Source organism: Bos grunniens, chromosome 5 (assembly GCF_055505025.1).
Source record: "Bos grunniens cultivar Pamir isolate PY7600 chromosome 5, Bosgru_T2T1.0, whole genome shotgun sequence".
In the NCBI taxonomy this organism is placed as follows: Eukaryota; Metazoa; Chordata; class Mammalia; order Artiodactyla; family Bovidae; genus Bos; species Bos grunniens.
This window is the reverse complement of record NC_141169.1, coordinates 70,654,295-70,719,701: the sequence shown is the minus strand read 5'-3', so window position 1 is coordinate 70,719,701 and position 65,407 is coordinate 70,654,295. Positions and strand designations below refer to the sequence as shown.

Genomic DNA, 65,407 nt, shown 5'->3' with positions numbered 1-65,407 from the left:
GGAGAATCCCATGGACAGAGGAGCCTGGTGGGCTGTGGTTCATAGGGTTGCAAAGAGTCGAAGACGACTACAGCAACTTGGCATGCACGCACGCAACACTAGCACTGGGTTAGTCTGATTGTTTGTTGTTGTTGTTTTGTTTTTTGTTAAAATAAGCATAGTTTTCCGATTTGGTAGGTTCGGGCTGGGGCCTGCAAATTTGCATTTCTAATAAGCTCCCAGGGATGATGCTGATGCTGCTGGCCCAGTGATCACAGTTGAGAATCACTCTGTAATGTAACATGAGATTTATCACTCGATCCCATGGCCTGTTGATGTGTTTACCTCTCCTTCTGACAGGGAACACCTGGAACAGGGACTGTCTTGTTTGTCTTCCTCTTTTCAGGTTCTAACTCATTGTTTGTTCCTAAGTAAAGTTGTGTTGAATAAAAGATTTGGGGGGAAAAAACATGCATTGAGTGATAAGTTCAATTTTTCATGTCATGCTTTTTAAAATTCTGATTTTTTTAAAGTGTCTCTGGAGGAGGATCTGGTAGCAGTGGTCCCAGAGTCCTACGGGAGCCACTGGCTGACACTAAGTGGTGTCCACCCTGTTTACACCTACCTGGTCCCTGAGATAGAGGCATTTGCATCCTGGGGTCAAATCCATTGTCTTTCTGATCGCCTAAGGCAAGGGTTCCCAACCTCCAGGATCTAATGCCTGATGATCTGAGGTATAGCTGATGTAATAACAATAGAAATAAAATGCACAATAAATGTAATGCACTTGAAACATCATGAAACCACCCCCTGCCCCAGTCCATGGAAAAATTGTTTTCCACAAAACTGGTCCCTGGTGCCAAAAAGTCTGGGGACTGCTGCCCTAAGGGGCTGGAGTTTTTAATTCCAAAGGCCAGAAACAGTCTCCTGGTTTCTGCTTTCTGCTGTCCTTTTCCTGAAATATTGGTACAAAAAAGACTTGGTGGTTTGAATAGAGGGCTGGGCAATTAGGGAAAGGAAATCACAGAAAAACGGTTGACATCTTGGAATACTATCCCATCACCTAGGTATGAAGTGTTGTGGTCCCCAGATGGGAAAGTGACCAATGGGAGGAGAACCATGAGCATCAGTTAAAGAAGAGCAAGGGAAAGGGGAAAGCAGAGGTGTCAGAGCTGAGCCCTGGAATGTTAGGGAGTGTTTCTGTTGACTGTTTACTCTTTGCCAGGCATTGGAATAACCACTTTTTGTACATTCTCTGATTTAATAATCAAGGGGGAGAAGTATGATAAGCCCCATTTTGCCAAGTGAGGAGACTTAGGCTCATAAGTTTTGAGAAATTTGCCAAGCATGGTTGGAATTTAAATCCACACTTACCTGACCCCAGAGCCCATGTTTTAAACCACTCTATTGTGACACCGGCTGAATGGATTGGGTAGAAGACATCAAGCAGAGAAAGACAGCTTGAGCAAAATGACATGGGGGCTCTAGAGTACATAATCCTATCAATACGTGTGGCGGCTGAGTGTAGTTCTCCCACAGGGCTTGTTGAGGGACGTGGCTATAGATAACACTAGAAATTGTCATTTATGCCATGTTAAAGAAATTAGAACTTATTTTGAGAGGCTTCAACTTGAAGACACTAGAAAACTAAAGAAAAAGATGACCCTCTCTCCTTGAAAACCTTGGTGCATTCAGACTGGGGGAAAAAAAAGTGATCCTGATTTCTATATTTGAATAAATTTACAGCAGAACTAGAGAAAGCCCAGAACAATGTTGGAGAAGGAATAGGGGTTCTTCAATCTGAAAAGGCAAGGGCAAAGGGGATCCTGGAAGTCTACTGTTTCACAACCAGCAAGGTAAAGAGAAGCTGGGACAGAAGTCTCTACTGTAATCAGAGAACATTTTGCATTTTGAGCAAGACTGGATGGTCCAAAACCTATAGTTACCTGCCAGGCCCATAGGTCTTTATCTGAAAAGCCTTGCTCTGTGTCATGTTACGTCGTCATCCTGTCAAAACCAACAGGGCCAGCAACCAGCTAAAGGCAGCCACCTAAGGCAGGGGGCAGGGAGGGGGCACGGAGCTCCTAATGAGACCCCCCTACCGAAGGCAAGAGAGTCGGGGAAGGGTATCCATAGTGACTAGTGGCAAATAGACCCACTCATTTTCTCTCTTCTGGGAGGTTTTCAATGAAGACCAAAAGGGAAGGACAACAGGAAACAGAGGCAGAGAAGTAAACAGCATTTGGTAGCATTACAACAGTGAACCATGACTGGATGACCTAAGGCAACCAATAGAGCGAGTAGTTAACACGTTCCAGGGTTAGACTCTTTGGCTTCAAGTTGATTATCAGCTCTGTGACCTTAACCTCTCTGTGTCTCTTCTTGCACAAATGGAAATAATGATAGAACCTGCCTTGTAGTGGGTTGTGCAGTTATATGAGACCATTTATATAAAATGCTTAGTCCATGTGGTAAGTAATTATTTTGCTAAATTCTGAAAGAAAAAAATTATATTCAGCTTCTCTATCATGCCTGCAGGTGTAACTGCTGGCAGATTCCCAGCTTTCCTTTCTTCTTCAAGCCTTGCGATCAATCCCTAGGTCCCTTTCCCTCGAAAGCTGAACAAGGCTAACATACCAAGCTTAGACATAAAAAAAGAAAGTTTCACTGGAAAAGTAGAGAACAAGAGGGCACAAGTTGCTGGTACAAATGTACTTTCTAAAAGGTTAGATTAAATCATGGAGGATAAAGTCATACCTGATTTACTAAACGAAACTGGAACATGTTGGGTTGTGTCACTATCCTTTGAAGTCGACATCAAGGACAATAACTGCAGTTTCTACTACCCTTGAGTTTCTCTGCCAATGACAATATTGGGCTTAATGAACCATGGTTGTGATGACAGTTGACAATTTTTGGTCTTATGTACTTAAGTACTCCATCACCACATCTCACAATACTAAAACCTCTTGAAGCTTGAAAGAGATTTAGGACTAATAAATTAGCTTTTGTAATGTATTCTGGCCACATTATGCTTAAGTTTGTAGACAATTTCAAATACATCTCATTTGACTCTCACTGGCACCCCACTCCAGTACTCTTGCCTGGAGAGTCCCATGGACGGAGGAGCCTGGTAGGCTGCAGTCCCTGGGGTCGCTAAGAGTCGAACACGACTGAGCGACTTCACTTTCCCTTTTCACTTTCCTGCATTGGAGAAGGAAATGGCAACCCACTCCAGTGTTCTTGCCTGGAGAATCCCAGGGATGGGGGAGCCTGGTGGGCTGCCGTCTATGGGGTCACACAGAGTCGGACACGACTGAAGTGACTTAGCAGCAGCAGCAGGGCTCTGTGAGGGCTTCCCTGGTGGCTCAGAGATTAAAGCATCTGCCTGGAATGTGGGAGACCCAGGTTCGATCCCTGGGTCAGGAAGATCCCCTGGAGAAGGAAATGGCAGCCCACTCCAGTACTCTTGCCTGGAGAATCCCATGGAGGGAGGAGCCTGGTAGGCTACAGTCCATGGGGTGGCAAAGAGTAGGACATGACTGAGAGACTTCACTTTCACTTTCAGGGCTCTGTGAGGCAGGCAGGTACGGTAGGAAATCGATGTTCAGGGCGAGACTAGAAGGCTGACTTGAGGTCATAATAGCTGTGAAAAATAAGTGAATTCAAACTCAAGTCTCTTGACTCTCAGTCCTGTGCTACTTTTGTAACAAGTGGGAGCTGTTGGTACTTAACATCCCCAGAGGTAGAACAGATTGAATTTTAGTTTTAAGGAGGATTCAAGTGAAAAAATATATGTTGCACAAAATGTGGCAGGCCCCACACTTTGCCAATCAGCCACAGAATTCTTTACTGCTTATCCTGGATTTGGCTTCAAAATCCTCTCAACTCAGTGCTCTGGGGAGCTAATACTAAAAGATCAGAGCAGACACATGACTTTAAACTTATTTTCATAGACAAGAGGATTCATAGAGCTTATTCGAAACTGGCATAGAAACTGAGGTAGAAACTGTAATGATTATCAATACCCAATACCCATGTCCACCTCTTTTCTCCTGGGCACATTTTCCTGACTTGCTTGCACTTGGAGCCAGATGATTTTGAGTTCTGGCCAACGCACTATGAATAGAAATGGGCAATCCATTTATTTCTCCTGTCTTCTGAGTGATTCAGGAGATGCTGAAAGTTTTGAGGACTGCTAAGTTATAAGATGGATGGAAGTTGGGTTTCTGAGTAGCTGGATTAAGGCCCTTGATACATACACCAACCTTCCCTAAACTTGGAACTACAATTTGAGCAATAAGGCTATGCTGAGGCCATGGTGACTTGAGAGCTTTTTGTTCAGCAGTTCATCAATGCACACCAGTAAAGGCTGATTTCACTGACTATGCCCTTCCTGGAATCATCTTACAGTGTCATTCTTAGAGGCAATACTGGATGGGGGGAGGGGGTCTCACACATTTCTCCCATTCGAGTTCAAAAGACCTCATAAACGTAAAGGATAGTGGGTTTGTTTTTCTCTTTCTGCTCCTCAGGACACCTTTCCTATTTGAAAGAAATCACTAGTTGGGTGACCTTGGTGGGAATATGGGAGTCTAAGTGTCAGCCACTATCTCATTCCATCCCATGAAATTAGAGCATTGCCCTTGACAGAGATTCGTCCCACTGAATGTTGATATCTGGGACTTTAAATCTTGAGCAAATGAGGCAAAGCAGCAAGGACAGTTGAGAAATCAGTCTCTGAATCCTGCGTGGCTAAGGCCCTGCCCTTGCATTGCCTTGGTTCCTATCTATTTGCCAAGCTTAATTCCCCAAACAAAATAGATTCTGTGAAGTATGTAAATCTCTCCAATAAACTCTCTTTCTGCCTGTTCGCTAGAGTCCATTTCTACTGCTTGTGCCATGTGTTCAGGTGTGAGGGCGTGTACACATACACACACAACACATAATATTCTAGCACCAATGGCAAGTGTGCTTTGCCACGACAGTCTTTCCAAAACATAATTGTTTGCAACTTTCAAAGGATTCCCTGATTCTTTACCTCTTTCAGAACAAACCCCACACATATGAACATGACATCCCAAGCCTTTTCCCTTGCTTGTTTCTCCTCTCGTCACTTCCCCTCTTCTGGAGGCTGTTCCCTGGGCTCACCATTTCTCCACATGACTGTGCCTCCTGTGCCTTTTGCTTTCTTGGTCTCTTGACAAGTTCCTGCCTATCATTCATGTTTTAGCTCAAGGGTGATCCATGAAAGAGTCCAGTGATTTTTCCTCTAGTACTATGTGTCAGTTCAGTTCAGTTGCTCAGTCATATCCGACTCTTTGCAACCCCATGGACTGCAGCACGCCAGGCTTCCCTGTCCATCACCAACTCCCGGAGCTTGCTCAAACTCATGTCCATTGAGTTGGTGATGCCATCCAACCATCTCATCCTCTATTGTCCACTTCTCCTCCTGCCTTCAATCTTGCCCAGCATCAGAGTCTTTTCTTTTTTTTTTTTTTCAGGGTCTTTTCTAAGGAGTTAGTTCTTCTTCACATCAGGTGCTCAAAGTATTGGAGTTTCAGCTTCAGCATCAGTCCTTCCAATGAATATTCAGGACTGATTTCCTTTAGGATGGACTGGTTTGATCTCCTTGCATTCCAAGGGACTCTCGGGAGTCTTCTCCAACACCACAGTTCAACAGCATCAATTCTTTAGCACTCAGCTTTTTTTATAGTCCAATTCTCACATCCATACATGACTACTGGAAAAACCACAGCTTTGACTAGACAGACTTTTGTTGGCAAAATAATGTCTCTGCTTTGTAATATGCTGTTTAGGTTGGTCATAGCTTTTCTTCCAAAGAGCAGGCGTCTTTTAATTTCATGGCTGCAGTCACCATCTGCAGTGATTTTGGAGCCCCCCAAAAGTAAAGTCTGTCACTGTTTCCATTGTTTCCCCATCTATTTGCTATGAAGTGATGGGACCGGATGCCATGATCCTAGTTTTTTGAATATTGCGTTTTAAGCCAACTTTTTCACTCTCCTCTTTCATTTTCATCAAGAAGCTCTTTAGTTCTACTTTGCTTTCTGTACTATGTGTACTTGTTTTAAAAGCATAGCCCGAATTACACTTTATTGCTATTGTTCACAAGTTTGTCCTTCTTACTAAGTTACAAACTTCTCAGGACAATGTCTGTCTAGTTATCTGTGTATTAAATACCTAGGATACTTCTTGACACATAGTAGATGCTCAATAGCTATTTGTTGACTAAATGAATGAATGAACACGATTGATGTCTGTGAGGCTTTGACATTAAGTAGAAGATTCCTTCTAGAACCACTGCAATAAAGACTGTGCAATATTCCAGCCCTGAGCTACCCAAAGGTGGTTTAGAAAACAGAGACACCATCTATTTTGAAATAACTTTTAATGTTTTAAAATGTAACTAGTGCGCACAATACATGTTTTAGCAGTAGAAGAATGAAAATGTGTGTATGGTGTTTAGGAAAATTGACATTACAAAACATGACCATCTCAAACGTAGAAGTAAACATTTAAGTAAAAACCAAATAAACAACATGCTAAGGGACAGGATTTAAAAATCCTAATAAATGTACTTGCTTACATCCAGACTTGGGACATTGAGATTTACTTTGCCACTTAAAAAAAAAATGCAGAATGCCCTTCATTTTAAAATGCATTAAAGTTTGCAGATTGTTTTCCTGCTGGCAACTATAGTATAATCAAGTATATAAGAATACCAGGCAGATTCCAATCTGTTAGTAAAAAAGTATACCACCTGGTCTTCTAGTTAAATGTACAGCTCACTGGGAAAGTGACCAAAAGTCACGCTACACACTACCTTTCAGACCCTCTGGCTATCCAGGCCCCAAAGTGAGCAGTTGAAAACAACTTCAACTTAAGAGAAAATGCAAACAAAAATCTACAGCACCTTATGATCTCTAAGCACAGGAAACAGGCAGAATGGACATACAGGAGGAGGGAAAAAATGGGTAAGACCAATGATATGCTCTTCAGTAAATTCCACTTCTACATAGCTGCTCAATGGACAGAATGGTGATTTATGTATTGGTCACTGGGAGAAAAAAGCTGATGTTCAACATTTCCTCAATTTGGCAGATCCCTCCAAAAGATCAGAGATAAGTTATCCACACAATAATTTCCCAGGCCTTCATCAAATCACTAGGTAGCACCATAATGGTAGAGGTCATGGTGAGGAAGAGGAGGCAAGGAAAAACGAAGCATTAATCTTTTTCTTCCTACTTGCTCTTCTCTACCAGACAGCTAAGGTTCAAGGAGTCCTCAGAAAATCAAACCATCCAAAATGCATTTTATGCAAATAAAGCATTTGCTGGTAGTGCTTCCCTCAACACTTCAGAAGCATGTAATCTGAAGACAAGCAGATTTCTCTAGGATCCCGACAAGCAGTGCCAGCGTGGCAAAGTTTAATGCACTAGAGTGGCAAATGATGATGGTACTGAGAAGAGCTTCTTGGTCACAGTGGGGTAAGAATCAAATCCACAGAGAAGGCATTTGCTAGCATGTTATATGCTTAAAGAAGAAAAAGAATCCAAAGTTCATCTGTTTCTTTTTCAGAAGTGAATTTCACTGAGAATGCGGTCTCATTTTATCAACTTTTTCTTACAAGTAAATTCAAGTTACCAATTCAAACCACTCCTGCCTTATGTAAAAATATTAAAATCTTATATAAACCTTACCAATGGCCTGAGAAATGCAAGGACATTCACAAAGAGATGTGTGCAAAAAGTGTTTCTCTCAGAGAGCAGCATAAGTTGCAAGAAGAATCCACCCTCTAGAATGAGATTTTAGAAGGGGTTTGTTTCTATTTCCATTAAATCATCAAGGGAGGTTTTATCTAAAATTTGTATGTAGCATAAAAATGTATTTAATACATTTAAATTCTAAACAAATACTGACCATCGGTATCACCAGATGTGATTAGGTATATTTGTAGAATTTGAGGACTTACTATGTAAGTTTCTATTACATATGAATAAAATTTAATTTGTACATTTTAAATACAATTATCCTTACTTCACATCATTTATTTAGAACATCAGTCCCCTTGGTTATGATCACAACTTTCAACCCTTTAAGAAGCTGTACCAAAGTTAAAAAAAAAAAAATCATTAGATTTGATAGTAACAGGTGAGGAAATACAACTCCTTAAGGGTTGAATGAATAAGCCATATATAAATGCTTAAGAAAACATTTACAAGTATTATATAGGTAATAGAATTAAATACAAATTGCTTTCTGTTTGTTAAAAAGTCTCTTTAGGACTCAAAAATGGTGCACATGTAGGGACATTGTGATGTGCGTGTCTCTGCAACGCTGACATTACTGGGTTACACAACTTCGGGCTAACACTGTGCCTCGCACAGGATCGAGAATGTGCCCCTCTGTAATGCCGCTGGTGGAAACAGACTGGGTACCTAAGTGCTGGGCTTCCAATCTCTTTTCCAATGTCATTTCCTCTTTAGTTAGTAGATGAAGAAGCTTCTGCCTTCCCTGTGGCTTCCTCACCGAACAGCAGCTTTCGGAGTATATTTGCATAAAATGGTCCGTACACTTGTTTGTTGAGATTCACGATGTTTGCGTATTGCAAGCCCAGCGACTCCAGCTCTTGCTGAACGACAGCAAGGCCTCCTGGCACGGGGGGCATGCATCTTGGAGGGCTTGGCAGACAAAGCAGGCTTTTCATGTATAGCTGGATTCGTTTATCTGGGGGAAAAGAAGATATGTTTATCTGTCCTATTATTAAAGCATGTAATTTTTAAACATGAGAATAGTAATTGTGGTAGATGGATTGCAACAACATCCTCAATTCTTTACCCCTTCCCTATACTCATGCCCTTTCCAAGGTAGCCTGGCAGTTCTTCCCATCAGGGCTGGAGTCTGGGTGCCCAGGCCTTGGATCAGGGATGGCCTTCTGACCTGCTTTGGCCCATACAGAATGTGGCTGGAGTGATGGTGTGTATGTTTCATGCTCAAGAGGCATGGTTTGAATCTGCCCTTTCAGCCTACCACCACCATGTAAACAAGCCTGGGCCAGATGAGAGCCCATATCAAGGGAAGCCCAGCTATTCCATCTTAGGCCATCCTAGACCAACCAGTAGCCAACCAAATCCCAAACACTTGAGATAGCCCAGGCGAGACCAGCAGAGCTAACTACCCATGCGGCTGCTTACCATAAATGCATGCATTGAGTCCAGCAAGACCAAATGAACTGCCTAGTTGCCCCACAGACTGGTGAGCAATGACAGATGGAGTCTTAGGGAAATCTGTTACGCAGTAATAGCTAACTAATAAAACATGCACAGCACTTTCAGGGTGGAGTGGGGAATCTTTTATAAAAATTCAAATGTCCATAATTTTAGTTATATATCCTAAAGCTGAGTATGTAAACTGGGACTGCTAGTTTAGCCCAGATAGTGTTTTTCTAAAAAAACAGTAGCTATTTAAAATGAGGGGCTTTCACATAGAAAATCAAATTTTTTGTTCTTCTTGAAAAATCTACAGATCTGGCAAACTTGGGAGCCCAAACTGCCACATGGCAAAGGTGAGCATACATCTGGGTTTTCTCAGGACAGCTGAAGTTGACACTCGCTGTCTTGGTCTTAATAAAAAGAACACTTTCAACAGTGTCCCGGGTTAGAAAATAAATTATATGATCACCCCTCATGTGGGCAAGAATCTGGAGGCATTGAAGAAGGACCACCCCAACTGGCACTGCCACCTTCTCCACTCTTCCTGCTTCGGGGCATCTGCATTTGAGAAGACTTCACAAATACATGCAAATGCTTAAAAAAGGGAAGCTGAGGTGTCCTGGACAAATGGCACTGGACAAGCCAGACCTGGTCCAGCGCAGGCTGCTCTGAGGACATTCTCTGGCTCTGGAAACAGAAATCTCACAAGAACATTTACTAAGGAAAATGAGTGAGTGAGTGAAGTTGCTCAGTCCTGCCTGACTCTTTGCGACACCACAGACTGTAATCCACCAGGCTCCTCTGTCCATGGGGTTTTCCAGGCAAGAATACTGGAGTGGATTGCCATTTAAATACACTCATCTAATACAGACAGCTGTAATATTACTGAAATTCTTATATCCAAACACGTCTACCCCAAATCATACATTTCAGCCAGATCTGACCTAGAACTCAAAGTGCCCAGTGTTCCATGTCCATATCTTAGCCCAGACTATTTCCTGTTACTAGAATGCCCTTCCATCTCACTTCATCTCTGCCAAAGTCGAGAGCACCCATGCTGATATTAAAGTCACCTCCTTTCTGTGGCTTTCCTTACCATCTGTTATACTCTCACCCCTTATTATTGTTACTTGAGAACTTCTCTCTCTCACTTCTCAGATAGTAGGCATTCTGAGGGTGAGGGCTACTTTTTTGGCCTTTATTTTCCTGGTTTGGTAGGCAGCAGGTATGTCATAAATGTTGACTGTAGTGAAGTGAGAATGGAATGAAAAAGGTCTATGAAGATAAACCTCAAACTGAAAACACAAGGAGCCAGAGAGGAATGGGGGCTGAATAAGACCTGAGCCTTATCCATAATTTTTCAACAAGAGGAAATTATTCATGAAGGGATCACTTGTACAGTTGAAAATTACTTTTTAAAAATGTAGGTGGCTATTAGCATGCAAACAATTTCCACAGCAGGTAATCCATAGATCATTTTTATCGTATACATTTGAAAAAATTGGTTTGAAAGAAAACTTGCTTTCTAATTATCTTTTTTAAAGGCGAAGAACATAGTGGGAGTCGTGATTTTATTGTAAATAAATAGCACATCAACTGAGAACAGAAGAAGGCAGACTGTGGGTACCATGAACAACAGAGGAGGAAAGCTAGGGCTAAGCTGGAGCCCTACTTCTGTCCCAGGGATCCCTCTAAGGTCTAATGTATTCTAGCTCCTCTGTGGGCAGAGAATTCAGAGCAAATGGTCCACTAAACTCCCTGTTAGGCTGGCTGCTCAACTCTCATGAGCCCAGGTCTATTTTTGTCACAGTTATGGTCCGGATACTTTTCTGTGAGACTGTTTAAAGAATGCAGGTCTTTCAAAACTGTTATTATGCTGACAAGTAGTTCTGTCTCTTCTGTGGACGAGTCAGTTTTTAGGCCAAGACTAAAGTGATGGAAGTGTCTGTCCATTTAGGAGCAGCCAAACCCAACCCCTGCCAAAGACATGTCCTTGGCTTCCAGAGCCTAGGGAGAGACGCTCAAGTGAGTCATGCAAGTTGCTAGGCAACAATACTTTGAACAAGGTTACAAAATACTTTCAATTTGCAAAAGAACAGGAAACTTGGAATAGGGAGGGCTGGGTGGAAAAAAGTGGCTTGACTGGATTTTAAGAGGCCTCCTCAGGCTGGGGCATCTCCTGGCCCCCAGCTTCCCCCTCTCTCTCTGGCGCTGCCAGTAGTTCCCTGATCTAAAGCAAGGGCACAGAGAACACCTGAGGCTCTGGCCAGCCTGTCAATGGGCAGCAGGGCTCCAGCTCTGACTGGAGTCACAACAGAGCAGGTGAGAATGTGAGTCAGACAGGAAGACTCCCTACCCTGAGACCCGCTGGTTATATGGCCTCAGGTGAGAGATACTTGACTGCTCCAGTTCTCCATGCATTCATTCATCCACTCCACTGCCGACTTAAAAAAAAATGCACAATGTGAGAGTTGCAAATTGAGTTCTATTTGGGGCAAAATGAGGACTGCAGCCTGGGAGACAGCACCTCAGATAGCTCTGAGAGACAGCACCTGAGATAGCTCTGAGAGACTGTTCCAGAGTCATAGGGGAAAGGGACAGTATATATGTGATTTTGGTGAAGGGGGAATGCTGCTGCTGCTGCTGTTAAGTCGCTTTAGTTGTGTCCGACTCTGTGCGACCCCATAGACAGCAGCCGACCAGGCTCCCCGATCCCTGGGATTTTCCAGGCAAGAGTACTAGAGTGGGGTGCCATTGCCTTCTCCAATGCATGAAAGTGAAAAATGAAAGTGAAGTCGCTCAGTCGTGTCCGACTCTTAGGGACCCCATGGACTACAGCCTACCAGGCTCCTCCATTCACGGGATTTTCCAGGCAAGAGTACTAGAGTGGGGTGCCATTGCCTTCTCCGGAAGGGGGAATACATGCAATCAAAAACATATTTTACAAAAGGTTTCTGCTAGTTTCGTGAAGCTTCTGCTAGTCACAAGAAACAGTCATCACTATGAAGGATTTTAGTGTTTTTCCAAATATAAGGAGATACGTGAATTGGGCTCATAAAATCAGCTCCAGAGAATATCTAACTACGTGAAGACCTATCCTGCCAGTTTTCCCCTGAGCACAGAGTGCCTCTTTTCTATTCTCCATCCTGAACTCCTTTCAGGGGGTGTTGGAGGAGAGCAGCTGCAGCAGCACATGATTTAATCCTTAGAGAGGTAGATGGCAAGTGCCAATCTGTGATTGACACCTCAGATATCTATTAAAGGTCATCTCTGGGCCCCGCCCTCCATGGTCTGGGGAAATTGCGATGAGCAAAGATGCATCCCATCCTCCTCACGAGACCTGTGCACTAGCGAGGGTCTCCTGGTATGAGGCAGAGATGGCTGACAGCCTGCCCCTCCTCCTCCGAGAAGCACCATGGCCCACGTGCTGGCTGTACAACCGGAGGTGACAGGCTGTGACGTGCTTGTCAGCAGTGAAGGTCATGCAGGCAGGGCTCGGCCACAGGCAGCTGAGGTTATGCTGTGTGTGTTACTGTCCTCACTGCCACCCCTCGAAGCCCACGTGCTGCACACCAGAGCTCTTACGTGGCCTGGGTGGATTAGATCACCAGCATCCCATGTCCCCAGGGATAAGGTTGAAAGACACCCTTTAAGAATCTCAGCTAAATAATAACCAGTGTTTGTGTTCCTAGAGAAGTCAGTGCGGTGCTTTGAAAACTTGCAGATTCCTCCTGGAATGTTTGGATATTCAAATTCCACACTCTTTCCTCCATCTGGTCCTCTCCCACTGCAGCTGACACTTGCTTTGTCTCCCACATCACCCTTGTCCCCTTCTTATGGCCACAGCACCCTGATTCTGTCTGGGGGAAACAACTGCTTCCCTAGTTTCAGATCAGGTGTTCAGGTAAAGCTGACTCACCTTGGCTCCAGGAACTGAACACATGTCTTGGGGTTAAGTTTCTTCCACTCTGGCCACCAAAAATGGGTTGTGACCACCAAGTGGAGCTAATGGGATTCAATTCTGGGGTTATAGTTTGAGCTAAGAGGGGAGGGAAACTGACTTTTTTTTTTTTTGGCTTGATTTAAATATTGAAACATGCAGGCTGGAGTGGAAGTCATCTTGTTATGCTGGGAAGAGACTATTTTAGAGACAGCCATCCCAGAGGAAGGCAGCGCTGAGGGACCACAAGTGGGAAACAGTGCCAAGACATCATCTGAACTCTGATCAAGCTGTACCAGCAGCCAACCCCCCAACTGCTCTTTTCTGTGATATGAGCAAGTACAGTCCCTTCCTACTTAAGCCACTTTGTTGTTTAGTCACTAAGCCATGTCTGACCCTTTGCAACCCCATGGACTGTAGCCCGTCAGGATCATCTGTCCATGGGATTTCCCAGGCAAGAATACTGGAGTGGATTTCCTTCTCCAGGGAATCTCCCAGAACCAGGGATCAAACCCAGGTCTCCTGCTTGGCAGGCAGATTCTTTACCACTGAGCCACTTGGGAAGCCACTTTAGAGTTTTAAATTATCTATCACAGGTAACAGAAAAAAGTCCTGATACATTCTCCATTTCCCCAACTCACCAACACAATTTGATCCTGAGATATTCATTTTCTTAGCAATCAAGTAGGAAAAAAAAAATCCCCCACTATGCCTCTCAATTCTATGGCCCTTTTAAATTTTAGTCTTTCTAAGCCTGACCAAGCAAGGGGCCTCAGCTCACACAGGTTAGCTTCTATCAGAGCATGGGTCTACTTTCTGTGAACATACTGCCATCTGGTTTGGATTGCTGTATTGATCTAGGAATTTAAAATGATGGCAGCATGATGTTATTTTCTTCATAAAACTCTATCAGCTGGGTAGTAAGGTAGAAGACCCTGAAACATACCCCCACTCCACTACATATACACACATAAGCAGCAGTGAGTCCCAAAGCTTTGAAAATATTAATGCTTTCTTCATGTTTTCAATATTTATTCACCAAGAGAAGCAGGTAATCTGTTTAAGACTAAAATTTGACTGATACTTAACATTAGCCAAAGCCAGCATGGTAAAGTATATTGACATCGAAGCAGAAACCAATAAAAATATACAGACTCACCAATTAAAGACCAGATAGGATTGTCTTCTTCTTCGATGCTTGATAATTGGCCTACAAGGTTAGCTTGAACCTCAGCATTTAAAGTTGGTAAACCTCTCTCCATTAGGGTCTTGTTAACCTCAACACAAATCTGAATGCCAATAGAATTCAGAACTTCCTTCAAGTTAAAGGTCCTACAAAATATGAAACAATAATTCCACCAGGGACAGCTTTTATTCATCAGGTTTTTGTTTGTTTAAAAAATATACCAGCTTGTTTCAAATGTATACCAATTTTATCTTATATAGACAAAAATTATCTCTATTAGAATGAGCTTAGAAAATAGGAAACTCCTCCCAACCACCAACCTTTATATGCATCAGACTTTTAAATGCTTAAAACCACCAGTTCTGTAGGAAATACAAAAAGCACAGACAGAAAAATGTGGTCCCTAAAAATAAATCTGCAACCCCATTTTCAGGCAGGGCTATCAGAAAAGGATAGAAAATATTTGTTTAATTTGCAAAATAAACCCTCTGGCCTGAGTGGATTCAGTCATAGATTTTGTTTTTAATGTGCTTAGAAAATAAGATAGAATCAATTCATTTATCCATGCCTGTGCAGGAAACCTTTAACACCAACCAAGAACAAGAAATAAAGATATTCAGAGGCCAACACCATAAAGACAAATTACCTAAACCTCTTGACCTATCATGATGAAAGATAAGAGACTCTTTCCCACTGTTACTTTCAAGTAGCTGATCAATAATTCCAAATATATACAGTCTGGAAAGATGTAAAAAGTAGTTAGTGGTGGTGATTTAATAGGTAATGAAAAAGGTATAATAGGAAGCAGCATTTGCTGTGTCCACACTATTGTAAATGATATTGAAAATTGCATCTCGCTATTCAGAAAGGATCTTTAAGACAACTTTGTGCAAAATGGATTAAAGGATAAGAGAAGGGGGGATGGTGGTGAGAGGAATTAGACAAAACAACAAAACAATCAGATAGGCAGAACAACTATAAAGAAGATGACTTAACAACTAAATAGTTATTAAGAGCTAACATTTATCAAGCACTTACCATGTGCCACACACCTGCACTAAATGCTACACACAAGTCATCTTCAGTTCAGTTCAGTCGCGTCCGACTCTTTCAACCCCATGAACGGTAGGTAGCACACCAGGCCTCCCTGTCCATCACCAACTCCCGGAGTTTACCCAAACTTATGTCCATCGAGTCAGTGATGCCATCCAGCCATCTCATCCTCTGTCGTCCCCTTCTCCTCCTGCCCCCAATTCCTCTCAGCATCAGGGTCATCAAATGGTACATTACAAATGTCATCTTAAGTTGCCATAACTCTAAGGTAGTATCTTTATATCTCCTCTTACAAGTGAGGCCGTGAGACTCAGAGTGACTCAGGATCTTATTCAATGGTACATTACAAGTCAGCAGCACAGCTAGGATTTAAACCCTGGTTTGTCTAATCCAAAAGCCTGTCCTTTTAGTAAGCATTTTGCCATGTGCTTCATATGAATACTTAGGCAGTACTGGAGGGCTTCCCAGGTGGCTCAGTAGTAAAGAATCTGCCTGCCAATACAAGATACACAGAGATGCGGGTTCAGTCCCTGGTTAGGAAGATCTTCTGGAGTAGAAAATGGCAACCTACCCCAGTAATCTTGCCTGGAGAATTCAATGGACAGAGGAGCCTGTTGAGCTATAGTCCATGGGGTTGCAAAGAGTTGGACACGACTGAGCAGCTAACACTAAGCAGTATTTGGGGACTCACTAAAGGCTTTATAACTTAGAATTCCCAGAAAATAATGGTTAACCAGTGTGGGGAAATGCTAAGAGCAGGTTTCTGCAAAATCAGAGCAGGTTTCTTTTCCTTACAGGTCTTGGGTCCTGGAATGTGAAAGAAAAGAGCCTGGCAGGTTAGCACCAGGATCAGTAGAAAGGGCAGGGACTTGACAGTCAGGCTTGGGCTCGGGCTTTGGCTTGGCCTTTTCTTGGTGTACAGCCCAAGGCAAATCCTATTCTCTCTGAGCTTTAGGTCAAAATGAGAACTCTGGATTGCCGGAACCACTTGGGCTAGTTTGGCTTTTAAGATTCTAGGATTTTATCAAGTCACGTATGTGCTCTCTGAATAATAAGCAGGAAGATGGGATGTTGGATGTATTAGGTGTAAAATCCCTGAAAACACCTGAGAGGACAGTCAGCAAGAGAAGCTGACACATAGGAGACCCATGGAAACACCCGGTCATTGGCCAGGATTAGAAATTTTCTGACTTGGACAGGATTCCCAATAATACAAAATTGAAATGAGATTCTAGTACTCAATGATGGTTTGATACTGAGAAATGAATGTGGCAAAGACAAAACTTTCACTGACTTGTAAAATATCTCTGAAGGACAGAGATGTCAGTACTTCTGTAGGCTTCACAGAGGCTGGATCTGTGAGGCTGGTAAACATTTCGTTGCAGAAAAATGATAGTCAGAACAACTGAATCAGAAAGCCTCTCTGAGAGACCCTGAGCATGATGAATTTCTAGGTATTGTTTGTTTTTTCCACAACACTGTCAAAGGAGAGCTTGTACACACATCCGTCCTAAGTGGAAACACTACACTCACCCTGGCACCTGTTATGGAAAAGACCTCTCCCTACCAACGAGGGACATCTAAGCCTTCAGGGATACGAAAAGAAACTCTAGGAAAAGAAGGCACGAGCTAAGCTTCTCTAAAGCACGGTCCTAAATACCACATCCAGATTTTCCAAGGTTATTCATGTTCTCTGAAACACATGCAGAGCTGGAATACAAGGGAGAGCACATAAAAACGCTGGAACTCACTCTTTGTTCATGCCTTCAAGTAGAACAGCTGAAATCCTTTTCAGTCTGACTGCAAGCTCAGGTAGGCCTTCTGTAAGAGCACCCACCATGTTATTGGTGATCAGGGCCAAGCAGGCAATCATTTTCAGTTGATTCAGCTTTTCTGTCAGTTCCTGAAGACGTGCTCCATCTGTCATGAGTGTCTAGCATATTTAAGGTTTAAAAATAGAAAGGGAAGCTCAGTACCATGAACCTGTAAAATCAGCAGTGTTACATCCAAACCCCCATTTTTCATCTGATTCCAGTTAAGGTCATTAAACCACATGCAACACAGACAGACCAGCTGATACACTGTTTGAACTTAAGAATTAGAATATTGAAAACTTGAGGGAGGCCAAAGGGAAAAAAAACTCACTCACCTCTGGTAATTCTTTTTTCTGATAATCCCACTGTAACAGTTTCAAGTAACTATTATTTAGCACCCACGTAGGGCTCAGGCTTGGCTTGGAGTTGTTTTCGGCTCCAGGGGTTAAAGTAGCCTCAGAAAGAGAAAGTAACTCTTCATGGACAGATTCCTTTATCCACTCTGTAGTTTGATTAAGAGCACCTGCGAGGGAAAAGGCCACACACTTGTCCTAGGGCTGACAGACCCCTTCATTTGTGCATTCCACACATGATGAACGGTAAGACGGCCACGACCCTCCAGGAGCTACGGTCCAGATGGGCAGACAGTCATGTGAGCTCGCGATTACAGCAGAAGACAGTGAGTACTAGAAGGCGCAGTAGGGTGGAGGGAGGAGAGGCTGTCTATGGCAGAGTCTAAGAGGAAGAACTCCGTAAGTGACACAAGGTGGATAGAGGAAAGATCTGTCACTCCAGGCTAAGAGAACAGGCCACACAAAGAGACGGAATAATGGGAAAGCATGGCAATTTGGATGCTACAAGCAAATCTGTACTGCTGGTCCATAAAGAAGCGGGGAAGGGAGGGGAGAGTTGCTGCAGATAGCATCAGACGGACAGACAGGCTAGCTTACACATTACCTTGAGTCTTGTGCAGAGAAGTTATCTAGATTAAAAGCAGTGGTGATTAAACATTTTGGGTTCCAGACCCCTTGGAGTGTCTGATCAGAGCTATGCCTTTCCCAACATGCTGGTATGAACACTTTTTTTTTACTTCAGACCCAGTTCTAAGGTTTACGCCTAGAAACAAATTGTTCTTTAGACTACATTTCTTATTAAAAGTATGCATTTGGTAGAATTTATAAGGTGTCGATTGCTTTAAAATGCAGACTGAACACAGGTGCAGATTAAAAAAAAAAAACCCAGAGAATGAAATAAAGAATAGTCACCCTGAAATTCTTCATCAGACCCAGCCCTTAAACAGGGGTAATTTATGAGCAGCTCCATTCGCTATACCACCCCCAGAATTTCACAACTTTACTTCTCTTCAGTTGGCAAATGTTGTTCTTGGTTTTCCCAGTTTTGTTTATAAAGAAGTAAAAGACTTGCAGTCTTTAAAAGACATCCAACAGAGAGAAAGAGTGGAAACATCACAGGTATAATTACAATGTGGTGGTAATAAGCATTTATATACTACAAGTGTAATCATTTACAACTGACACATTTAAAAGCCCATTTAGTTATCTCAAACAAAAGCAACAGTGTAGCACAGAGGTTCTCAATCCTGGCTGATGGTAGAATCACCTTGGGAACTTAAAAAAGATTTTGGGTGTCGGCTCTTGGAGATTTTGATTTAATCAGCCTGAGATGGGCTCAGGCATCTGTGTTTAAACGCTTCAGGTGACCCTTATATGTAACCAGGTGTGAGTACAATTGGTAAAGCAGAAAGAGCAAGAGTTTAGAGGGAAACAAGGATTTTCTCTAAGGGATCTGCTAAGATTTCAGGGGCTTCCCAGGTGGCTCAGCGGTAAAGAAAATCCACCTGCCAATGCAGGAGCAGCAGGAGACATGGGTTCCATCTCTGAATCGAGAAGATCCCCTGGAGGAAGAAATGGCAACCTACTCTAGGATTCTTGCTGGCATAATCCCATGGACAGAGGAGTCTTGTGGGCCCCAGTCCAGGGGTCCCAAAGAGTTGGACACAGCTAAGCACACATGCACGCTGCTGAGATTTCACTCCCATAAGCAAGAATATCGACTGCTCTGAGTGGCTCCAAGAGCAAGGTCAACCCTAAGAGGCATTGGTACTTGATTTTTCATATGAAAAAAAAGCCTCTCCATTAATTTCTTCAAAGGCAACTGAGCACCACTATACACTAGGTACTGTACCTTGCTTTGGAAACTAATCAAACATTTTCCCAGTGGTACTTGTCACTTAGTAGGTTCTCAAAAAGCTTCTGCTCTCTATATCACCTGGCAGGTTTCCTTTTTAATTCACTATCTCTGGAGTTAACCTTGGGCTTAAGGACTGACTCAAATAGTCTCCTTCAGATTGGCAAATTGATTTAGTCCCTGACACCTGAGATATCTTTCCCTTTTCCTGATACACACAGTGCATGCAAATCAAACTAAAAGATATAAGGTGTTTTCTGCAAACTTTCAGAAAGCAAGAGGAGGGAACACTTCCTACTGTACTTATTAGGCCAGCTCTGTGTGTGTGAGCGTGTGTTCAGATGCTCAGTCATGTCCAACTCTTTTGAAATTCCAGAATATTGAAAATAGGGGCTATTTAAAGGTTTGGACAATGCCAGGGACTCCCATTCATGTATTCTACACCATTCTCCTGGTTTACTGAATGATGCCTGTTCAGAATTGCAAAGACCGAGAGCTAGCCTGGCCCCTATTTTCAATATTCCGGAAAATATTCACACAAAATATTCCACTTTTCAGTTAGAAGAATGTAGTCTGCTTATCCGTGACATCCACTCTTTTATGCCTGGCTACACCTCACCTTTCCTTTTGTTGGTACTGATTTTGAGAAATCATTTCCTTCACTCCATGCTTTTTGCAGATGTTAATTAGAGGCCCCATGACCAGGACCAGGCAACCTCCCTACCCAGGGGTTGGCCTGGCTGAGTCGTACACCCCTTAGACTCTTTCCTGGGACTCTGAATGATGATTACAGCGTTCAAGGATGGTCCATGTTGAAGTGCACATTAACCACCTGAGGACGCAGCTGGGAATTCCCCTTGTTTTTTCCTCTCCAGATTCCTGATGCCCTCCTGATTTCTGGCCTTGCGCAGACTCAGGAAGTTTTAGCTTTTCTGTGAACTGCCCTCTCCTTCCATTCACTTCCTTTTCTGCTAAATCAGCCAGTGAGTTTCTGATGCTTCTGATATAACTCAGCTGATACAACACAAAATTGAAAAATCCAAAGAGAAGAATGAAGGCAGCAGCTTGGTTTACTCCTGGCTTGGCCAGGGGAGACTTGGTTTCCAGTCCCAGCTTTGCTATTTCTTGGCTGCATGGCTCTGTCTTTGGGCAGGTTGCTGCTGAGCATCAGCTTGCTCAACTCTAAAATGTTGCATAAATATTTCCCGAATGCCTTGGGTGCCAGGCAAAGATAATCATAATGAAATTTCATTTATTTTTTGAAAAATATTTATGTCCCATGAGGATTTCTGAATCACATGAAATGAAGTTCCTGAGAACATTTTATCAGATATAAGAGATGATCTAAATAAATAAAACCTCTTCTTTCTGAGTATCTGAAAAATTACTTGTGGCCTGGGGGTTATGTGCCATTCTTTCCACAGATAATTTAGTTGTTGGATCTAATGTGGTTATTTTGCTGACATTTAAGACACATACCCAATCACTGCGTAAGCCTTTCTTGGGTGTATTTTAAATAGGGAGATGACAAAAAATCTCTCTGTTGGCAAAATAGAATCTTTTGGGGAGTCAACTAGGAAACCCAGAGTACTTCTAAATATTGATTTTCCAAATAATTATCTTATAAAAATCATGTACACACAAAAATCCAACACTTTTGTACTTCTGTGCAGTACTGTAAGACTCTTATTTTGATAGCAGGGCACAGTGGCCGACTTTTGGCAGCGTGACTTGAGGATATAATTAACAGCTGACATACACTCTGCTTCCTGGACTCCTGATTTCTCTGGGAACATATTTAGAGCTGGGCAATAATGACCTATTTGCACAGCTGGATTCATTCTATTCTTAAATCTCTGGAAATATCCAAGTCAATGTGAAAGGTACGAGTGAAATACAAGTGACTAAGTCTGGATTTCAAGGAGAGAAACAAATCATTTGAGATGAACAAAACTGTAGTTCAACCCTATATTAAGGGATTTATTCAAGATTACAGGCCCATCTTGACTCAAGACATGGAGACATTTGTACACATGTATATGAACACACAGGGACACAAATGAAACCAACCAGTGAGTCTCAGGAAAATGCTGCTAAGAACATGGTTATCATATTAATAATTTAGGTTTCAGATCCAGGGTTGATGTAGGTTTCTATTTCCCATAATCCCTCTCTGGCTTTGAAACCAAAACAATGTAACCCTAAAGTCAAGAGAATTTTTGTTGCAGAAGGCTCCTTAGACATCATCTAGTCATATCTGCCACTCAATGCTAGAACTTTCTCTGCAAATACCCTCAAGATAGTTGGTATACTGTTTGAAGAGAGTCAGTTTTGCATAGTGGTTGAATGCGTATGCTTTGGGGCAGAGACATGGCTGAGTTATCCAGGCTCTTCCACCCACTAGCAATCTCTTACTTTAACCTCAATTTCTTCCTTTATAAACAGTGGGTGATAACAGTCTCACAGGGTGATTTGTGAAGCATGAATAAGCTAATAAATGTAAGGTGTTTGGCACATAATAAGGTCTTGGCACACAATAAGTATGCAAACAAAATGTTAGCTAGCATGGGCTACTATGAGTGACAGGAAGTCCATTCTGAAATTAAAAGAGCAGCTGGAGCTGCTGGTCTAGGAAGGTCTAGAGCTGGTCTAGGAAGGTCTAAATTGGCTGTTGGCTACTTCCCTCCCATGGGTCCTAGTCTGCCCTTCAGAACTTAACTAAAGCCCTGAATCACTAACCATAGGGCAGGCAGTGCTCATGGCCCACCTGAGCCAGGCACTATGGGCCCAGCTTCACTGACTGTTCCTCATGTCACCCTCAATGGCCCCTGCCCTCTTCCCTGGACAGGCTCCAGCCTGCTGGAATCCCTTTAAAGGAGGCATGTGTTTGGCTCTGTATTCATAAGGCTATCATATTGACTGTCCTGACAGAAGAGCACAGTCCACAAGGGGAAGGTAGCATGGGGGGAATGACCTAACCCAGACTTAGACTGTGGTTGCAACTGAAGCCCAGAGGCTGCTGTCAAGGGTTTGCTAATAAGGGAACCAGTGAGCTAGCCTCTTGCCAGCTGCCCAACATCTGGCATCTCAATTTCCTCACCTGTGGAATGAAGGGAATAACAGCACCTCCCCCACTAAGGAATTGTGAGGATACAGTGAGGTCATACTTTCTCCTCTCTCTGCTTCTGGTCTGGATTTAATGTCCACTAGTCCACTGAAACTGCTCCCATCACAGTTACCGAGGAGCCTCATACGGTCTCATACCACAATAAAGCCTTGGTCTTCATCTTTCTTGACCACTTAGCACTTGTCACAGCTGATCCCTGAACACATTCTTCACTTGTTTTGCAGGACACCACCCTCTCCTGTCTTTCTTCCCCTCTCTGGCTACACAGTCTCTGTTGTTGGATCTTTCTTCTCTTCTTAAGCTCTAGATGTGCAAGAGTCCCAGGTCAGGCCCACTCAATATCTACACTCACTGTCTAAGTAATTTCACCCAGGGTGACCCTGGGATAAGAGCATGGAGTGGACAGGAGTGTGGAGTCACACTTCTTGGGTGAGTCCCAGCTCTACAACTCTCAAGTTGTATTATGGTGGCAAGTTATTGAGCCTCTCTCTGTCTCAGTTTCCTCATCCATAAATAGGGAGTAATTTCCTAAAATTTTTATAAAGATTAAATCAGTTAAAACAGGTAAAGTGTTTAGAATATGGTAAGCATGTGTCAGCTACTATCCAGTTCCTTGGCTTTAGATGTACACTCCCAGTGCTCACCATTCCCCCAAACTCCAATCTCATTCCTAAATCCCTCCTGGTATCTACATATTGATGTCAAACAAGATCTCAAAGTTCACAGGTCCAAAACTGAACTCTGACTTCATCTCGTCTCCCACCCTCCTTTCCTGGGTCTCTCCCATCTTAGTAATAGGCATCACTATTCATCGAGTTGCTTAGAGTCATCTTCCACTCTCGTTTTTCCCTCATCCAACTTGCAGCAAATCTTGTTACTCCATTTTCAAAATACAACCAGAACCTGATCTCTTCTCACTATCTTCTACCACCACCATTTGGACCATCCACCATCTGTGATACCACCTAATTGGTGTCCCTGTTTTCCTTCTTGCTCCCATATGATTTATTCTCTACCCAGGAGCCAGAGTATGTTTTAAAAATAAAAAGCAAAAATAAATAAATAAATAAATAAAAATAAAAAGTAGATGCTGCTTCCCTCTTCAAGCTCTCCGATGACTCCCCATCACATTTGGACTGAAATCCAAATTCCTCTTATTTCCTAACAAGGCTCTATAGGACCTTCCTCGGTCTACTTCTTGGCCTCAACTGTAACCACTCTTTCCTGCCTGCTCTACTCCAGCCACACTGTCTGCCTTGTGTTTGCGCAAAACACAAGCAAGTTTCCACTGCAAGGCCTTTGTACTTGCAGCTCTCTCTGGCTGGAATGTTCTTCCCTCACATCTTCACACGGCCCTTCCTCATTCCTTTGCAAACTCTGCTCAAATGTTACTTCTCTGAGAGGCCTCTCAGTCCACCTCACCTAAAAAAATCACCTCTTACCCTCACTCCTTCCCCATTACTGTCTGTTTCTTTATCCTACTTTTATTCATAGCACTAAATAACACATCCGACCATATATGCTTGTTTTTTTGTCATGCCTACTCGGCCATCTCCTTGGGAGCTGCAACTTTATTTTTTGTTCACTGTCATATCTACAGCACCCAAGATGGATCTGGGACACAGCAGGTGGTTAATAAATGTTTCTTTCTTTTTTTTTAATGCGTAAAGAGTAGTGCTTAGCACAGTTCCTGGGGTCAAAGTTAACAGCTGTAAGTTTGTGATATTAACCTTAGAAGTCAAAAAAATGTTGAACAGAAATGCCAAAAGCCTTTAGTACTACTATTTAAGATATCAAAAACCAAAATGCCATATTTCACCCCATTTCACTATATATCCACACATATTTTACTTACTTGGAGTTTCTTCTAAAATTTCTTGGAACTTGGTTCTCTCATAATCTACCAACTGACGCTGAAGATGTGGTCTGAGACTCCGAATTGTAAAATTCACCATGTCCATTTTCATGAGGTCCAGGACATGAAATATTTGTCTAAAAATTTCAGAGTTAAAATAGTTAGGTGATCAAGAAAATCATCTGAAATTCATTAACTATTATTTATTTTACAGACTGGAAAAGATAAACATCTCCGAAATGGTTTTGAAATTCCAATCACTTTGACAAGGACACTTTTCATAAAAGGCATTACACATGCATTCCAAATGTATTCTTCCAGAGATCTCAAGAGTATTTGCTTTAGCAAATATACTTCCAACTGATTCATTACATTCAGCCATAGACTGACAGACACTAAGAAGTATAAACAATGAGTCTTAACAATGAGACAAAAAAAGATTCAAGAAGGAATTTTCATTTGAAAGTCCCTGAAATTTTAAGGAGTCTGAATATAGTATACCCTGTATCTATTCCTAAGGAAATAAGAAAAAAAGAAAAAGAAAAGGACAGGGCAGTGAAGTGCCGGGGAAAACACTGCATTTCAGAGTTGGGCAGCCCTGTGTTCAATCAGAGCTTTACAACTGACCAGCTCTGTGGCCAGGAACAAGTTACTCAATCTCTCTGAGCCTCAGTTTCCTTACCTGTGAAAGAAAGGGACAAGATCAACCTTGGAGAAATGTTGTGAAGAGTCAATGAGATAGCGTATTAGAAATGCAGGGACGGTACCAACCACTAGGTGCTCAATATATGAGCAAGATGAACACCACAGATGTGATTATCACACATGGGTAATAAGATCATTCAAAGCAAGGATTCCACAGCTGAAGAATCTCAACCTGCCAAAGCTGAACACAACTCTTAAGGATATTTACAACCCATTTTACAGATGAAGAAAGTGTGACTTGAGAAATTGTCAACTTTCCCAAAGTTAGAAAATAAGGAACTTGCTATATGCAAACCAGTTTCCTCCCCTTCCCTTTCCAATACTATTACATGAAATTTAATTCTCTATGTGGCTGTATTCACACACACACACACACACACACACACACAAAGGAGGGAGAAGAATTTGCCTCAATGGCAAAAAGTACTGTAGACTCCTCTTTCCTCTGGGATCACAGCTAGAGTCCTTATGATCTTACTGTATACATCACTTCCTTAGGGAAGCTGCAGCAGAGTTAGCTAACCAACCACCAAAGGTCCATTTCCCTTTCTACAGTGTGGATGTGTGGCTGGGAAATGTGATTTCACACAGCAATCACATTGCCTAGAACCACTTCAATCTACGTGGGGCCACAGGACTAGGCATAGTCAGTGGAATATGTCACTTCTGGGCTGAGGTGGTTAAACATTTAATATGCCTTCCTCAGGGCTTCCCAGGTGGCTCAGTGGGTTCAATCCTTGGGTTGGGAAGATCACCTAGAGAAGGGAATGGCTACCCACTCCAGTAATCTTGCCTGGAAAATCCCATGGACAAAAGAGCCTGGTGGGCTACAGTTCATGGGGTCACACTGAGCGACTAAGCAGCAGCAGCATGCCTTCCTCGTGATCTCTTCCCCATTCACCAGCTGAGTGTAAAGGACTCCAAAGACCTGGGTGGAGCCAAGGAGAGAAGGAGACTGGATCCCTGTATGGTGCTTGAAAGGCTGCCTGACCAAGAATCCCTGACTCAGACTGTGGTGTGAGTGAGAAACAAACTTTTAGTATTTAAATCACTAAGAATTCAAGGTTTACATGTCAAAGCAGCCCCAATACCCTACCTAATCAAGGCTTCCTGTATCCTTGCCGAGATTAGGTGCCTCTGCTGGGGGCCCTATTAATCCTCTCTATTTCCCCTCCCACAGCGCTTTATCACAACTGTAATTCCTTGTTCAGGGTTGTCTCCCCATTAAATTGTAAACTCCCTGGGGTCAGAGATCATATCTGCCCCTTTCATCACTGCATCTCTAGGGCCCAGCACTGCCAACTAACACCCTCATTTGCTCATTCTATGTGAAAGTTCCATGCACACAATAAATGATTGACCCCTTGCTTAGTCAGTTTTTTCCCTAGGGTTAAGGGTTCCTTTGGGAGACCAGTTACTATTCTGTGCCCCTCAATTCCCACATTTCCCTTCTGAATGCACTCAAAGGTACCTTAAGAAAATGCAAGCAGCCAGCACTAACCTCAGCACCTCCACGATGTTGCTGGTCGCCTTCAGCTCTCGGATGTCGTCGTCTCGCACGGGGGCGCACAGCTTTCCCATGGTACTGATGACGTAGTTGGCCAGGCCTTGGATGTCAACAGCACTGTGCTCAGCCTGCTGCCTAATGAGGTCTGTGTCTAAAACTTCACAAATCTGGTTGCGAAGCCTGTTGCCACCAGGAGTCAGGAAAGAGAGGAGAATCTGCACAGGGAGAATGAACAACATCATTACATGAAGAAAGGCTGTCATTTTTTAAATTTCAGTGTCTAGATGAATACTGCCCTCAGTATTTGAATGCCCTGGATATCATGGAAGTTTGCCCCGACTTGGTGGTGGATCAGAGAAGCATGACAGGGTCCTGTCCTAAAAAGAAAGCTCTATCTTCTGAATGAAAGCCTTCCCCTCCCTCCTGTGGGAAGTTACTAACACCATCATAATGAAAATAACTGGTAGGGAAGCAATAGTATTGAAAGAATTTTAAAAAGTTTACAGAGAAATCATGCAAAGAAAGAAAAAGTTGCAGATCAGGGATCCAAAAGAACCTTTTAAAGAAGGGCAAATAGTAACACCCCCAAGGGCCCCATTAGTATAATACAGTATATTTATATGTGAAATATATATTATGGGCTTCCCAGATGGCACTAGCGGTGAAGAACCCTCCTGACAATGCAGGGAATGTAAGAGACAGGGATTTGACCCTGAGTTGGAAAGATCCCTAGAGGGAGGCATGGCAACCCACTTCTGCATTCTTGCCTGGATAATCTCGTGGACAGAGGAGCCTGGTGGACTACAGTCCATAAGGTTGTAAAGAGTAGGACACAACTAAAGCAACTTAGCATGCATGCACACACATTATATATTATGCGAGCAACCTATTCACTACACAGCAGACACTGTACTTATACACACAGCATGTGGGTAGGAGCATGATCTCTGAGCAGGAGTGCCTCAGTTCAAATACCTTCTGCCCCTCAAAGCTGTGTGACCTTGGATGAGTCAGGGAACTCAGTTTCTTTATATAAAATAGTAACAGGCATAACTACCTCATAGCCTTATGGTAAGGAATAAATGAATACTCTAGTGCTTAGCACAGAGCAAGTGTCTTGTGAAATGTTAGCTATGACTGTCATTTGATTTAATTCTTGCAACTACTCAGGAGACTCTGGCTTCCCTTGTGTCTCAGATGGTGAAGACTCTGCCTGCAAGGCAAGAAACCTGAGTTCGATCCCTGGGTTGGGAAGATCCCCTGGAGAAGGGAAAGGCTATCCACTCCAGTATTCTGGCCTAGAAAATTCCACGGGCTGTATAGTTCATGGGGTCGCAAAGAGTCCGACACGACTGAGCGACTTTCACTTTACTCGCTCAGGAGACTGAGACTTAGGAGAAAGCAGAAGCAGATCACTAAAGCTGACCTATCTAACCTGGGCTCTGTGCTCTGAAGTACCACAGCCGCCGCCGTACCAGCTAAGCACGGGCCTGTGTTCCTGTCGTGGGCCTGTTTCCCCGTCTCCATCCTCCTCTCAGAGATGCAGGCAAAAACTCTTTCAGTGATTGAACTGGCTCAGTGTTTCAAAAGAAGCCTCCAATACTCTTTAGAGAGCAGAAAAACAGCCTCTGGGGTGGGGTGGAGTCAGAGGATTACTAACGAATACAGACAACATCAACTTGCCTCTCTGATTTCTTCAAACAGTTTGATGGCGTGTTCATACTCGGGAGGCTCAGCATTCAGTTCTGATTCCAAGACATCCCAGAAGGCCTGATGGACAATGTGCCTCACTCGACCAGCCAAGCTATGGGAATGAAATGAATCACTTTTTTTTTTACATAAGCACTATTTTTCCTAATTATAAAAGAAATATGCACATTGTAGAAATCTTAGGAAATGCAGAAAAACAGAGAATAAAAACTGCTCATAATTCTATTATTAATCTTTTGACATATTTGACATATTTCAATGAATGGTCTTAACACAATTTTTTTAGTAGTGGTCTGTACAATAGTATATACTTATTTCATTGAATATTCTGTCTTAAGTGTCTCCCCTAAATTTTTTTTTAATTTAAATTTTTTTATTTTAATTGGAGGCTAATTACTTTACAATATTGTATTGGTTTTGCCACACATCAACATGAATCCACCACGAATGTACACGTGTTCCCCATCCTGAACCCCCTTCCCACCTCCCTCCCCGTACCATCCCTCTGGGTCATCCCAGTGCACCAGCCCCAAGCATCCTATATCCTGCATCGAACCTGGACTGGCGATTAGTATGAAAACATTTTTAAAATATGACAATAATATTTAAATAGTGACCACCACATCCTTTGCTGGGTTTTAGCTCCTCCCACTTCTGCTCAGTTATTTTTTGCAGCTTTCCTTAAGTTCATCATGAGCCCATATTGGCTGAGCAGACATAATTATCCCCTAAATTTTTTAAGTGCTTCCTTCCTATAGCTTTCAACAAGTTCATAAAATTCTGTCCTAGGACTTCCCTGGTGGCACAGTGGATAAGAATCTGCCTGTCAAGGCAGCAGACACAGGTTTGATCCCTGGTCTGGGAAGATTCCACATGCCATGGAGCAACTAAGCCTGGAGCCACAACTATTGACCTTGTGTGCCACAACTACTGAAGCCTGCATCTAGAGCTTATGCTCCACAATGAGAAGCCCACGCACGGCAACTAGAGAATGCCCATGTAAAAGCAACACCTGGTGCAGCCAAAAACAAAAATAAATAAAATTCTGTCCTAAGGAGATACCTTATTTCACCCATCCACCTTTTTTTTTTTTTTTTTTAATACTTTGGCCCCACTGCACAGTATGTGGGATGTTAATTCCCAGACCAGGAATCAAACCTGTGACTCCTGCATTGGCAGCAGAATCTCAACCACCAGACCACCAGGGAAGTTCCCGCAGCTAGTCTTCTACACAGGTCTTCAGACCTGGTCTAGGTTTTTAGGATGAGGTGCCCAAGTTGTTCTTTCCTTAATAGCGGATGTTTCGTGGCATGGAACAGAACAGATTGGCCCCAAGGAGACATGCATTTGAATGCCTGCCAGCTCCAGCTTAGATGTCCCATTTAAAGTTGGCCAGACCACACTGCTGAAATAGGAGCCTTCCTAGGAAAGCTTCACAATAGAATAGGTGGCCACCTTGCTTTATCCTGTCAATGTCAATGCCCCAAAATAGGTGCACGTTAAAATACACATCCCTACTGAACTCCTATACCATTTTGAAACTGCTTTTAGAAAAGCACATATTTCCCTGAACTGTAATCACTTCAAGTTTCTACCCCTCACGGGGCTATGCACCTCTCTCAGACAGAGGCCACTTCTTCTAGGTACCTGCGACCATGCCTAGCGTAGTGCTTGGTATTTACTGAAGGTTTACTGAATGCATGGTGAATGAATTGATAATTTGACAGTTAAGCATGTCACTTAAATTTTCTTTTTAAAGCTCAAATAGCTAAAATATACAATAATGTTAGATATAAAAACTAGCTTTCTGAGAAGCGTGACTTAAAACTGTTTTTGTAACTGCAAATACTATACTCTACTGAGCCACTTTAAATGTTAAAACTTAGTCTAGTTGCCTGAGTAGATTTATTCAACATAAATGCCATTCCCAATGTCTGAAACGCTGTCAAGCAATTAAAGAACAATTAGAAAGGCAAACATTGCAGGAATGGATGTTTGCTCTTGACTTTACAAGCCTCAGGTACTTGGCTTGAATGGACCAAGCAGGAATGAGCTAACACAACTTTATAGCCCCTTGAAGGATGTCAGAGTTTACGTTTTCCAAACTTCTTAGATTTCTAATTTTGGGTGGGTAGTGATGAGCTCAATCAAATCATTTATAAGCATTCCTACCCAGTATCAGAAATCTGACTTATTTTACCAAGGGTTTCTCCCTAAGAAAATACTTGGTAAAATATGAGAGTCAGCCATTTTTTAAACAGTAAAGGAGACAGTGCTTTGAGAGCAATTGCCTGTCTCCTCATTTATCACAAGTAATAAAGGATGATGCTTTGATGAAAAAAAAAAAATAGTATCAACTTGGCCACTGTGGAGAGTCATCTGAAAAATCAACAGCTAATGCTATGCTATTTCACTTTTAAACAAAGGTAATGTGTCCTGATCCTGTGTGCTGTTTCTCTTGCTCACATTTTCTAGCCATGGCAGAAAATGAAGAGAAGGGGAATTCCTATCTCCCACAGTATCAAAATACCCATGTGCAAGGCACTTACATGCCCAGGAGCATGCATTCAGAGTGAGTATTGTAGAGAACGTGAGGCTCAGATACAGTCTCAGCAGAGCCAGGATTCAAACCCTAAGGTCTGTCTGATTCTAAAGGGCCCTCATTCAGTCTGTATTTGCAACTTATGAATTTAAAGCAAATATTCCCAATTTGTCTTTTGCTGCACTTCATAAATCATACTCATTTTAAATTTAAAAATTCATTTTTATTAGTCAATAAATGTTTATTCAAAATTCAATATGTGGTAGGCCCTGTTTCAGGCACTGGGGTGTTTCAAAAAGAATCTGCTCTCAAAAAGCTTATATGTTGGCAGAGACAGAAAGACAAAAAACACATCGACTGTGAGTAAGACAATTTCAGAGCCATGAGGAAGGCAGAGGAAGACCATGTGGTCCACAGTGATGAAGAGGGTGCCCATTTGATGGGGCAGTAGAAGAAAGCTTCTCTAAGACAGTGAGTGACCTTAGAGCCAAGACACGAATGGGGAAAAGAAAGCAGCTGGTAAAGACCTATGGGAAACACATTAAAAAAGAAGGAAGACGGAAAAAATCCTCGGGATAGGATCAAGCTGGTATGCCGCAGGATCAGCAAAGAAGCCAGTGTGGCTGAAGTAAGCAGAAAGGAAGGAATAAGAGGCATGGTTGGTGAAGGAGGGCCTTGCTAGTCATACTATAGAGTTGGAATATTTATTCTAAGTGTGATAGAACCACTGAAGGGTTTTAAGCAGAACCACGATTTAATCTGATTTACCCTCTAGAAAGATCACTGTGGCTGACTGTGTATGTGGAGGATGGACTTCCAGGAGCTAAGGATGAAGACTGGGAAATTAGCAAGGGTAGAAAGAATCCAGGTCAGAGATGATGGTGACTTGGCCTGGGGGTAGAGCAGCAGAGCTGGTAAAAAGGATCGTAGTGAAATGCGGTCACCATAGAAAACCAAACAGATACACCTACTTTGGCCAGTAATCTTAAAAAGTATTCATGATTATTATGAACAACATCCCCAGGAGGAGAACTATGACCCATATTTTTAAACAGGAAAATTACTATATTTACTCTTTTCCTGCTTTAAAACAAAAACTTGCTGAATGGAATCAAATATTATATGTTGTCTTCACTGATGGAGAGAATGCCTCCTGATTTATAAATGGCACTGTGAGCTTTCAGATTCAGTGTGGTTATCCATGGGCCTATTTTGCCTCTAAAGCTTATTTGCCTGCAGTCATGGCTGCAAGCCTTTTCTTCTCTTTGTCCCAGGGACTTGTGAACCACCAAAACTGGAAAGACTGAGGTGGGGTATAAGGACATGGCTCTAACTAGAGATCCCTTGGGCATGACGTTAACCAGGGGTACCTATGCTGTCGTGATTCCTACCTCCAGAGGCTTCTAGATAGACTCATCACTCTGGCAGCTCAGCTGCATTCATTTGTCTTTTACAACCTGAATATCAGTTTTTAATAAGTCAGGCTGAAAATATTTCTTGAGCATGTACTATGTGTCAGGCACTCTGCTGGGCAATAAGAACAGAGCAAACAATATAGACATAGTTTCTCCATTAACAGGGCTTTGGGTCCAGTGGAAAAGACAGACATCGAGCCTAAAATTATAAGACACCTTAACAATTATAAGACACCTTAACAGAGGGAGAGGGGGCTACAGGAGTCTTTAGAAGGTAATTTCATGTAATCTAGTGGGCTCAGGAATGTCAGGAAAAGCTTCGCTCAGGAAGTGACATATAAACTGAATTCTAAAACTCTGTGAGTGACATATACCCTAAAAGAATGGTTTTAAAAACAAATAAAAGACCTTGTTAGAGAACTAAATATAGTAAGTCCCCTATATATGAATGAGTTCCATTCTGAGAGCACATCCATAAGTCTGATTTGTTCGCATGGCAGCCTGCTCCAGTATTCTTGCCTGGAGAATCCCATGGACAGAGGAGCCTGGTGGGCTATAGTCCATGAGACTGCAAAGAGTCAGACATGACTGAAGCGACTTAGCATGCCTGCACCAACAAAGTTAGACTAGGTACCCAACTCACACAATTGGCTATAGTGTACTAGAGTACTATATTGTAATAGTTTTATAATACTTTGCACACAAGTAACACACAAAAAACAAGCACACACAAAAAAGAAAACATTTTTAATCTTACAGTATTGTACCTTTAAAAGTACAGTAGCACAGTCCAACAGCTGGCATACAGGGGCACATTCGTATCTTTGAAAGTCTGCAACTTGAAGGTTCACATGTAGGGGCTTACTGTACTGTTAACTCCCAGTAGACATTATACGAGACTGTCTAGGAATCAGTGTGAATATTTGGGTTTGCAGAACACACACATACACACACACAGAGTCTGCAGCACAGTTCATGCACAACAGATGCCTCCAGGTTACCTGCTCTCGGGGAGGGCATCCTGTTTCAGTTGAAAGTTCTCATTTACAGCTATCTCGTGAGCAAGAGTCATGTTTGACAAGTTCCTTGCTGCAGCCATCACTTCATCAAATGTCACAACCCTGGGAGGGCTCGTTGCTGAAAAGAAAACAAAAACCAGTTAATGCTATGGAAGAGGAGTTGCCAACTAGTGACACGTTCTGATGCACACAAGATTTAAGCTACTCCAGAGTATTATTTTCAAGGTTTTACAAGTAAGAAGAATGAATACTAAAGCGGGTAGATTTCCATGCTTGATACTTACGGCTTCAAAAATTTTTAAATTCCTTTGATAGCTTCAGTTACTGTATTGATAATAAACTGTCAAATGTTTCTTAGAAATTTTTTATTAATATAGGCTATTACAAGTTACTTTTAAAAATTAAATCACTTCATTTTTCAGCACATACTACTATCTGCATCTATTACATGTACTCTACAGGAAATTGATGACTACTTTTTATACTGTAATTCATAACATTAATTTAAACATTAATTTAATATGAACTAACTGATTTTTTAAAACTATAATATCTAAAAGTATATGCAATATAGCACAATTCTAAGTTTTGCTAATTGGTGGTTACCATTTGACCTCACTGAAGCATAACTTAACCTGCTCGAAGGACTGTCCTGAAGTGATTAAACAAGATAATTTAAGTAAGGAACATGGCAAAAATTCCATAAACGCAGATAATTAAAATAAACCTGATAAGTTGATCATCTACTTCTCAGTAGGAAATAGGGAGTAAAGAATTATTTCAGTTATTTGAAAAAGATTATTCAAAAATTACTCTAGTAAGTCATGTCTTTTTGAAATTATTCCTGGAACTCTCAGCTTCTGTTAATTAAAAACCATTGCCTTAAATAATGCTGACTGCCACCAATGCTTTGCTATCTAAAATAATTTCAGAAATAAGAAGCAGACAAGGAGACGGTGGAGAAGAGGGAGATGGAGGAGGAAGAAGAGGAGGAGGAATGAATGGAAGGAATGGTGGTACACAATTAGTAAAATCCTTTTTCAGGACGCTCAGGTGCCTTGCTGGAGACGTCAACCCCGTATATAGTATAAAGAATGAGAAAAAGCACTGAAAGCTGGGTGGCTGCTAACAAATTCTTTTGCCAATTCTCTTCCCCATTAACATTCTCCTTGAAAATGTCTGTACCCTTTAGTCCAGGAATCTAATTATATACAAAGGAATTCCTCGAAAGGCTTTATGCACTGCAATGTTCATAATGCACTATTTGTAAAGCAAAAAAAGAAAAGGAAATGAACTAAATACCCAATGATAAACAGAAGTTAAATAAACTGATGGTACATTCACTTGATAAAGTAAGTCCATGGGGTTGCTGAGGGTTGGACACGACTGAGCGACTTCACTTTCACTTTTCACTTTCCTGCATTGGAGAAGGAAATGGCAACCCACTCCAGTGTTCTTGCCTGGAGAATCCCAGGGACAGGAGAGCCTGGTGGGCTGCTGTCTATGGGGTCGCACAGAGCCGGACATGAATGAAGTGACTTAGCAGCTTAGCAATCATAAAAATGTTTAAAAATACATTATCATGAGTAAATGTTTTAGTTATAATAGTAAGCAAAAAGAGTACATGTGCACATGTATGTCTATGTGAAGAATGAAAATACAACAAAACACTGTCACAGCTGTCATCTTTGAGTGACATTGCTGCTGCTGCTGCTAAGTCCCGTCAGTCGTGTCCGACTCTGTGCGACCCCAGAGATGGCAGCCCACCAGGCTCCCCCATCCCCGGGATTCTCCAGGCAAGAACACTGGAGTGGGTTGCCATTTCCTTCTCTGATGCATGAAAGTGAAAAGTGAAAACGAAGTCGCGCGGTCGTGTCCGACTCTTCGCGACCCCATGGACTGCAGCCTACCAGGGCAATATTTTCTTTTCTATCTACTTTTCCATGTTTTAAAAAATGAGAATGTACTAACTTAAATACAGATGAACAAGCTTTTTCCAAAGGGGGCATTTGATCATATTAAATGTTAGTTGCGTCTCTCTGCATTTGCACTGACAACTTAAGAGGTTATATTTCCTATATAAAATGTCAATTAAAAAGCTAAAAAAATAAATAAATAAAAGACAAATACACTGCTTTGCACATCTCTAGCGTCCACACACAAAAAAGGAAAAAGACGTCTCCATGGCCATCTTTTAACTCTCACATCCCTAGTGTAGTAATTCTCCTCATGGGCACCCCTTTTCTGGGGTGATTTGCACAACAGTTTTTGAAATCAGCAGGAAACCCATTAGATTATTTCACTTCCTGCCTGACCCTTGAATTGGGGCAAGTTTCCTTCCATGTAAATCAGAAAGGACTGATTTGAATTCTTCCTTGAATGTGACTCAAAAAAATATCTTGGGGAGTAGTTTTCCACCAAGTAAGAGAGAAGACAGGGTGGGGTTGGAAGACCTGATTTATAGTCAAACCAAAGATCAGAGACAGTGACGAAAATAAAAACAGACAGACTGTAAACTTCAGTTCAGTTCAGTTGCTTAGTCCTATCTGACTCTGAGACCCTATGGCCTCATAGGGAAGCATGCCAGGCTTCCCTGTCCATCATCAACTCCCAGAGCTTACTCAAACTCATGTCCATTGAGTCAGTGATGCCATCCAACCATCTCATCCTCTGTCATCCCCTTCTCCTGCTGCCTTCAATCTTGCCCAGCATCAGGGTCTTTTCCAATGAGTCTCTTCTTCACATTAGATGGCCAAAGTATTGGAGTTTCAGTTTCAGCATCAGCCCTTCCAATGAATATACAGGACTGATTTCCTTTAGGATTGACTGGTTTGATATCCTTGCAGTTCAAGGGACTCTCAAGAGTCTTCTCCAACACCACAGTTCAAAATCATCAATTCTTTGGTGCTCAGCTTTCTTTATGGTCCAACTCTCACATCCATACATGACTACTGAAAAAACCATAGCTTTCACTAGATGGACCTTTGTTGGCAAAGTAATGTCTCTGCTTTTTAATATTCAGTGGCTATTTATTGCTGAGAGTGTGTACAAGACAGCTGGGATGCCCTTCCAGTGACATTCCAGTATGTCTAGAAAGGAAGGGAAGTCAGGACTTTGCTCTCACTCAAACATGCATCTAGAGACTTCCCTGGTGGTCCAGTGGGTAAGACTCCATGCTCCCAATGCAGGGGGCCTGGGTTCAATCCCAGGCCAGGTCAGGGAACTAGATCCCACATGCCACAACTAAGAGTGCACATGCTGCAACTAAAAATAGGGCCTGCAGGCTGCAACTGAGACCTGGCCAAGCCAGATAAATAAATAAATATTTTTTAAAATATTGATTAAAAGAAAAAACAAACATGTGTGTCTAGAACCATGCACAGTACCCCCCAGGCTGTGCTCCCTGTCGGCTTACAGGCAGGAGAGCTGGATTTGCTGGAGGAGTCACTTGTGAAGCTCTGCCTGGAGCACTCATAGTCACTGAGAGAAGCCATGCTCTCAGAAAACCGGGAAGAGTCGGAATCACTTGGCTGGTCCTCGCTCACACACTGCTTCTCACCATTGAAGGGCATTTTGTGTCGCGGGAGTGTGGGTAGAGACAGCACCTGCACAGACAAACAGACCCTGCGTCAGCCTTCCGCGGTGCTTCCACCAGTGATGCCCGTGCCTCTCCCAGCATAGACAGCCACGTCCTCTGTGTCACAGCCCTGGAAAGGCCCCCAGCAGATGACCTTCTTCCTCCTGTGGCACCCAGGCCAGCCTGTCACTAGGCCTGCAAGACTGCCTTCAGAAAGGGACTTCAGAGGCACAGGTATGAGCTCCCACGGGACACACTCAGTGTGAACATGGAGCAGCTCCCAGCAAGAACAGATCCAAGAACAGATCCTTAAACAGAGCACATACCCTCTCCTCTGAGGGCTGCTGAAGCGTGGGAGGGTAAGGGGTAAGTGTTAAGAGTGTGGGGCTCCAGGTTAGAAGCTGGTTCTGTCTTTTGCCAGGTGACCTTGGAGAAGTCACTCAACTTCTTCCCTCCAGAGTAAAGCTGGGCTGAAAAACTTACCTCATGGGGTTGCTTGAAGATGAAACAGGATTCATCTTATTAAAGTGCTTAGCACAGCATTCACATGTTAGCTATTACTATTCCTCTGTCTTTGTTTTACATAAAATATTTTTGAAATCAGTCTCTTTAGTTGTCGTGAGTCTCCTGGAGAAAGAGGAGCTACTAAGTAACAGCTCTGGCTGGCAAGTCTATAGGTTTTCCTCATCCAGTTTGTGGCAGTGTGGCCACAAACTGCCACACTATACAGCATAAGGCCCAATCTTTGGTTTGTACTTGATAATTTACCAAGTACTCACAGCCACCCAATGAACAAGCAGGCACAAAGATGCTGGTTCACAGGCTGGGGGAGAACAGGCTCTGGGAGACTTGCTGTGCCACAAAGCCAGTCCCTGGACTCCACATCCAGGGCTGTTTCTGGGACCTCAGATTGCTTTCCAGGGCAGGGCAGGGCAGTGGGCCCAGTCACTCCCTGGAAAGGAGACCTGGGGTATGCAGGATGCTCAGGCCAGAACCCAGGATCCTCAGCCACGCCTGTGAAGGAGCTGGCCCTGATACATGAGTGTGTGCTAGTTGACACTGAGGGGAAACCCAGGCGCGAGGAGAAAGGCACCTCAAATCCTGAATAGATAGTAATGACAGTAAGAGTTCATCGAGTGTCTTTAAACCTGAACCAGCAATGAGGTTCTCTGAGGTTTTAAAACTGTCGGAACATGAAACCACAACTACCCATAGAATGCCTGGAAATGCCTGAAGTTCCTTCAGTCAGTCAGTTCAGTCACTCAGTCGTGTCTGACTCTTTGTTACCCCATGAATCCCAGCATGCCAGGCCTCCCTGTCCATCACCAACTCCCAGAGTTTACTCAAACTCATGTCCATTGAGTCGGTGATGCCATCCAGCCATCTCATCCTCTGTCGTCCCCTTCTCCTCCTGCCCCCAATCCCACCCAGCATCAGGGTCTTTTCCAATGAGTCAACTCTTCGCATGAGGTGGCCAAAGTACTGGAGTTTCAGCTTTAGCATCATTCCTTCCAATGAACACCCAGGACTGATCTCCTTTAGAATGGACTGGTTGGATCTCCTTGCAGTCCATGGGACGCTCAAGAGTCTTCCCCAACATCACAGTTCAAAAGCATCAATTCTTTGGCGCTCAGCTTTCTTCACAGTCCAACTCTCACATCACACGACCACTGAAAAAACCATAGCCTTCACTAGACGGACCTTTGTTGGCAAAGTAATGTCTCTGCTTTTTAATATGCTATCTAGGTTGGTCATAACTTTCCTTCCAAGGAGTAAGCGTCTTTTAACTTCATGGCTGCAATCACCATCTGCAGTGATTTTGGAGCCCCCAAAAATAAAGTCTGACACTGCTTCCACTCTTTCCCCATCTATTTTCCATGAAGTGATGAGACCAGATGCCATGATCTTTGTTTTCTGAATGTTGAGCTTTAAGCCAACTTTTTCACTTTCACTTTCATCAAGAGGCTTTTTAGTTCCTCTTTACTTTGTGCCATAAGGGTGGTATCATCTGCATATCTGAGGTTATTGATATTTCTCCCAGCAATCTTGATTCCAGCTTGTGCTTCTTCCAGCCCAGCATTTCTCATGATGTACTCTGCATAGAAGTTAAATAGGCAGGGTGACAATATACAGCCTTGACGTACTCCTTTTCCTATTTGGAACCAGTCTGTTGTTCCATGTCCAGTTCTAACTGTTGCTTCCTGATCTGCATACAGGTTTCTCAAGAAGCAGGTCAGGTGGTCTGGTATTCCCATCTCTTTCAGAATTTTCCACAGTTTATTGTGATCCACACAGTCAAAGGCTTTGGCATAGTCAATAAAGCAGAAATAGATGTTTTTCTGGAACTCTCTTGCTTTTTCGATGATCCAGCGGATATTGGCAATTTGATCTCTGGTTCCTCTGCCTTTTCTAAAACCAGTTTGAACATCTGGAAGTTCACGGTTCACATATTGCTGAAGCCTGGCTTGGAGAATTTTGAGCATTACTTTACTAGTGTGTGAGATAAGTGCAATTGTGTGGTAGTTTGAGCATTCTTTGGCATTGCCTTTCTTTGGAATTGGAGTGAAAACTGACCTTTTCCAGTCCTGGAGCCACTGCTGAGTTTTCCAAATGTGCTGGCATATTGAGTGCAGCACTTTCACAGCATCATCTTTCAGAATTTGAAATAGCTCAACTGGAATTCCATCACCTCCACTAGCTTTGTTCGTAGTGATGCTTTCTAAGGCCCACTTGACTTCACATTCCAGGATGTCTGGCTCTAGGTGAGTGATCACACCATCGTGATTACCTGGGTCATGAAGATCTTTTTTGTATAGTTCTTCTATGTATTCTTGCCACCTCTTCTTAATATCTTCTGCTTCTGTTAGGTCCATACCATTTCTGTCTTTTATCGAATGGTCCCTTTCAAATGTATTAAGCGCCTACTGTGCACCAGCCCAGGGAAAAGTAACAGTGAACAAAATATGCAAGGCCATCCTCTCGTGGCTCTAAAGTCCAGTTACCTAAAGCTGTGTGTCAGATGCTGGAGGACAAGGAAGGGGACACCAAGGCACTGCTGAGGAAGCACCAGAAAGGAGAGGCAGGCTGGGGACCAAGTAGAGGGATTGAGCCTTTGCTGAGAGAAACAGGGCTATTTTTTTTATCCTTTGGGTGATGACAGAAATGGATGGGCCTAAGAGGGACTTACTGAAGGTCAGAAGTCAAGGGCACTTGCCCTTGGCCTCACGCAAGCAGTCTCTACAGTCGTGCCACTTGTAGAAATGCACCCTTGCTCAGCCCTCCACTTTTGCAAACAGAAAATCACCAACTCAGAGGCTGCCTCTGCAGACTGATGGGGAAGGAGTGGGTGGTGCTGGAGCTGCCAGGAAGCTTCCCCATAGAGACACTACTCCCAGAGTCCCAAAACCAAACATCTTGGACACAGGGTACGAAAGGTCTGACCCCTGGCATTCTCAGTGGTGGGCTTACCTACTTTACCCCAGGCAAACTAGCCTTGCACTTTAACTCCCATCTGATAGAAGGACGTGTGGGTGTGGCTGGGGCTAGAGGAAGAAGAAAATGGTCCACTCTAATCTTTTCAATTCCACCAATCCCCAAGTCCCAAAATGCAGTGCTTGCCCTTCCCTCTGGCTTTCTCTCTTTGCCACTATTTTACTTCTCATGGGTGGCATTTCTCGAAAATGCTGGTTTTCAAGGAAAGGAAACCAGGTAAGCCCTCCCTCTACGCCCGGCCAGAGCTAAGGGCATTCTTCTGTGTCCACCTGCAGCACATCTCCGGTATCTGCCCAATAGTACTTAGACTCTGATAGCTATTTTCCTCCCCTGGCTACTTCTGACTCCCCTTACTAAGGCAGGAACTGTCTCGCCCACCATCAGTGTCAAGTGTGTGTGACAAGCATTCATTCGGTGTCAGCTGAATCGGAATCCCCGAATCCCATCTGGTACAATTGCAACCAGAACATTTGCAAACTGATATTCCACATTTACAGACCTGCTGCTGCACAGGTTAAGGCCTGGAACAAAGAACCTACCACCTCTACCTGCCTCATGAGGCTTAGGACTCAATATTCCCTGGTCCTGTCATACTCTTAAACTAGAATACCTTAAGCTCTGCTTCCACTTTATTATTTCTTTCATTCATTCAACTGTGACAACTGTGCCATGATGCTCTGAGATCATTTCTCTTCACTTTGGCTATTTTTCTAGGTAAAAGTGAATAAAAGCTTTTCATCCATTGGAATTTATGAACTAGGTTAATAGCTAAAACTGTCCATTTCATTTTTATACTCCAGCTGAATGGCACACCTCATAGGTTTCTTAATTGTGTTTAACGAGGCAGCTAAGTACAAAGATTTTTAAAAAATGAAAAGCTCCAGGTTGGGAGGTAGAAGTGCCAGGTGTGAGGCCTGACTCTGCTGTTGATTTGCTGCATGACTTCACCCACAATGCATCTGCTCTCTTCACCTCATTTTTCTGAGGGGGTTGGACCAGCTATCAGGTGCCTTTTATGAGGAACTGCTAAAATGCTATATAAACCCAGAGTTCTGTGAAGCATCACATCACTAGAAGTTCTGAGAAATCAAATGTTTCATGGCAGACATGCTCAATAACATGCAACTATGCTTTCTTCCAGGCTCCCCAGCTGGATCAGTGGGTAAAGAATCTGCCTGCAATGCAGGAGACGCAGGAACCAAACGTTCAATCCCTGGGTTGGGAAGATATCCTAGAGGAGGGAACGGCAACCCACTCCAGTATTCTTGCCTGGAAAATCCCATGAACAGAGGAGCCTGGTGGGCTACAGTCCACAGGGTGGCAAAAAGTTGGACACAACTGAAGTGATTGAGCATAGCACATACACAGCTTGCTTTCTTCCAACAATTCACTGGAAGTAGAGTTTCTGGCATAGGGGATGTAAATAAAATGTAAAAGGGTCAAAATGTTCAGAAATCCTGTTTAATTGGTAGAAGCCTCTACAAGACAACTGGGTTTTCATGGATCTGAGCAGAAACTTCTTTGAGGCCAAAAGAAATGGCCTGCATTCTCAAATTAATAATACCTAACTCATAGGGTTGGTGAGAGATTTCATTCAGGCAGTGTATATTGGAACAATGTCTGATACAGAGTAAACAGGATACAGATGTTTGCTGTTGTTAGTATTATTTGCTTCGGTAGTTGTTATTATCATCATTTTAGGCATTAGAAACTCTGGAGGGAAGAACAGTTTCATTCCATGGTGATAAAAGCATGTTCTCCTACAGATAACAAAGACTGGGAGTTGACCTAGGGCAGAACTCTTGCATTTGTTTGAAATACAAAAATCAAAAGCAAATGGCGCATCATGGTATAATCTTCTGCAAGTTCCTTCATACTTGCTCTTACCTTTCTTGGTCTCAGGTGTCCACATAGGTCACCTGGGGACAAAGCTACTTGACTCAAAAGCATTAAGGGTAAGTAGACTGCCTTTAAAGCTGTTTTGGATTCTCTCTTAGAATAGTGACAACAAAAGCAGGTTGTTTCTTTAAGAAATGTAATGCTTCTAATACCGACAAACTAGATCTACTTAACCTTCATGAGTGCAACTCACAAACTAACTGGACAACTTTCCGGAAGCACCACGTCTCATCCCACATGGGAGGATTTACTCAATGGCCAAAGGTAAGGTCAATGTGAAGAGAGGAGGTAACACCAAAACAAAGCCTCCAGCACTATGGTGTATCACTATTCAAAGAGAATAATCACATTTTTCATTGTACTGTTCCACATTTTATAATAATAAAGGCAGTATAATCATTCCTTCCAAGGTCAATGACTGGGAGGCATGAGGCACTTAAATATTTATTGGGGAATGAATAGCTATATGACCACTGGCATTTTAGAGAAGAGGGAACAAGTTACAGAGACCTGAAGGGGCTCATCCTGCATTTCACCACATATAAGGGGGAAATCAATTTTTAATTTGCTAGTGATCCTCAGGCTGCGTCCAGATAACTGACTTTACTTTCTTATTTTCTTTCTGCAGCAAAATCTACCTGCAAATGATCCTGCACCGGTTCAGAACTGCAAAGATCCACCAGTCGCCATGCACATGTCACCAAGGCAGTTAGGACACTGGCTCTGGAGCCAGGAGGACTGGATTCTTTATCTCAACTAGTGAGACTTATAGACTGGAGACAGGGAACTTACCCTTGATGAATTGGGGACAGCAGTATTATCAACCTTATAGAATTGTTGTAATTGAAATAGTCTATGTATTTAAACTCCTACTAAGTGCTTGACAGATATGAAATATTATTTTATTCTTATTAGAAATTATGAATTTTTAAAACACGTCAGTGTCATAAAAAACAAAGAAAGGTTGAGGATAATGAAAGGAGACTTGACAACTGAGGGCAGTAGATGATCCCAGACTGTATCCTGTACCAAATTAAAAAATGCTATAACAAACATTATTGCATCAGTTGACAACACAGTTACAGTACTTGAATCTACTGTCTGTATTATAATGTCAAATTTACTGAAGTTGATAAGTATGCTGTGATTATGCATTGAGGAATAAAGCCCTATGATATATGCAACTTTCTCTCCAATGATTCAAATGAGAGAAAAAGAGAAAACAATGAAGCCTATGGAACAAAATGCTAATAGGTGAATATGAGTAAAAGGTAGACAATAGGGAGTAGTTCTTTGTACTGTTCTTGCAACTTTTTCTGTAAGTTTGAAATGACTGCAAAGTAAAAGGTTAGAAGAAGAAGTACTGTACTAAAAGTTCAAGTCTCATTCAGAACAGTCCAGTCTCCCATAGTTTTATTTATTTTAAATAATAAATAGTTTTATTTATCCCATAGATCCCGTAGATCTTGATTGTTCCCACTGCTATGTTAGCTTAGATAGCACTCTATTATAAAGTCTCTTCTAGACAGTCAAACTTTCCCAATGTCCTTTTTGAACAGTGCCTAGTGAATAAAACAAGAAATTGTCCAGAACCCTTCAGAAAAGGCAAAAGAAATCCCTTTTAAGTGTTCTTCTCCAGGTGGGTCCCCTTTTCCTACAAGGTCTCTTGGCAGTGGTTTATAATCCTTCTGTGATTTGGCCTTTGTCCACTTTATTCTGTTACCATTCTCCCCCTAATTCTTCGTATTCTGAACATAATGGCTTTCTTTGGGTCACTCTGACATGCCAAACTTCCTTCTTTGGAGCACTTGTACCTGCTATTCCCTTCCAGTGGGATGTTCTTTTCCCTGATCTCTGTGTGGTTGGAGCCTTGTTGTCATTCAGACTTGAAAGCAAATGTTACAACTTCAAAGTGACCTTCCTTGAGTTTCCTACTCATTCCATTTATTAGTCATTTTAGAGCTTAGATGCTGCCTGGGATAGAGCAAGAGCTCAGTGAGAATCACTGATCAACAAATTAAGTCACACTATTCACAAGACAACTTGGGTTACCTTTCTACTCTGTCTCAGTCACATTGTTTATATTCCCATTATGTGGTCATGGAAAGATAGTCGTCTACAAATCTGTCTCCCCACTAAATGTTAAACTCCTTTCAGGAAGAAGCTATGTCTTCTTCCTCCAATTTCCAGTGCCTATTTCAACCCATTTCCAAAGCACCAATAATTCAAATTAGCAAAGACTCACAGTCCCAGCGCTTAAGGAAACTTGCACATTGTAACTTTCCACCCTCCTAATGCTAAACTGGTAGCAAAAAATAACAATTGGAGGTAACAGTTATTGAGTACTTACTATGACTCAGCCCCTATAATAAGTGCTTAAAATGTTTTATCTTCTTGAATCTTCATTATAACCTTGTTAGCAAAAGAATCATCATTATTCTCTTTTTAGAGGGAAGAACCTGAGGCTCAGAGAGGTTAAATAATTTGCTCTAGGGTTCACAGCAGTGGCAGAGGCACAACTCTAATCCAGGCAGTGGATCCCTAAAGCTTGTGCTCTTTACCACTCTAGGATGCCTACAGAAAATGCGGAGAACTGTTCATTCTTTCCACTCCCATGCTGCTGAACTGATCTATCCATCACCACATGGAGCCTTGCACATGTGATAACCAGCTGACTTTCCCCCCAGGGTGTCTGCTCAAGTGCCATACCACGAAGGACATCACTGAAAGAGTTCATTGACCAAAATTATTCTCACCTACCGCACTACAGTGACTGAAAATCCTCCATCAGGGAGCCTTTCTTTATGAACTGCAAAATCCCTCTGTAAAACTCAAATATTATCAAAGGGGTTAATTGCTTATAGCTAGCATGAGTCAGAAGCATTTTGAAGTGAATTACTCAGATTATCCAGCAGGGCCCTGAGGAATGGAACCCAGCCAATTAAGGTTAAGTCATGAAAAAGAGAAAATTTCAAGAAACATCTAGCAGGTATCATCCTTCAAGACCCAATCAAGGTCAGGTGCAAGGACAAGCATTCATATATCTGTCGTAAAGGGTAGGGAGTCACAGGAGTCAGGTTGGACTTTGAAGAAAACCCTGCAGATGATATGGGAAATCTTCATCTTCTGCAAAGTGCTGCTTTAGAACCACTCCTAAACAATTAGCAGTGCTAAAGAGTTATCCACACGCAGCAAAGCAAAAACCATAGAGCAGAGAGGTAGATGCCTGTTTCATTCAGCTACAGAATACTGGTCTTCATCAAATTAGAGCCAACAAAGGGCTAGATAAAGGCCAACAAAGCCAATCATTGTTTTAAAAAAGCAAATGTTCATGCCACCCATAACATTACAGCATCAGGGAAAGATTTCTAGGCACTGTGCACACTTGAAAACACTTCTCCCACCTCTGGTGGACCTGTTTTAGTACCTGTTTCCTCCTTTGGGCCCTCAACCCTCCACAAAAGGGCACTGAAGCTGCTTCATACACGACTGGGTATCTTCAGCCCTGGGTTACTTTAAGTCAGGCAACCTCCAGGGGCTGCCAGGATGATAGATGAAATCCCCGGAGGCAAGAGGAAAAGGCAGGCTGGGCACCCCTAAAGTGGGAACCACTGCCATAGCCTCATTAAATTTGGCAGGTTGGACAGAGCAAGGTTTTTGACTGGGCTGGAGACCATGGGACCACGGGGATCTTGGGGCCCAAGGGGCCCACTGGGGACAAAGACAGCTTCTCTAGTTTCTTCAACGTCAAAGTAACAGGATAACCATCCAAGATGATGTTTCCCAAGACTTAGTCGCTTGACGACCTCTCTTCACGTCTGTTTCCACATCTCAATCCTCACCTGTGCTCTAGCAAACACTTCTCTTTATCTGGACGAGATTTTTGTATTTAAATAGATTTGCTTTGAAAGGAAACTTTCTATCACTGTGAAATCGCTCGGTTTAACAGAACAGTTTTCCTTAACACTAATGAAAACACTTAACCATGTTCGTCCACGTGCCACCCCAAACCATCGCTGTGACCTGGAGTGGCACCATCCAAAGTAGCAGCCTTGGGAAGCACAAACCACCCCGGAGGGCCTCAGGGGTTCGAACCCGGGCTTGACCCGCATGTCCCGCCTCCTCCGGGTAACTGAGGGTACCATCTCGGGAACGCATCTGCACAACCCTCGCCCACGTCCCGTGGGCGCCCCTCCCCTTCAGCAGCACGTTTCCTGTCAAAACAAACCCTTGGGGGAGGGGACAGCGGAGGCCGAGGCGAGTACCGAGGAAACCCCGGCAACAAACCCCAAACACACGATCGGAGCCCCTCCTGGGCCTGACCGCGGCTCGGTTCACCCACAGCCGGGCCAGCGGTCGCGGGCTACAAGGTGCCCCCTCCCGGAGCCCGGATGGTGGGAAGCCGCTCGTGGCGCCGTCGCTGGCAAGGGCCCAGCGGGAGGTAAACAGAGGCCAAGCAGCCACGACCCCGGCCCCTCCAGGGCCCGAAGCCCGCGGCCGCCCCAACACCCGCCGCGGCCACTCGGTGCCCTCGCCCCGCTCCCACGCGGGACGGCGGTTCGAGGTCAAACAAGGAATATGGGGAGGGGGGTGGGGAAGCGAGAAGCCGGGCTCTACCGCCCCTGGCCGCGGGTCCCAGGACGCAGCTCCGAGATGAAGTGGGGGAGGCCGACGGGCAGCTACTGTGGTGACGCGTCCCCCTCTGCCAATCTGGCCCGTCACCTCAGAGCCCGCGACCCCTTCCCCGGGGATGGTACACACCGGCTCCGGCACGAAGACAGGCGGAGGAGAAAGACGACTGAAGGATTCCTCGTCAGGGGTCTTTGAGTGTTCCCTCGCCCAGGACCACACAAACACCTTGGAAACTCACAAGTCCAATAACCCTCAGCCTCCCCGACCCCCCCCACGCGGTATTTAAAGGGCCAGGAGGGACTCTAGAGAGGCAGCCACGGAGTGGCCACCACGTAAGCGGAGAGCGGGGGGAAAACCGCATCAAGGAGAGGGGTAAACCTAGGGCACTTCAGCTTTGATGTCAGAGTTCTGACAGATCTGACCCTTATAGAAAGCATCAGCCTCAACTTCGAATGAAAGAGAGCCAGGAGAGCTTGGATTGGGGGTATTTTGGATGCCAGAGGGAACGGTTCCCCGCCGTGGGCTGCGAGTGGTGCAGTCCGTGTACTGCTAGGGGCGGGGAGAGGAGTGTTTACGGAACTGGGGCAGCCGTGCCTCCCAAGCGCCTGGTGTTGGAGGCGGGGCCTGTTGGGGCTCTGGGGGCGGGGCCAGTCGGGGCGCTGGGGAACTGAGCGGAGCCGGGATTCTGGGGGCGGGGCGGAGCCGCCCGCGGACAGTCCCGTGAAGCCCTGGATTGACCCCACTGGTCTACAGGGCCCCACACCATCGTGAGCAATGCAGCAAGCTGCCTGGCTGCAGGTGGAACTTTTACGACCCAAACACCCCTCATCTAGACCAGGCGATCCAAATTAAGTTCCCACTATCACACGGTCTACACGGAGACAATCTAACCCTCTACTGGGCAAGTGCATTCCCACGCACGTCAGCAACCAAATTGTCACCTATGTTTGTGTCTGCACCTCCACAGAAACAGGAATCCAGATTTGCATATGACTGGACAGGACGATTAGCTCCTGGGAGTCACACCCACCCACGCTCTCTGAAGACGTAAACTTCGTATGCGAGCAAAAGATAAAGCATCTAACTTCCCCTAGGGTTCTTGGCAACACCTATCTCCGAGAAAAGTTTCAGAAGTTTCGACAGTGGTTAATGTAAATAAGCAGTCCCAGAGGAGCTCTGTGCGGTCAGGCCTACAGTTCTGCTCTGTTGTGGGTGTGCTTCCGAGTCTACACCCTTCCCCCAGCTGCACACAGGAAAACTGCATCTTCTGCCAGGTGTAAATTGGGGGTTATTTGAGAGATAGTTTCATGCAAGAATGTAAGTGACTTGTATAGCCTCAAGTACTTCTATTTAGTGCTGAAATCATGTCTGGTTTGGTGGAGGGAAAATTGGTTCTATTAGTAGGAGAAAAAAAAACAGGCAACATTTTAAAGGAGGATGGAGGGGGTGGGGTGCAAAAAATAAATAAATAAAGGAGGATGGACCTAGATGGAATCATTCAGTGTTAAAAAATGGCCCTATCTTGGGTTCAAACCTTCCCTCTGACATTTACTACTATGATATCTTGGTCAGTGAGAAAATATTATCTAACTGGGCTATTGTGAAGATGGAATGAGATAAAGCATGTGAAATGCTTAGGGTTGTACACAGTAAGCACTCAATCAGTGCTAGATGCTGAAACTATTTGGCAAACCACTCTGAACAACCTTAGCTGGTGATCTGAATAAATTTGTATTGTGTCTCCTAATGCCACTCTTTCCTCTCTTCTAAAATACACAACTTGGTACAAATCAAGAGATTAAAGAGAAAATGCTGTTGCCACCCTGGTAATTTCCTATGAACCTAGCTTATGCCGTTTGTTGGAATCAGAAGTCAGGTTGACAGAAGCCTCTAATTTCAATTCTTGCCAAATAACCACCACCACACAACTGCCATCACCACCCTAGAGACTCCACAACAGAAAGAGTAACTAAAAATATCCCCCAAACTTCTGGACACTGTGACAATGACACATGGCAGCTTTGCTTTCTTTGTTAGCTTTGCAGGAGCTTGTTAAGTATTGTTTTGCCATATTACATAATGTGAAGCAGGTAAGCATGAGTCAAGAGAGTTGTTCAATCTACCTGGGTCACCAGCCGCCTGATCCTGGGCATGGCATGTATTTTAAAGCTCAAATATATGATTCTCAAAGCCACAAGGAAGCAATTTTTGTCAAAACAGATGAGTCAAGTTTCAGCATCTGCTGGGGTGAGAACTTTGAGACATAAAAGGTAGGGTAGCATCAGAGACCCATGCCAGAGAGAAAAATCTCCTGGAAAAATAATCTTCTATTACATCAACATTAAATAACTTGCTACCTGGAAACCTCTTGGTCAGTGAACCTCTTGGTCAGGAAACGTCCTGACCAATTGCCCTTAGACTGGCTTGTATATAAAAGCACTTTGGAGAAATATAGTCCTGTAAAATATTAGGCAGCTTCCTTAAAATAAAACAGAGAGCCTTGTATCATATTCTTACCCAAAGAGTCCAGGCAGTCATAAAATAAAATCCTCCTTGCACAGATTAGTTCATGACCTTCCGAAAAAGAAAAAAAAATCTGAAAAGGCAACCTCTTTAGTAAGTAAAACAATTAGCTGTTTATGTGAAGAAGACATATTATCATACTTAATTTTTTTAACTTTTCTTTTTTGAAGCACTTCGAGAACTCATGGTAATGCAGTTTGCTTTCCCTGTAAATTACACAATAGATTGAATTTGATATTGCCTTTGGCAGATGACTCAGGGCAGATCGACATTTTTACTCGGCAAAAAAATTTAAAGACTTCTTTTGACACATCTTAAATCTGAGTTTTAAGTTACAGTGAATCCTTGAATAAATCAGAAGATCCAAAAATGTAATTTTAATGTGGATTTCCAACCTCTTAGCAGCTTAACGTTTATAGTGGGGTTGCATCGTGTGCTGATCTCAGTTCAGTTCAGTCACTCAGTCATGTCCAACTCTGCAACCCCATGGGCTGCAGCACACAAAGCTTTCCTGTCCATCACCAACTCCAGGAAGCTACTTAAACTCATGTCCATCGCGTAGGTGAGGCCATCCAACCATCTCATCCTCTGTCTTCCCCTTCTCCTGCCTTAAATCTTTCCCAGCAACAACGTAATGCAAATTCAACCTGACATCAATGAGATGTGGAGTAGGGAGCACAAAAGCATGGTTGAAACCCCAGCAGTGATGTTAACCCCTTCTTCTCTTTATGAGAGTTGTGAGGCTTCGCTTCCTGAATTGATGTCAGTTTCCAAGTTTCTCATTACTGGTCCAAGCTCCTTATCCAAGGCTAGCTTCTTGGGCATGCAGTGGCTCATGACCCGATGCTTAGAGGAGCCTCATACTTAATTTAAAGCTCTGCTGCTGCCTACTTGAAATCCTCACTCATTTTTGAACAAGGAGCTCTGCATTTTCATTTTGCATGGGACCTTGAAAATGGTGTCACTGGTCCTGACTTCACCATATAGAATATGAGTCTAATGTTTGAAGGTACTTATCTTCCCTTTTAATCCATCCCCAAATACTAGTCAATTATTTTATCTAATGCTCAAGGGAAGAAACATTTATCTGTTTCCAGGAATTCCTGTTGCCCAGTAGTTAGGACTCGTTTTCACTCCCTGGCCAGATCATATTGATTCTGTTGTTGGTGTTTTGGGTTTTTCTGGTTGCACCAAGTGGTTTGTGGGAACCTAGTTCCCTAACCAGAGACCAAACCCGGGTCCCCTGCAGTGGAAGCCCAGAGTCCTAACCACTGGACTTCCAGGGATTCCCTGGGCCCAAGTTGGACACTAGATTAGGGAACTAAGATCCCACAAACCACAAGCGTGGCCAAAAACAAACAAACCAACCCCATAAATCAGTTTCAATTCTGGAGACAAAACAAAACAAAACTAGATGTTTCCTAGGTCTTATGGTCCATTTGAGGAATTTTCAAGGATAACTTTGACTTTACATGATTTTTACCTTATGGTCTCTCTTTAGAACCTAACCCCTCACATAATATATGACTTCAGTGTAAACAGAAAACGTTATTGAATGGAATTCCATCTCTTTTTCTCTCACTTGTCCATCTTAAGGTACTAAGAAGGACTAAAAATCGATAAAGTGGGGAAAAAAGCAATAGAAAGTAGAAGGGAGGGAAATAATTTGGCTAAAATATGAATTAGATGATCAATCACTGCATGTTCAAAATTTAACCACAACTTTTTGACAGATTTTGTCATTATTTATTCTTTTGGTCTTGAATATAAGGCAGACTTAGATCATTGGTTTTGAGAGTGAATCAAAATATCAATTCTTTTTTAAAAATAATTAATTTATTTATTTTAATTAGAGGTAATTACAATATTGTGATGGTTTTTGCCATACCTCAATATGAATCAACCATAGGCATACAAAATGTTGATTCTTGGTCAAGTTTCCAAAACACCAAAACCAGTTTTTCCCCTGACTCCACGGAACTGAGTTGGTGTAAAATTGGAGATTATTTCTCATTCCAATTGCCTCTACCATCATACATAGCATACTAAAAAGAAAACCAGCCTTAATACTCTCCTTTACCCTCTTCCATGAGTCCTTTCCACTTACCTGGGAAACACAGTCCTCTCCTGGAAAACAAAAAAGACTGTGAGGGCCAACAGAGAAGACGACTCTGGGCAGGAAGTGGGAGGGGCCAAAGGGAGCTGAAGCTCAAAGGAGTATCTGTGAGAGGTCAAAGAGGTGATGGCTCAGAGCTCAGCCAAGACAGACCTGCTCTTCTACTCCACCTCCAGGCCAGCAGGCAGCTGTTTTCTAAATGTCTTCCAGTCCTGTTCAACCATGGATGAAGATTTACGGAGAAACTAACACAACATTGTAAAAAAATTTTTTAATATATTTAAATAAAAAATAGAAAAATAATCAATTGAAGCACCCAGTGGAGTGGGAATACCAGACCACCTGACCTGCCTCTTGAGAAACCTATATGCAGGTCAGGAAGCAACAGTTAGAACTGGATATGGAACAACAGACTGGTTCCAAATAGGAAAAGGAGTACGTCAAGGCTGTATATTGTCACCCTGCTTATTTAACTTCTATGCAGAGTACATCATGAGAAATGCTGGGCTGGAAGAAGCACAAGCTGGAATCAAGATTGCTGGGAGAAATATCAATAACCTCAGATATGCGGATGACACCACCCTTATGGCAGAAAATGAAGAGGAACTGAAAAGCCTCTTGATGAAAGTGAAAGAGGAGAGTGAAAAGTTGCCTTAAAGCTCAACATTCAGAAAACAAAGATCATGGCATCTGGTCCCATCACTTCATGGAAAATAGATGGGGAAAGAGTGGAAGCAGTGTCAGATTTTATTTTTGGGGACTCCAAAATCACTGCAGATGGTGATTTCAGCCATGAAATTAAAAGATGCTTACTCCTTGGAAGGAAAGTTATGACCAACCTAGATAGCATATTCAAAAGCAGAGTCATTACTTTGCCAACAAAGGTCCATCTGGTGAAGGCTATGGTTTTTCCAGTGGTCATGTATGGATGTGAGAGTTGGACTGTGAAGAAGGCTGAGCGCCGAAGACTTGATGCTTTTGAACTGTGGTGTTGGAGAATACTCTTGAGAGTCCCTTGGACTGCAAGGAGATCCAACCAGTCCATTCTAAAGGAGATCAGCCCTGGGTGTTCTTTGGAAGGACTGATGCTAAAGCTGAAACTCCAGTACTTTGGCCACCTCATGCAAAGACTTGACTCATTGGAAAAGACTCTGATGCTGGGAGGGATTGGGGGCAGGAGGAGAAGGGGACGACGGAGGATGAGATGGCTGGATGGCATCACTGAGTCAATGGACGTGAGTCTGAGTGAACTCCGGGAGTTGGTGATGGACAGGGAGGCCTGGCGTGCTGGGATTCGTGGGGTCGCAAAGAGTCTGACACTACTGAGTGACTGAACTGAACTGAATGGAGTGGGGAAAGGGCTTCTAAAATAGCAGGGGACTTCCCTGGCAGTCCAGTGGTTAAGACTTCACCTTCTAATGCAGGGAGTGTTAGTTCAATCCCTGGTTGGGGAGCTAAAATTCCCACTTGCCTCATGGCCAAAAAACTAAAATGTAAAACAGAAGCAATGCTTGTAACAAATTCAAATTCAAAATTGGTTGTAACAAATTCAAATTCAAAAAAGGTCCATGTCAAAAAAAAATCTTTAAAAATTAAAAAAAAATAAAGGCAAAACCCAGAAGACATAAAGGAAAAGATTAAGAAACATGGCTCTTCAGATAGTGTTCAACATAAAAGCATGAATTATAGAACAGTCACTGTGTTGTGATACCATTTACACTTGATTGAGAGCTGTCAGTAGAAGGCCCCTATAAGTATTTTGTATATATGAAATGCATAGAAATGAGATGAAAAGTTAGCCTCTCAACTGTTTAGGAAGCAAGTTTGGAGATGTTTCTCATTTATTCTACATGCATACAAATGGCTTTTTTTTTTTAAACAATGAGAATGTATTCATTCATACATTATTAATGTAATTTCACACACCTCACAGTGATACTGCTCTTATCATTGAATGTCCTATCTTATTGATGGAGGGCTATTAACACCACACAGTAATCTTCCCATCTCCTTTGTATTCATATTCTTTAAAGTCATGATAAGAAAAGGAGTTTTTTATGTAAACTATGAAAAGCAATAGATTTGCAAAAGGCCCTTCAGTAAGGTATGTCAAAATTATTTATGCTGTGGGGGTGGAATAATAATATTTATTTCTCAAGTTGTTTCCTTCAGGCCCAATTCTTAGACAGTCAAACTGCAAGGAGTTCATTTTGGCTTTAAAAGATGTTTGCCCCACCAACAACCGCTTAAGGGTTTCTTCCCTTTGATAATAAAGCAAAGTGATATGGAACTTAAATAATTGGATTATTTGTAAGGATAAAAATTTGAGAGTCCTGAACATTTAAGTGTCGGTACAAAAGCTCTTACCCAAGTTCCAGGGGGTTCTAATGGAAAGTATTGTAGGGTTTATGACTGAGCAAAAAGATATTCAGTGACTCACTGAACTGGTCAAGAATAGAAACCAAAACTCATTTCATGGCTTCTCTACACACACACACACACACACGCAGAGTCACATGCAAGGTATTGCCTATTGGCATAATTATCTAACTTCCATAACATGTCAACAAGCATACCAGCACTGTATCAACTAAGTGCCCAAAGTATTTATAATCACAGTCCATTATTCTGGAAGGTTGCTTGGACCAGGTACTGGGGTGGCTGGCTGTGCCTTCCAGATTGCGAAAAGAACAAAATGGTGCCAACTCTCCTAAAATATGAAGCTGTCTATGTGTCTCTCATATGTATATATGAAGCAGTCAGAGAAAGAACAATAAAAATGTAAATTCTGCTACAAGAAGAAGAGCAGCAAAGTGTTTCTGGTTGATTCTCTGATAGAGATTGTTCATGTTACAAGTGTGTGATGGAGTGTCTCTTGCCATGTCTGTAAACAAGAATGTCACAGCCATCCGTGATTCCAGCCCTCCAAATGTGAGGGCCCCCAAAAGGGAGAACAATGGGATGGGGGTAGGGGAGATGTGAAAATGCAGGATACTGGCCCCAGCTGAATGCATATGAAAGGAATGAGTTCAGTGAGCCCAGGCGCTTGCATCTTCCCATACTTAGAGAGCGCTAAATTCCTAAACTTGAGATATTTGGTTTTCTTAATTAACAATAATCTTCGATGTTCAGACTATCTGCCTGGTTTGTTGCAAACTTCTGTATAACCTGACTCCATCCCCTGCCTCCTCAGAGCAGTTTCTCAGGGCTACTTGAAATGCTGCCTCCCAGGCTTGAAGTCCTAAAAATCTCCCACCCAAGAAAACAACTCTCAACTTTCAGGGTTTTAAGTAGATACAAGTATACCTCTAAGTACATAATCAGCAAATCCTAGAAATCTGAGTAAAACATAATCATGGTCAAAAGAATTTCAATGCTCAAGCTGACTTTGCTATTTAAAAGAAGACTATTGTGATAAAGTATAAATTTAAAAAATGATTTCCAAGTGTATGTAGATCAAAGCTTTCAAAGAGCAAATTAGTTCAGGTACAAACTAGCTCTTTATTAAGAACAAATGCATTCTGCTGAAAAGGGGGAATGCCTTGGATTCGCACATACCAGAAGGCTCATCTGTACCACTTATTATATCTTATCTGTCATGGCAGTCCGAACATGGGTTGGAAAAGAATTTCCAGACACAAAGTATTGCAGAAAAGAGTGAGTTAATTAAGAACAAAGAGCAGAGATAATATGGGCACAGCAAGCACACTGGGCCAATACCTCCTGATAGGCCAGGGAGAGTTGGTTAGTAGCCAATCTGGGGGCCTTGCTGGTGCCTCAGTGGGAAAGAATCCATCTGCCAATGCAGGAGACACAGGTTTCATCCCTGGGTTGGGAAGATCCCCTGGAGGAGGAAATGGCAACCCACTCCAGTATTCTTACCTCAATGGGGTTGCAAAAGAGTCGGACGTGACAGAGCGACTAAACAACAACAAGGCATCTGGAGGGGGAGAAATTAGAGGAAATTAAATTACCATAAAAGAGAGTGGGCTTATTAAAATAACTCTAGGTTGGAATCCCAGCCTTACTACCTACTAGCTATGTCATTTTAGGCAAGCAGCTTAAACTGCTTGTCCCTCTTGTTCTCATCCTTCCCATAATTCTTCCACAGGTACCCTCGTATGCTCCTATGGCTTCCCTGACTATTCAGACATTGTGTCTCCCCTGGACTCTCTAAGTTTAACTCTTTCTACGTCTGAATGGATGAGGAGCCACCAGTCACAAAACTTATTTTGACCCCCTCATTTGTAAGGAGTCTGACATCTCTCTTGGGGACATGGAAGTAGTTGTCTGTCACTTTCTTGGGGATGCAGATGAAACTGATGCCATGGCTGTCTCATTAACTATCCTATTAAATCTGTTCCTCGCACTGGAACCCATGCAGCTAAGGGCTGCTTCACTTGTCATGGCTGTCTCTCCAGTGCTGGGTGTAGTGTCTGGCGCATTATTCCCCTCCTCATAAGTATTTTTTGAATGAATGAACTGCCCTAAGGCTGAGTCCAGGAGTGAGTTAGTGTGTTAGCTGCAAGAAGGGAGTCAGTGTTCTGGGTAAGAGGACAGCATGACAAAAGGCACAGAGGGGAGAAATCAGATTGTGTGCAGACTTAAAGAGCAAGGCAGGGACTTCCCTGGTGGTCCAGTGGCCAAGATTCCTTGCTCCCAAGGCAGGGGACACAAGTTTGATCCCTGGTTAGGGAACTAAACAGGGGCTTCCCTGGTGACACAAATGGTAAAGAATCCACCTGCAGTGCACGAGATGTGGGTTCGATGCCTGGGTCAGGAAGATCCCCTGGAGTAGGAAATGGCAACCCACTCCAGTATTCTTGCCTGAAGAATCCCATGGACAGAGGAACCTGGCGGGCTACAGTGCATGGGGTCGAAAAGAGTCGGACACAACTGAGCAACTAACACTTTCACTTTTTCACTTTAGGGAACTAGATCCCACATACCACAACTAAGAGTTCTCATGCAGCAACTAAAGATCCTGCTTATGGCAACTGAGATCCAGCACAGCCAAAAAAAAAAAAAAAGAGCAAATGGCTACATTCTACATTATTTAGTTGTTTTCTCTTTGTTTAAGACTCACCAATCTACTTTTTTTAATTGTATAGAAAAAGGGAGGAAAAAAAAAGATGTTAGGAAAAAATGCAAAGGAGGTGGAAGCAGATCTGCGTACGTAAAAAACCAGCCAAGAAGCAAGTGTGGCTGGACTGTGGTGGAGGAGTGGAGCAGGATGGGAGGTTGGAAGTCACCCAGGGCCAGCTCACAGGGAGCCTGGAAGTGATAAACAGTGATTGAAGAAAAGGGACAGGATGTGATATATGTTTTTAAGAATCACCCTGGCTGCGTGAGGATAACTGCCCAGCAGTGCAAGAGTTTGGAGATTGTAGTAGTGATTCAGGCTGGAGATGATGCTGCTTGTCCTAGGACTGTGCTGGTAGCCTGGTCCTCTGTACAGATCATATCAGTGAATAGCAGTTGGTTATGCTCATTTGGAATCCTGACCTGCGGGTTCCCTTTGAGGTGCAGTTTTCTTAATTCCATGTCTGACAGAGAGGAGGAGATTACCTGGGGTGGAAATAATTGAATGGTGCATGAGTAAGAACATAATGTCATCAAAGGCCCTCAGGAAAATCCCCAAATGGAATCTGAGACTGTGGCATCTCCTTGTAATTAATTTTTCCTTGTCAAAGGAACAGATGGAGCTAGGATACCAACTATTGCTCTTAAGGAAGGCACGCCAAGGCGTGCCTTGGTTTAGTTCGGATGCTTTTGGCTTCGAGGAGCAGAAATCCAATTCAAAGAGCCTTGAACAGCAGGGAAATCACCTCCCATAGCAGTGATAGTCTGTTTGCTTGTACATTTTGATACATGTATCTTTATAGACAGAATCCTCTGATTTGCTTGACTCTTTTTGCCCTAACATCTTCTGGAATACTACAAAGCGTAAAGAACCCGTCTGCCAATTCAGGAGAGGTAAGAGACAAGGGTTTGATCCCTGGGTCAGGAAGATTCCCCTGGAGGAGGGCACAGCAATGCACTCCAGTATTCTTGCCTGGAGAATCCCATGAACAGAGGATCCTGGCAGGCTACAGTCCATGGGGTCGCAGAGTCGGACACAATTGAGTGACTTAGCCTGCACACACATGTGTATTAGTACTGTTTTTCTTCCTCTGTCAGAATGAAGCTCCATGAGGGCAGGGATCATTGTTTTATTCACTTATGTATTCTAAGTGCCTATATTGGTGCCTCAAACACTGAGTGAATGAATGAATGGATGAAATATCTTCCTTTGGATCCCAGTTCAGTTCAGCCGCTCAGTCCTGTCCACCTCTTTGAGACCCCATGGACTGCTGAGGAAAAAAGAAGAGTCATAAGGATTTCACAATTTATCCCTTGGGAAAAAAGTCAAGAAACTCTCCATTTGCTGAAATAGTTTCCTTGTAGCCTCCAAAAGGATAAGACTGTAAACTGCAAAGCAAATCCCACTGCAGAGAGGAGGGGACTCTTTGGTAGGGCTGTGAAGGCTAAATAGGAGTTTACCAGGCAAATGTGGAATAGGAGAGGGCAGAATGACACTCTGGGGAGGGCAAATAACAGATACAAAAATGTGGATGTAGGAAGCAGCACTGTGTGTTTAGAGAATTATAATTGGTCGTGTATTTTTGGAGTACAAAGTGCCAGGATGGGAGTTACCAAAACTGAGGCTAGACAGTTGGGCAAAGGCCAGAGTATTAATACCTTGTGTGTTCCAGTAAGGAGTTCTGGGTTTATATTAGGTGATGAGTTTTCATCCCGAGAGTGAGAGGATAAGATTTATGTTTAGAAAGATCACTCTGGCATCCAGGGACAAAACGGATTTGAGAATAGCCAACTTAGGTCAACAAGACCCACTCACACTGGAAAAATAATAAAGCTTTGGCGATTTCCCACACTGTCCACCAGGTGGAGTAAGTAAGCCAGAACAGCTTGGTTGCTGGCTGGGTGCATGGAGAAAGAACAGGAGAAAGCACCAGCAAGGGGCTGTTTTCATGGACAGGAAGCTTCTAAGTCAGGTGCCCATGACTCAGAAGAGAATTGTAGTGATTTGAAAAAATTATCCAGCAAAAACTGAAAGTCTCTTAAAAGTCCTCAAATACAGGACACGTTACATATCACAAAACATTCACACACTGGATTACCAGTAAGCTATTGAGAGGAACAAGGTAGAATTTTGTGTACCGGCAATAAAAGACTCCAAGTGAGAAAACCAAGTTGAGTGTATAATGTGATCCGAAGTTGTAGTGTATAATGTGATTGTGCAAATGTCTACAAAGATGATTGTAAAATTGGTATCAGAGGTAAGTTCAAGAGCAGGTTTTGGGCTTACTGTGTATATGTGTATGCTTGTGTGTGTATGTGTGTGTACGGAAGGAACTGGCAACCCACCCCAGTTCTCTTGCCTGGAGAATCCCAGGGATGGCAGAGCCTGGTGGGCTGCCGTCTATGGGGTTGCACAGAGTTGGACACGAAGCAACACAGCAGCAATAGTTCTAGGAGGTATAATTGGCATACAGTAAGCTGCACATATTTAAATGTGCCATTTAATGTTTTACACGTGTAAGCCCCTATAAAGCCATCATTGCAATCCCAACAGGGAACATATCCATCACCCTCAAAAGTTTCTACACGCCCCTTCCCAATACCTGTTTCCCATCCTTCCCTGCCCTACCTCCCATCTCCAGGAAACCACTGAGTTGCTTTTTGTCAGTAAGGGGTTGCATTTTCTAAAATTTTACATAAATGGTATCAAATAATGTATCTTATTTTTGGTCTTGCTTCTTTCATTCAGTGACATTAATTTAAGATTCATCTGTACTGTTAAGTGTATCAGTAATTAGTTCCTTTTTATTGCTAGATAGCATTTTGTTGTATAGATGTACCACAGCTTGCTTATACATTCATCTGATTGACACTTGGAGTGTTAATAGTTTAGGGATATTACAAATGAAGCTCCCCGAGCATTCACATACCACTCTTTGTAGTTACACGTGCTTTCATTTCTCTTGTGTAAATACCTAGGAGAGGAATAGCTAGATTATGTGTTCAGATCAGATCAGATCAGCCACTCAGTCATGTACGACTCTTTGCGACCCCATGAATCGCAGCACGCCAGGCATCCCTGTCCATCACCAACTCCCGGAGTTCACTCAGACTCATGTCCATCGAGTCAGCCATCTCATCCTCTGTCGTCCCCTTCTCCTCCTGCCCCCAATCCCTCCCAGCATCACAGTCTTTTCCAATGAGTCAACTCTTCGCATGAGGTGGCCAAAGTACTGGAGTTTCAGCTTTAGCATCATTCCTTCCAAAGAAATCCCAGGGCTGATCTCCTTTAGAATGGACTGGTTGGATCTCCTTGCTGTCCAAGGGACTCTCAAGAGTATTCTCCAACACCACAGTTCAAAAGCATCAAGTCTTCGGCGCTCAGCCTTCTTCACAGTCCAACTCTCACATCCATACATGACCACTGGAAAAACCATAGCCTTGACTAGACGAACCTTTGTTGGCAAAGTAATGTCTCTGCTTTTCAATATGCTGTCTAGATTGGTCATAACTTTCCTTCCAAGGAGTAAGCGTCTTTTAATGTCATGGCTGCAGTCACCATCTGCAGTGACTTTGGAGCCCAGAAAAATAAAGTCTGACACTGTTTCCACTGTTTCCCCATCTATTTGCCATGAAGTGATGGGACCGGATGCCATGATCTTCGTTTTCTGAATGTTGAGCTTTAAGCCAACTTTTCACTCTCCACTTTCACCTTCATCAAGAGGCTTTTTAGTTCCTCTTTACTTTGTGCCATAAGGGTGGTATCATCTGCATATCTGAGGTTATTGATATTTCTCCCGGCAGTCTTGATTCCAGCTTGAGTTTCTTCCAGTCCAGCGTTTCTCATGATGTACTCTGCATAGAAGTTAAATAAACAGGGTGACAATATACAGCCTTGACGTACTCCTTTTCCTATTTGGGACCAGTCTGTTGTTCCGTGTCCAGTTCTAACTGTTGCTTCCTGACTTGCATACAAATTTCTCAAGAGGCAGGTCAGGTGGTCTGGTATTCCCATCTCTTTCAGAATTTTCCACAGTTTATTGTGATCCACACAGTCAAAGGCTTTGGCATAGTCAATAAAGCAGAAATAGATGTTTTTCTGGAACTCTCTTGCATTTTCGATGATCCAGCGGATGTTGGCAATTTGATCTCTGGTTCCTCTGTCTTTTCTAAAACCAGCTTGAACATCAGGAAGTTCACAGTTCACATATTGCTGAAGCCTGGCTTGAAGAATTTTAAGCATTACTTTACTAGCGTGTGAGATGAGTGCAATTGTGTGGTAGTTCGAGCATTCTTTGGCATTGCCTTTCTTTGGGATTGGAATGAAAACTGACCTTTTCCAGGCCTGTGGCCACTGCTGAGTTTTCCAAATGTGCTGGCATATTGAGTGCAGCACTTTCACAGCATCATCTTTCAGGATTTGAAATAGCTCCACTGGAATTCTATCACCTCCACTAGCTTTGTTCGTAGTGATGCTTTCTAAGGCCCACTTGACTTCACATTCCAGGATGTCTGGCTCTAGGTCAGTGATCACACCATCGTGATTATCTGGGTTGTGAAGATCTTTTTTGTACAGTTCTTCTGTGTATTCTTGCCACCTCTTCTTAATATCTTCTGATTCTGTTAGGTCCATATCATTTCTGTCCTTTATCGAGCCCATCTTTGCATGAAATGTTCCTTTGGTATCTCTGATTTTCTTGAAAAGATCTCTAGTCTTTCCCATTCTGTTGTTTTCCTCTATTTCTTTGCACTGATCACTGAAGAAGGCTTTCTTATCTCTTCTTGCTATTCTTTGGAACTCTGCATTCAGATGTTTATATCTTTCCTTTTCTCTTTTGCTTTTCACTTCTCTTCTTTCCACAGCTATTTGTAAGGCCTCCCCAGACAGCCATTTTGCTTTTTTGCATTTCTTTTCCATGGGGATGGTCTTGATCCCTGTCTCCTGTACAATGTCACGAACCTCATTCCATAGCTCATCAGGCACTCTATCTATCAGATCTAGGCCCTTAAATCTAGGTGTATGTTTAACCTTAGAAACTGCAAAATTGGTTTTCAAAGTGGTTGTTTCATTTTACATCACAACAGCCCTGTATGAATGTTCCAGTTTCTCTGTATCTTTGCCAGTATCTGGCATGATTGGACTTTTTAGCTTTTCGAATGGGTGGTTTAAATTTTCATTTATGCTTAACAATGTGCGTTTTTCATACACATATTTGCCATCAGTAGATCTCCTTTGGTGAAGTATCCATTCAGTTTTTTGTGGGCTATTGACATTTCTATTTCACTTTATATTTCATAAAATTAAAAATTTTTACAATGACCACATATCTCTTTTATAATAAAACTAAATCTCAATCCAGAATACGGTAATAATTGCAATCTGAACTTCAAACTTAATAGTAGAATATGGTGATAGTGAAGGCAAATCCTGATTGTATCTTTAAATAAAATATTTGGTTTCCAATTTCAAATTACTAGGAAATTACCTCAAAACTGATATTTTTTTTCTTTCTTTTTTTTTTTTTCTTCAAATTGGAGGCTAATTGTTTTACAATATTGTGCTGGTTTCTGCCACACATCAACATGAATCAGTCACAGGTACAGATATGTCCCTTCCCTCCTGAACCCCTCATCCATCTCCCACCCCATCCCACCCCTCCAGGTTTTTACAGAACACTGGGTTGAGCTCCCTGTGTCACATAGCAAATTCCCACTTGCCATCTGTTTTACATATGGTAATGTATATGTTTCCATGTTACTCTCTCCATTCATCCCACCCTCTCCTTCCCCTACTGTGTCCACAAGTCTTCTCTATGCCTGCGTCTCCATGGCTGCCCTGCAAATCAATTCATCAGTACTATCTTTCTAGGTACTGTATGCATGTGTTAATACACAATATTTGTATATTTGTTAATATTTGTTAATACACAATATTGTGTATTCTCTTTCTGACTTACTTCACTTTGTGTAATAGGCTCTAGGTTCATCCATCTCATTAGGACTGACTCCAATGCGTTTTTTTACACATATATATATGTGAAAGTGAAAGTGGCTCAGTTGTGTCCAACTCTGCGACCTCATGGAATTCTCCAGGCCAGAATACTGGAGTGGGTAGCCTTTCCCTTCTCCAGGGGATCTTCCCAACCCAGGGATTCAACCCAGGTCTCTGGCATTGCAGGCAGATTCTTTTACCAGCTGAGCCACAAGGGAAGCCCAAGAATCCTGGCGTGGGTAGCCTATCCCTTTTCTAGGGGATCTTCCTCAGCTAGGAATCGAACCAGGGTCATATAGCTGAGTAATATTCCATTGTATATACGTACCACAGTTTCTGTATCCATTCTGTTGATGGACATCTAGGTTAAAACCAGTATTTGTATTTCACTAGATTATTGCTTTTGAGAGATCCCACGAGTTTATAACTATGGTGTTGGAGAAGATTCTTGAGAGTTCTTTGGACTGCAAGGATATCAAACCAGTCAATCCTAAAGGAAATCAGTCCTGAATATTCATTGAAAGGACTGATGATGAAGCTGAAACTCCAATACTTTGGTCACCTGATACAAAGAACTGACTCATTGGAAAAGACACTGATGCTGGGCAAAATTGAAGGCAGGAGGAGAAGGGGATGACAGAGGATGAGGTGGTTGGATGGCATCACTGATGGGATGGACATGAGTTTGAGTAAACTCCAGGAGTTGGTGGTGGTCAGGGAAGCCTGGCATGCTGTAGTCCTTGGGGTCGCAGAGTTGGACACGACTGAGTGACTGAACTGAACTAACTGAACTGAGTTTAGACTCAAGTGAACCTGGCTTCAAACTCTAGCTCTCCTATTTATCAGCTGTGTGATTTGGGCCAAATTCTCAGAGCTTCAGTTTCCTTTTTTCTTTTAAAAATTCTGACATATCCTTTACCTCATAGGCTGGTTTGGGGGGATTGAATTTGATATTATGTTATATCTAGCACAATAACTAGCATGAAACCTGTTCCACAAACATTAGAACTTCTGTGACAAGCAGTTTGAATGTCTTGGCCACCAGTGGCTCCATGCTCAAAATTCAAGCTAGGACTAAATAAAGCACAGTCACAGTGTTTTGTAAAGGAGCTGTTGAAACCTGTGTCGAGATAGGCAACATCCTTTGTGATAACAGAGATCAGCCCTCCCTCACCCGCATTTGTTTGGAAAGAATCTGACAAAAGAGCTCTGGTTTGTACTTGGTTTTGAAAGCAGGGTGAAAGCACACACACAGAGGAAATAGGAAACTTAGGTTGAAAATGGACTTTATTGAGTATTTTAGCAGATGTTGACTTCCTTGGAGAGCCCTCAATATCTTCTGTTGCTCAACCCACCAAATAGTCTTGTAGACAGACGTTCACGTTTCCCTGCAGGGCGGAGCAGTGCTAGAGCAGACCTAATGTTCTTCATGTCAGGGTGATTGTCAAGTTCATGTTATTGAGGTTAATGTCCATCATAAATGCTGTACATTGTGTAATGCAATAGAAAGAACCTTGGCAGCCACAGTCAAAGAGAAGGGTTTAGAAGGGAAATATGAGCAACACAAGCTGAACACGTGACTAGAGAAAGGAACTCAGAACTGAGGACTCCTGTGGGTCTCACCCTTGAATCTCTAAGGGGCCCCAATCTACAGGCTGCTCCATCCTTAAAGTCCCAGGACACTTTGCCTCAATGTCTGTTATTAGCACCTTTGTTATTAGGATTACTATATTTGTTATAATCCCCCTGGTATGGGGATTGGTGGTGGTAGTGGCTTCATTGCTAAGTCACGTCCAACTCCTGTGATCCCATGCACTGTATGTACCCCGCCAGGCTCCCTGTCCATGGAATTTCCCAGTCAAGAATACTGGAGTGGGTTGTCATGTCGTTCTCTATGGGATCTTCCCGACCCAGGGATAGAACCTGCGTCTCCTACACTGCAGGCAGATTCTTTACCAGTGAGCCACCAGGGAAGCTTAGTATGGGAATTACTTGTTCAGTAAGCTGTGAAGCCTAAGGAACTTAATGACAAATCTCTTAAGAATTGTCTCTTGTGCATTTTTCTAGTTTTGTATATCTCCAGCATCTGGCACAAAGCATGGTCTCAATTCTGTTTACATAGTCAAGAGTAATGGGAGAAGTATAAAAAGTTTGCTATCCACTAATACAACGGCCTTGTAAGAAGAGTGGATTCAACTTTGATAAAAGGTCATTTTGTTCAGCTGGGCACCTGGAAGGGTCAGGAGCTGAGTTTGGAGGTTGGGGCTTGAATGTACTCTACACACTGGAGAGAAGGGTTTGGGGTTGGTTGTGAGGTAAGGGCAGGGCAGGAAAGCAAATGAAAGTGGTAGGCAGTTAGGGGGAGACAGGATCCAGTAAGATACTCATAGAGCAAAGCAGCCAATAAATAATACATTTCCAGGGCCTGTGAGCAGAGTGTTGTGTTGTGTTCTGTTTTGTTTTCACAGGAATGTTAACTATTACTATTGAAGTTGCTTGAGTTCAGCTGTGGAAAGCTCTCCAATACCTTTCATAAAGTCTATACATGTTCAGATCACCTGGTAGAGCAGGTTTTCTGTAGAAACCAAGGAAGGAGCTGAGTTTCCATCTGGGTCAGGGACAGAAAGGTGAGACCATTTCCTGAATAAACTAGTTCAGTGGAGTCAGGAGCTGGAGGCAGAAATCGCCTTAAGAAAGTAATCTTAAGAAAGAGAGCTCCCAGGGAATTTGCAGAAATCTTGGGTAAGGCTTTTAAACTTCTCTTAGGACATGAATTTGGGAGCATCTGGCTCATTTTATCT

At 42.9% G+C, this 65,407-nt stretch overlaps 1 protein-coding gene and 1 long non-coding RNA gene across 6 annotated transcripts; both read right to left on the bottom strand.

Annotated features, from left to right (window-relative positions):
* Positions 1-6,371: 6,371 nt before the first annotated feature.
* Positions 6,372-51,576, bottom strand: TCP11L2 (t-complex 11 like 2). 5 transcript variants are annotated; one of them, XM_086401137.1, is made up of 11 exons: positions 51,524-51,571; positions 49,411-49,467; positions 36,709-36,898; positions 33,276-33,411; positions 28,291-28,411; positions 26,602-26,822; positions 24,396-24,532; positions 17,541-17,728; positions 17,143-17,324; positions 14,312-14,484; positions 6,372-8,727 (listed from the first exon to the last, which is right to left on the bottom strand). In XM_086401137.1, exons 2-11 carry the CDS (start codon positions 49,429-49,431, stop codon positions 8,483-8,485), a joined length of 1,614 nt encoding a protein of 537 aa, XP_086257263.1. In that variant the 5' UTR covers positions 49,432-49,467; positions 51,524-51,571; the 3' UTR covers positions 6,372-8,482. The 5 variants fall into 5 exon arrangements, with proteins under 5 accessions (XP_086257263.1, XP_086257264.1, XP_086257265.1 ...); XM_086401138.1 differs by lacking the exons at positions 49,411-49,467; positions 51,524-51,571 and adding an exon at positions 47,023-47,147; XM_086401140.1 differs by lacking the exons at positions 6,372-8,727; positions 14,312-14,484 and adding an exon at positions 15,744-15,883 and having other exon boundaries at positions 51,524-51,576.
* On the bottom strand, positions 18,097-18,604 carry LOC147372372 (uncharacterized). Its single transcript, XR_015164029.1, has 2 exons — positions 18,471-18,604; positions 18,097-18,321 (listed from the first exon to the last, which is right to left on the bottom strand). It is a non-coding gene; the product is annotated as an uncharacterized LOC147372372 (long non-coding RNA).
* Positions 51,577-65,407: the final 13,831 nt, after the last annotated feature.

What these genes read in the sequence shown, in the direction of transcription:
- TCP11L2 (XM_086401137.1), bottom strand. Translation starts at nt 49,431, where the DNA reads ATGACTGCCTGGACTCTTTGG. An exon ending in TGACTGCCTGGACTCTTTGG is followed by an intron (nt 36,899 to 49,410) that starts GTAAGAATATGA and finishes TTGTCTGTGCAG; the next exon opens with GTGCTGTCTCTACCCACACT. An exon ending in AATTTTAGAAGAAACTCCAA is followed by an intron (nt 17,729 to 24,395) that starts GTAAGTAAAATA and finishes TTTCCCTCGCAG; the next exon opens with GTGCTCTTAATCAAACTACA.